Genomic DNA, 72,089 nt, shown 5'->3' with positions numbered 1-72,089 from the left:
AGATATTAGTTAATGGTGTGTTTGGCTTACGCCCGTAGTGCGCCTCAAACGGTGTATTTTTTGTTGTTGCGTGTGGGGTAATACGCAGTGTCTTGATCAACTCTGCCACATCTGATGCTAATTTGTACGGTGTGTTATTTTTATTGATTTTCATAATGGAGAGACGAGTTTTCAAAGTTCTGATTAGTCTTTCTACCATGCCCATTGAGCGATGGTCGTCCACTGGAGCAAATATCAGTTTAATGTTTTTGCTTTTGCAATAGATCATAAATTTTTTAGCCCGAAACCCTTGAGCTTGGTCACACCGGATATTCCTTGGTACGCCGTGATTGACAAAATGTGTTTGCATAAATTTGATGATCGTATCTGCCTTATTATTTGCTACTATTTTTGCTGATGGGAATCTTGAGAATCTATCTACCCCAACTAGGATGTACACGTCTTTATTGTTTTCATCCGGTAACGGTTCGGCGAAATCCAATTGGATTTCCTCGTTCGGTTCAACTACGGCGTCTAGGCTAGTGAAGTGTTTCCTACCGGATATTACCCGAAGGTTCTTACCTTTAGCGCGACACTCCTTGCAATTCTGCGCTGCTGTAACTATATCTCTATGGAGATATGGATACCAAATGTGCTTGGCAGCTTCCAGCATGCCGCCTTGTCCCGGGTGAGTTAGATGGATCGAATCTAGCATGATTTGCCTTAACTGCTTTGGTATTACTACTCTGTCATCATAGAGTAAGACGTTGTTACGGACAGACAAACGGTCGCGCACGTTGTAAAAGTATGGTCCGTAGCAGGCTTTGATCTGATCCCACTTTTGTTGTCGTACCATATTGATCAGAGGCTGAAGGTTTCGATCACGTTTCGTGGCCGCCGCGATAAACTCCACGTTGAGTGCTTTTCGTAGATTTTTCCGAAAAAGCGGTACATCTTCCTCCTCCATAGAGATGGCTTGACATTCTGCCGGGTGATCTGGGGGGTCTGTTTGACATAATTGGTCTGACTTTTTGTTAAACGTGAAACTATCTCTCGACGGGATCACTTGATGCCTTACGTCGCTGAATGAGAGAGTTGATTGGCACGGTTCCTCCGAGATTTCTGTGAACGATGCAAAATTGGTAGGTAGAATTGTTACCGTCGTTTGCTGTCCACTGTGACATTTCCTCAGAATCCTTTTGAACGGGGGTAGTGACATTCCTGTTTGTAAATGTCGATTCATCTTGTTGGCAACTGGAGCGCTAGCTTGTGAGGTAAGGTAAGGTTGGTTATACTGAAGATTATAGGAAGTTTTTTCTTTATGTATTTCGTTTATTGAGGACTGGTTCAAAATGATTGAATTTGACAGAGAGTGACTGTTTTCTAGAGGTTGATAATTAACAGTGAAATCTGTTGCTTTTGCGTGCGAATTTGAGCGAGCAAAGTTTTCGTTCCGGTTGAGCTGTAACGTGCGTTGAACTCCGTTTGGATTTTCGATCATTTCAATGTTAGCTATGGTGCTGTCTTGAAATTCAAGGCAAGAAATGAAATTATCAATAAGTGCGACTACGAAATGTTCGTCCCAATACGCGGGGGTTGTGGTTTTCCTACCGGATGGCGCAAAATATAATCGATTAAGCCCATTTTGCTGCCGGAAAGATGTTTGATGTCAAAATCAAATGGGATGAGACGGTCAATCCATCTAGTTAGGCGACTTTGATATGTTTTATTACTCCTATTGCTATTTAGAGCACTAACCAAAGCTTGGTGGTCAGTAATTAATGTAAAACGGCGGCCATACAGATAATATTTAAAATGATCAATGGCCCATACTGCAGCTAGAAGTTCCAACTCGTTTACTGAATATTTAATTTCGCATGCGTTTAGAAATCTGGAAGCATATGCCACCGTAGCCCATCCGTCTGGAGTTTCTTGTTCAAGAGCTGCTCCGATACCATCGCGGCTTGCGTCGCAGACTATTCTGGTCTCCCGGTTATTTACGAAGTGTCGATTTTCTGTGATATTTTGCACCGCTGTAAGGATGGTTTGAAATGCCTCTTCATGTTTTTGTTCCCAAACGTAGTGAAATTTGGAAGAAGATGATAAGAGTGGTCTCAACGGTGTACACAGTTGTGCCAAATTTGGTATAAATTTATTTAGATGGTGGACCGATCCCATGAAACTTTTGAGTTGTTTGAAAGTTTTAGGGTGTTGTAGTTTTATAATCGCATCGGTTTTCTTGTGCATTGGTATTGTTCCATATTCATTTATGATGAACCCCAGCCATTCGACTTCTTTACAGCCGAATTTACATTTATTTAGTGAAATATCCATTTTTTCTTGATCTAACTTGTCTAAGTCCTTTTTCAATTTATCGATGTGTTGTTCTTTAGTTCCGTGGGATATAATCAGTATGTCGTCAAGAAAAGCGAATGTATCCTTTTCGTTGTTTAACGTTAGATCAATGGCCTTCTGGAATTCTGCGGGCATAACCGTGAGCCCGTAGAATCCAGTCTGGAACTAATATGTTCCTGTTGCTTGCCCGCCAATTATACTAAAGTTACACTGCGTTTTAGTTTTATCGTCTAATTTCAGTTAACTGTAGGCATAGCGAAGGTCAATGGTAGAGAAGTATGTTGTCCCTGGTTTACCATTACCTTCTTGAGCAGATTGGGCTACATTATCCAATAGTACGTCGATGTTTGGCATTTGATACTTGTTTTTATGTATCGCTTTGTTAATTTGTTTTGAATCCATTGCTAGTTTTATTGAATGATCTTTCTTTACTGTTATTACGATTGGACTAATAAACTGCTTGTCGCTACAGCTATCCAGTTTCACAATATGGCCTTGGTCAATCAAAGATTTGAGTTCTTGTTCGACCTTTTCCTGAATGTGAATCGGAATTCTGCGCCCTTTCTGTTGTAGCGCCTTGAAGTCGTGTAGAAACTTTGTATGAACTTCGTGGTTTTTTGAGCGTCCGATGCGTGTGCACAACCCCAGGTATGATGATTTCACCCAATTTGTAATGACTGTGTCTGATTGTTCTGAGTCAGTTATATAATTGATTGACTTACCAGTTGGTTTTTCCTGTTGAAGATGGATCCCTAGTTGCGGTAGGAGATTTCTTCCCAGGATACTCGCCCGTTTATCGTCAACCACGACAAATGGCGCGGTGTTGATCGTCCACCCTCCTGACTCTATAGGGGCAATTAGCCTGCCGAACGCCGGAATTTTGTAACCATTGTAGCAGACCATTCTATTAGCTTCGTCGTCTTGATTGATCTGGATGCGTCTGGCCCTTGGCACTGTATTCTGTAATGTAACCGCTGTTTTTTTGTTTACGAATGACGTTGGAGACCCGGTATCTGCAATGAAGGTAATATTTTTATTCCCTATCTTAACTCATATTAAGTCGTCCGTCGTTAGTTTTTCTGCCGCTTTTTCGTGAAAGTTCACAGCATTTACGCTGTTGTCATCTGGGTGGATGAGTTCCCATCCCGGAACGACATCCCCTGCCTGGAGATAATCAACATACGCCGCTATATCTGTGTCCTGCATATTTAATTCGGGATCTGTTTCTTCACTGATTGCATTAACGTTTGAGGAATTACAGAGTCTTGCGTAGTGTCCTCTTTTCGTGCATTTATTGCAGATTTTATCTTTAGCCGGACATTGTTGGAGGTGACCAGGTCCGAACGGATTACCGCACTTAAAGCAAGATTGTTTCCTGTCTCTGTCTTGTCGTTGCGAGTTTCCCCGCGGTGGTTGTCCTCGACCCCTGTTGTTTCCTCGTCTATTATTGCGGTACGCGTCCCCTCCTCGTCTTTGAATGAACCCAACTGGTTCGGATTTTATGCCCGTTTGTTGAGGAGAAATTGCTGATGATTTGCGTATTTGCAATTGATTTTCCAAACCTTTTTCCCTGCGTATTGCATATTCAAACGCATGGTCGGGGGTTTTCGTCTCGGCCAGTAGGTCTTTTTGTACCTCTTCATTTGTCATGTTTGCTGTGAATAAATCTCTAATGATTTCAGTCTCCAACGTGTTATTATTGCAATTAGGACATTTGAAGTTACCCTTAATGACCAATTCCGTGAGACCACAGTGGAACTGCTCAAGGGTTTCCGTCTTGTTTTGCTTTCTTGTGAACGCCTCGTATCTGTCAAATGTAACGTTGCGGTCTTTAATAAAGAGATGCTCTAGTCTATTCCAGAATGCTCTCATTGATGTCTCCTGTATTTTTAGATCAGGGTAGTGTTGACTGAGACGTCTTTGTCCCTCGTTTCCAAGACTGAGGTAAATATAGCTTTTGACTTTTATGTCGGCTTCCTCCCATGGTATTCTGTCCACGGTGGGTCCCAAGTTATTCAATTGGGCACATTGATTATCCCATTGGATTTTCTTCTCTTGGTTGCGTATGTTTCTGTCCCTAGTTTGTGATTGAGTTTCCCCCTCTATAGGGAGCTCATAACCAGGTTCTTGCGGTTTTCGCACTGCGGGTGGGTCTCGTAATAGCTTTTGCAAGTTTGTTCCGTCTTTTGCGACGATTCCTAAGTAGAGCTGTTGATTCCATTTCTCCCACTCGGTTGGAGGTTCCGCCGAGGCTTTTTGCCAAAATGGGGCGATACCTAGTGGGTTCTTGGTTGTGAGTGCTGGCTGCGCCATGTTATACCCTCAGCCGTTAGGTGAGGTATAATCTAGAATCTATGTAATCAAAGTCTATGCTGTTCGCTAACTGAGAATAGAGAAATAGAAAGGTTGAGAGTATCAAAAACAGTTGACACTCTATGGGATACGATATATGGATGTGCGAAGCAAACTGAGTAAACCAGAAAAAAAACGTTTAAAAAGTTTGTCTCTGGGCTAGCTTCAGAGTTGTTACTTGTGATGAGATTTGACAACTCTGGAATTGCTTAATGAACGTTTCAATTCTTTAAAAGAAAAATAAGGAAGTAAAAACAAACATATTCCAACATGACTGGTTGCTTTTAATCTGAGACAATTGGGTCAATGTGGCAATCTGGTGAGCTAAGAGAACATTAACTCAATAAGTTGATTATCTCAGTGCTTCTGCTGGCCACAGAGTTTTTCAGTTATGAATTTCAATGAATTGGGTTGTTAAAACTTTTTATACATTGAGAAACTCAAGTTAATTGTAACTGGCACGTGGTACGATCCTTTTTTTAAAACAAAAGATAATAATGGTCAGAGGTCAGAAAAAACTTTTGTCTAGAACACATGCTCTCATTTTGACACCCGGTGCCTTAAGGTGAAGTATATGAAAGATCGTACAAGGGATCTCCGAACTTTCCCCGGGTTACGCCATATTGCCTCAACCCTTATAATTTTTATACGCTATAATAGCCTAACTCTCGAATGGTCGTTTTGATCAGACATCTATATGGTTACGTTTACATAATGTTACATAAGTAGGTATGATTAACGTTTAGGTTAAGAACGATCTATGTAATGTGTTTTAGCTATACAGAGTTCTAATGAGTATCCAGTATATCCGTACGGATAACAATCGCAAAGGACTACCAGTGTTAGGAGGACTATTCGAGATCCCTGGGTTCTTACATGAATCCCGAACTCCTGGAAAAAGTTGACCAGGTGGCCAATGCTGCAATGGGAGAGCTAAAATGAGCGAAAGTTAAACGTTTCCGTTATGCTCATTACTTCTCAATCCAATGACTGATTGCAGGCAAGAAATGAACAGGCTATAAATCTTGTCGCACCAGAGAGGTGTGAAAGATTCCACTGAAGTCAAGGGTGACTAATACCTAAGATCTAAACATGAAAAGATCATTCGTCCAGATGGCTGCGAAATAACCACACGAGAGCCTGTATGAACACCACATGTTGAAAACCTGCAATGATCCAGCGGAAAATTCCTCCAGGAAGTAGCCATGTAATCTTGTGTGAATTTTTGCTCAAAGACCTAACAGGGAAGTATTCGGGGTGGCTCAAGTGATCAAGTTGAAGGAGTTTCAGAGCGCGGAAAACATGAATACGACCAAGACTATGATCGACAAAAACAATGTCTCCGGGGTGCTCGTCATGGACGAGAGGGAACGAGAGCCGATGATTGTGTGTCCATTAAATTAGTTGCACGTAAAGTACACCAATAGCTGCGCATTGCTGTACTCTGCATCTTTGCTCTGAAACTAGATAAAAAACAACACATGGTGTGTTTATGAATGTCTATGTGACAGATCGGAGTGAAAAGATTGGGTACCGAGTGAAAGGCAATCAGCATAGAATGAGGCTCAAGGATTAGAATCAAAGATTCCCGCATTTTAAACTGAGGTTGTTTTCACTTCATTGCGCGTCAAGGGAGGCGGTGGGTCAATGACGCTTTTGAGACAAAGATCAAACAACCACAGGCCGAGTTAGGGCAAGCGGAAACCTTCAGGAGGACTGGACACGTGAGTGAAAGGAAAGCACTTGTGCCTGAACAACCCATTAACCGGTTTGGAACTTTGAACCAAAAACAGGGGCAGGAGTCTTCACAAGCTCGGATGTGACAGACAGGTTGGGGACGGGCCCCACTCTTTGACGGACAACTTTGGAAAGCGAAATTGGGCACTCAATTGGTGAGCTAGCCACGAGCTACCAAGACCCAACCAACTTCCATGTCTATTCCTTCAATGGCCTCAAATACGCGAAGGAATACTCGAGATATCACCATTTTCTAAATCGGCACTCGAAGCCACATCAATTGGAGCAATGCGTTAATGTGGACCAGACCGAAAATTACTCTTCGGACGAAGTATAAACAAGAAATGACCATGTAGATAAACATGAAGATAAGGGATGTCATCACGAAGTGACGGGCAGATGCGGTGAGAAAGCTAACACGAATGGATTCCACGATATCACGTCTGGTTCCGATAGTGGACGTGACTGGCTTCCAACAGAGCAAGATCCATTCGAGTTCTGTCACTAAGATTCGATTTTTGGAGCTCAAAAAACTGCCTCAGCATAAATTAATGGGAACGGAACACCAGTTCAATCATGGGCGTCCGAAACATATGAGAAAAAAGACACCGGCAAGCCAGAAAGGCAAGTTTTTTGTGAAGCGAAAGCCGAACAAAAAGCATCACAAGGTGTTTACACAGTTCATGAAACCACCGGGACACAAGCAGGAGAAAACAAAGGCAACTATTCTCGAACCAGTCAGTTAGAAGAGGCTGAAAAAAATTACGGGAATTTGGATTTGGGTAGAGAAGATAGCTTTTTTGCGGCTTACTATCAGAACTATCAGAACCAGTCAGTGCCAATACCAGTGGAGAGTGCTTTGATGGCAGTAATATGGCTTGCTTGATGCTCTGGCATGCTTGCTTGGTCAAGAAAAATTTATGCGCACTCCCGGGGTAATTGCGTGGTCTCGACTTAATTAGTACCGGGATCTGTTCAGAAAAACCTGTAAAATTTTGAAAGTATCAAAAACAGTTGACGCTCTATGGGATCCGATATATGGATGTGCGAAGCAAACTGAGTAAACCAGAAAAAAAACGTTTAAAAAGTTTGTCTCTGGGCTAGCTTCAGAGTTGTTACTTGTGATGAGATTTGACAACTCTGGAATTGCTTAATGAACGTTTCAATTCTTTAAAAGAAAAATAAGGAAGTAAAAACAAACATATTCCAACATGACTGGTTGCTTTTAATCTGAGACAATTGGGTCAATGTGGCAATCTGGTGAGCTAAGAGAACATTAACTCAATAAGTTGATTATCTCAGTGCTTCTGCTGGCCACAGAGTTTTTCAGTTATGAATTTCAATGAATTGGGTTGTTAAAACTATTTATACTCTGAGAAACTCAAGTAAATTGTAACTGGCACGTGGTACGATCCTTTTTTTAAAACAAAAGATAATAATGGTCAGAGGTCAGAAAAAACTTTTGTCTAGAACACATGCTCTCATTTTGACACCCGGTGCCTTAAGGTGAAGTATATGAAAGATCGTACAAGGGATCTCCGAACTTTCCCCGGGTTACGCCATATTGCCTCAACCCTTATAATTTTTATACGCTATAATAGCCTAACTCTCGAATGGTCGTTTTGATTAGATCATTATTGCCTCGAATTGGTTGGTGAAACTCCATTAACCGTAGAACTCCCGGCGGTTTGGTCAGATATATCGAACGCGGTACAAGAATAAAGAGGCCACCGCACAGCTCGCCTTTTAGTGGGAGATGTTTTGCGTTTGGAACCGTCCCATTTCAGCAAGTTTAGGAGTGGATGATGATTATGTCCTAAAAATATATGTCCAGCGACCTGTGGCTTAGGCAAATTGACCTGGTCCTGCCTGAAAAGAGCCACCATGTAAGAAAGAACGAGCTAGAGGTGGAAGAGGATTTATCAGTCTTAGCTTTGAGAACGAGGTCCCGCAACAACCAAAATTTGCGTCCGTATCTTATGCTGAGTCAGGATGTTGCAGCTGATGCACTAAATTGAATAATCTGTCGTTAGATTAGTTCCAAACCCCACAAAACTCGACGCGATGATCGCAGGGTTGGAAGTCAGCTGGGTACCCTCATTATTCTTTGCGCGCTACACCAACCCTTCAAGTCACCTAATCCTGAACTTTGTGAGAGACTTGCGGAAGCTGTCTATTGAACTAGTGATGGCCCTTTATGTGACATGTGGACATGAGAGTTTTCCAAAGACCAGAACCCTCCTGATGTTGAAGATCTGAGGTTAAACAAACTTCTAACTTTTATTGCCATGACCTATGGTCGATTTGGCAACTAATTCACTCTGCTGATGCACTGTTAACAATTGATGGGAATTGTGCGAGAATTCAACGCGCAGGTAGTTACTTCTTCGTAGCGAAAATTGAAAAATAAACACTTTTCAGCAAAATTAGTTTTTCACGGGAGAAAACAAGTCTGGGATCATATAGGAGGACCTGATAAGATGCAGAGGCTTGCTACTACCGATACTTTTGACGATGATGAGGGTGATGAATCCCCTGGTTCTGACCTTTGGTTTGACGGTTGTATACGGACCTGTCTTAATACACGCTTTTCTTGATATCAAGATGCAATCAAAAAGGAACTCTGTATTTTTGTCAATTTGGGTTACATAGTGGATTGCTCGGGACTGAAATGGAAAGGGCAGCAAGAAATGAGGGAGCTCTCAAGTTATGACGTCTTGTTTGGAAGAATAGCTGAAACTCGTTTGGTGTTGTTTTCTTTCGACAGAAAATTGAAGGAACGTATGGGATGTCATGGACCACAATCAGGGCACCTGAAAGCTCTGAACTCTTAGCCAGGAGACAGATCCTGTGATGATCCCAGCTTGGCCGGAGCTTATGCCTATTTAGGAGAAAGTCAAGACACATGGTTATTCTGCTCGATTTTCTTGATACCTTGATACCCTCTAACCCGTAACCCTTCTCTAATCATACCTTCCTTTTTTTCAAAGACAAAGGAAGTAATCTGCCTAAAAACAGAGATGAAGCTGAGAGAAAAGGCATATGCAGTGATAGAAGAAGTGGCACCATTGTTAAAGAAAGTGATAGAGGAATTGGTTCATTTTCTGGTGAACGATGAGAAGTGTTACCGAGCGAGTGATCTGACAGTGACCTTCATGCCTGACTAAGACTTGATATGCCCCAAAGAATCTCTGAATATGGACCTAAACCAAAATACCTGACCTGTTAGAACACAAGCCTGACGAGCCGGATCAGGTCGACGACTCAAACCTATTTGACGAGCCTCCGGTTTTAATGACGCGATGATTTTTCTGATTTTAATAACCTCCTACCATAGAAACATCTGCGGGCCTTGTTTCAGTAGGAACCGCTTCCCTGTTATCAGAGTCTTTAAAAGTAAACCAGCAAAAATTATCCATTTATTCGCCTCTTAGGAAAAAATGAAAAATCTTCAGGCAATCCTTCTAGAACCAATTACCTAAAGCGGAAAGGGATTTTTATCAAGATGACTCTGGTAGCACGAAAACAAGTAAGGAGTCAGGCTGACATGAATAGCTTTCTTGGAAAAGATCTTGAATTTGATAAAGAAGAACGGAACTCAATCCGTGATGAAAGTGGCCTTAAAAAAACTGGTCATGCTGAAAGTATTGGACCCACTTAGCCCACTTAGTCCAATTGTCTGACCGAGTCAGTCACAGAAAATAGTGCAGACAAAAAATCATTTGGGAGAACCTCCCTGTCAACGGCAAGAAGTGACTATGAAACCGATGCCAGTCCAAAGAGCCGGAGCTCCAAAAAAAAATAGGTTACGCTGTGAAAGCGCACATCTTTTCAGTATGTATCAGGAGCGCCATGAAAACTTAAAAAGCTATTTTGAATGCTGTGGATGCGAACTTTATTTTTGTTTATACAGTGATCCTCGACTTCTGGATAGAAAAGATAACCGAAAGGAAAGAGTGTAAATTCAAAACCTTTGCCCTTGGGCTTTATACTGGAGGAACGGTTGGCCGAGCCCTTGGTACCCAGACTGAACGCATGTGATAATCGAGTGTAGCTCGTGTTACGGCCTTTTAAGGGCGAAGCCCTCCTGATGTCTAAATCTGAGTACAAAACGTGGCAAAACTTCGAAACTTTAAATGAACTTGATATTGACGAGACTCCGCATGTACTAGCAAGGATACACCATTTGATGTCCTTGAAAGGGGATAAGGGATAAGAAGAAAGTGACCCAACTCAGGGAACCGTCCGAGGGAAAGTCCTAGCTAGAGACTTTTTCTAGCCGCCTGATGTGGACTAGGAGGACATACATGTGGGAATGGTCAATTCCTGAAGACACTGAGTGAGCAGCCTCGTCATCTAGCTAGGTTGTATGGAAAGATAAGCATGGCGGACAGATCACAAATGCAGTTATATGTGGACTGCTATGGCGCGACTGAACAAACTTGGTTTTTGCAGCTTGGTAGATTCAATTGAATCAGTGGAATGTTTGGAGCAGGCGCATGATTTGGTGACATCACTAAGCTTGAGAGTGTTTTCTGGAATGACGTCATAAAATTTAGTTACAAAAAATTTTGGGATGTCCTGGGTAGATCTAGAAACAAGTATAAAGAAGTAGTGAGAGAACTTTCTACAATATTTTGAGTGACTGATATATGAACAAATTTGACAAACAGAAAAGAAAGCGATAATTGTCAACTAATTTCTCAACAGTTAATGAAAAAACGAAAAACACTAAAAAATGAAGAAAGCAAAGGTGTCTTTATAAGCCTCAGAATATAGACATTAGGAGAGTTTTATGAGGTTAATGGAGATAACAACTTGTTATTGCATGGTGCAGATCTGGTCGTATCCGAGGCAAGAACTCCTAGTCTTGGTGTGGAACTATGGAAATTTTTTCTCCACAGGACTTCTGATCAGAACCAGTCAGTAACAAAAATAGTAGTGAGTGCTTTGATGGCAGTAATATGGCTCGATGCTCTTGCATGCTTGCTTGGCCAAGAAATGGTTATGCCCACCCCGAGGCAATTGCGTGGTTTGGACTTAACCAGTACCGGAATCTGTTCAGAAAAACAAGTCAAAAAATTTGAGAGTATCAAAAACAGTTGAAACTGTGTGATCAAGACAGAGAAAAGTGTCAAATTTTAGCTGCGATGACGACGCCGATGTATTAATGAGGGAACCGTTCTATAGGCCAGGAATGCCGTGGCCTATAGAACATTCCAGATAGATGTAGAAACCGGTGACTACGAAAGACTCCTATTGATTCGCTGGAACGCAATAGTGAACAGTTGTAAGGCCTTGTTTAACCGAAGAAGAAAAGAACCGGAGCTTACGAGCTGACCTGTGGAAACTAGGAGCTGAAAACAGGAATGATGCGTTTGCCTCGTTGTAGACAGAAATTCACCAAGCAGAAAAATTGGGGCTTGTCGTACAACTCTGTGAAAATGTTGAGAGTTTGCTTGAATACAAAAAAGGAGTGAAGGATAGCAGCGAGATGGCAGACGAAGACGTTAGTGAGCACTGAAGACGAATACAAAGAGAAAATGAAAAGATGATAAAACTAAAAGTCTCATTGATGAAAATTCACAATGGTTTTTGTGTGACTGAAAGCGCGAATCAAGCTGAGTGAACAAGAAAAATGTTTTGAAAATTTATATCTTGGTTAGCCTGAGGGTTGTTATTTTTGATAAATTTTGACAATTATGGAACTGCTCAATGAAAATTTTAATTCGTTAAAAGAAAAATAAGGAAGTAAAAACAAACATATTCCAACATGACTGGTTGCTTTTAATCTGAGACAATTGGGTCAATGTGGCAATCTGGTGAGCTAAGAGAACATTAACTCAATAAGTTGATTACCTCAGTGCTTCTGCTGGCCACAGAGTTTTCCAGTTTTGAAGTTCAATGATTTGGGTTGTTAAAAACTTTTTATACATTGAGCAACTCAAGTTAATTGCAACTGGCACGTGGCGCGATCTTTAATCCAATCTTTTAAAAGCAAAAATTGAAAAGCGTTTCTGAAAACAAAATGCGTAAGTGGTCAAATTTTTCTAGAACACATGCTCTCATTTTGGCACGCGGTGCCTTAAGGTGGAGTATCTAAAACTTTAGTTCTTCCGTAATTTGTAAAGTATTAGATTGATATTGGAATAATATTTATGACCATTTCTCAGGAGCCTTCAGTGAGGGCTTCGACGGGTTTGCCGTTCTGTCAGAAGTCAAAATCGAACCGACCGAGCACGAAGCATTTTGATGTGTAGCGCTTAAATTGGAATTTCAAAAGAACTAAGTTTTACTGAGAAACATAAAAAACCTCAATTTTGGTTAAAAAAAGTTGACTCATGAACAGCAAACAGCCTAGTTAATGAGCGAAAATATTAGCAAGAGTTTGATATAGAAACAGCAAACAAAATTGGACACTCATAACGATACTGTTGTTAACAACACGGTTGATGGGAAATGGAGGGTCCTTTGGCAAGTTCGCAGACGATCCGAACACTCCTGAACCTGGAAAGGAGGTCAAAAACGCAGTTATCCCCAGGAAGTGAAGGGGAACGGTTTCGTGAAACCGTTTTACTATTATTATGGACTTTTTAACTACTCTAAATGCCTAAACAATTGAATTTACCTCCATAAGGATTCATTTCAGAGAATGATTACCTAAGGGCCGGGAAATAGTCAATATGATTCTAATTGCTTCAAAATATAACTTTCCTTAAGTAAAACTCTCTCAGTGATATTCATCATGTGTTTAGTAATAACCATGAGGTTGGGCGATTCGAAACCTCTTCATAAGTTCACATTATATGATTGCCTAGAATTTGTAAAACGTTCTTTGAGACTTGAGCAGGCCAAAACTAACTGGCTAGGAGAAACAAGTTGAATTAAATTATTTGACTTCAACCAGTCGCCAACTTGGATTTTTGTTATTTTCCCTCGCTGTGTAACTTCTGGGCAAACGTTTCTTCGGCTTACACCGTTTTTTCATTGTTCCTTCCTTCCTCGATATCGAGGTCGTGAAACTTGTGGAACAATGATCTGTCAGCTACCAACATGCCACTTCAACAAAAATAGAACAGCCAAACCAAAAGCTTAGAGTAACCACCAAAAGGAGAAATAAAAAAATCAATGTGAGTTTTATTTCAATTTATAACTGGCTGTTTATGTGACGCGAATGTTTTAACTAGCAAGCAATGCAATTCGAAGATGCATCCGTGGGTTTAATTTTTTCAAAATAGATTTTTTTTGCAATAGTTAATGATGGTATAATTTATTTGACAAATCTCCATAAATCATAAAAATGGCCTAAAAATTTTGTAATTTGTTCGTTGATATATTCAAAAAGCGTTAGTATGGCCCTATCCAACAAGCACACGGACCACTTAATGAAGGAAGGGCCCCTTTTAGTTAATTTTTTGGTATCGATTGTTGTTACAGTGGTTTTTCAGCCCACACCGATAGTATTGAGGTCCATTCTCCTTTGAAAACTTTGTCCAGTTGTTCCCACAAATGTTGCAGTCACAGAGAAGGATAGCATAACTATTTTGATAAAGTTTATAATTAGTTGTGATAAACTTATTAAAAACAGTGGGTCTGTTCAAACTTACCTCTTGTTTAGTTTCTTTTTGAATGCGATGGGCTTTCCTCACTTTGATTATCTTAGCCAATGATATCGTCCCAGCCGTAGCCGAGTGAAGTTTCTCTGGCGTAACTAGACGCAAGAAGGAGTGAGCTGGTGGAACGGCCTCCAAAACTACCTCAGGTTTTACTACTCCTTACTCTTTGTTTCATCGCCCTCATCGCACTTGAAACAAAATTAAACTCCTAACGGAAAAGATTCATAAATCATCCCAACACTCACTGTTTTTTAAAGGGTTTCATTTCTTGCCCCAGTTGACTTTGCTTCAAGTGTATGCCGCATTTCCAGGCGAGACGCATCCCTTTTTTTCACAGAAACTTGTTATCGGGACTGCAAGGACCAAATATATTAAACTAGTAATACCAACAGTTCACTCCTGACACTTCATGAACTGATTGAAATACTTTTGCAATACAGACCAAAGCGCCTAAGAATAGTAACAAAAGTTGCTGGATACAATGGCAATAGGCAGTATTTACACAATTAGAACAGCAGTGAAAAGACTTGACTACCCTAGACACGAGTAATTTTCAGCCCAAAACAATGATCATCCTCAAAACAATTCAGAATTGTAACAACTCGAAAAATTTGTTTTAAAAATCGCAAAGTTTGTTTAAACAAAAATGGGCTTTTTTTATAAAAAAAAGGTTTGTACACCCTCATACACTTATTGTCTAATCTAACCGCAACCTAAGTATTACCCCTGGATAGTTCATGTTGATCTCATCTAATTTTGTTTCTATGGTAAGGGTTTTTTTTAACAAATATGCTCTGGTTAACTTGACAGCGCAAGTTCATATGGCAGCAATAACACAGTGAGAAAAATTTGAACAAAAATTTAAAAAATGATAGAACAAATCGAAAGCAAAACAAACTTAATAACTCCTTAAAAGAAACTCATAAATATAAAACCCACCTGGCCTCTGAAAAGGGAGCCTCTGAATGGCTCATTGCTTTACCACCAAGCGGATACAATTTCAACCTGAAAAAATCAGAACTCTGTTTTTTAATTGTGATATGGATGAGAACCAAGACAGTGATCATCCCCAAAACAATTCACAACTGTAATATAATTTTTTTTTTAAATTGCACAATTTTCCATTTACAATCAACTGTTGTTTATTTTGATAAAAATTATTTGTACAGACTCAAACAGTAATTTTCTCACCTAATTGCAACCTAAATCTAACCCCTTAGATGTTCTGCTGTGATTTAATCTAATTCTCTTTCTACGGCAAAGATTTTTTAAACAACTTTTCTTGCACATATAATCTACAAATTCTCTCATTAACTTCACAGAGCCGTCGTTTCTTAAATTGCTACTCAAACACATTGCCTTATTTGTAAAATAATCTTGCGAGAGAGAGGTGATTGGTGCTTCCCATGCCTAGGATACATGCCAAAAAAATGCAGCGGCTCAGCCCGCAGCAGTGATCGCTATGACAATTTCAGCTGTCAACGTTGCAACTCCCAATTTTTCTAAGCTAACGACATATATGAATGCAATACCCCACCACTAGCTGAAACAGCACTCCCACCACTCCGTACTCACCCTTCCAATGCCCCACTCTCACAAAACTCAAGAGAACCCTCCACTATAGAACCTTTAACATTACAAGAACAATGGTGAAACCCCTGTCCAAAACTCATAGAAACCACAAGGAAAATTTATACTAAAGTTCTAAATTGGGAACCGGATTTGATTTTTTCATCAGTAATTTAAGTTGGTTAAAACTTCATTGAACCCATCAATAAGACTCTGAGCAACCTAAAAACAAAAACAAAAAATTCGCAGTGAACGCAGCAATGATCTTTCCTTTACTACTGTGCAAAATGAAGCCCAAAAACGATGTATCCTTGTCTAAAACAAAAGCAAGGTGACTTAAAGAATGGACGGAAGGAGACCTGGATGACCTATATAACGAGGAAAGGGCTTTGCAAATGCTCTTGACAAAAGTAAATAGACAAAAAACTGAAAGTGAAGACCACCAATTCAACAAACTAACGGATGCGGATCAGCAAAATATCAAGCGCATCAGCAAAACTAACGGACCCATCCAAAGGCTTTCTTTTGCTCGACGAGATCAATTATGTTCAATTAGTGGAACAAATTTTTACTCAGAAGCACCCACCAAATATTGATAACTATTTTATACCTACATCTATTCCTTAAGTCTCAATTTAAACCATTCCTTATTTGTCCATCGATGTTCGATCAGATGAACGCTCAAGAGATCAAGAAAGCATCCATAAGATTGCACGGATCTCTTGAACCATTTGTTTTTGATGGGATGTATTTGAGAAGTATTTTAACATACTTCGGACACCAATCAGATTTCAAAAAAAAAAAATAAACCGCCAACAATTTGGCCATCAAAGAACTAAACCCAGAATAAATGGAACCACATAACACATGAAGATTAAAACCCTTAGATAAGAAACCAGGAGTAAGACCCACAGACATTGGAGATTTTATGCGTAATAAAAGATAACGAACAATAACTACATTCTAAAAAGCGAACTCAGGTCGCTAGGTTCAAACTACCAACTCTGTCTAGGTCAAAAACGAGGCATTGAAAATGCAATCCACAAGCTGAGAGATCAATGCAGGAAAAACTCCGCCGATGCAGTTTTACCGATTGATGCAAAAACGCTTCGGGCTCACTAAATCGAAAGCTGGCGTTGACAAGCTACAAAATTCCTTGCCCATTCCTTTTAACAGCTATAAGAAACTCGTAATTCAAGCCACATTAAGTGTTCGCCAACACAACAAAAAATACCATCTACTCTCATGAAGGGAAAACCCCAGGCGTTCCGCTAGCAAAAACCGTATAAGGTCTAGCCATAATGAAGCCCACATGAAACGTTTATCAGTAGACAATGTAACACAGAATTTGTACGCAGACGACGGCAACGCAGTCGGTAAATTAGGCAACCTAAGATCAATCTTAGATAAAAAATGTTTCACTAGTTGAATTCTTTGGCTACCATGTTATAGCATGCAAATGCCAACTCAAAGTCAAATGTGAAAATTGCACTGAGGCCGAGAAAATGTTCGAAAAAATTAGAATTACTATTAAAGCAGGGTCTGGAGTGCTTTGTTCTGTTATAGGAGCAGAATCGGAATATTAAATCCCCTCGCGTTTCAACAGAATGAGCAAATTCGACTTTTGAAAAAACTAACCAAAATCGCTGAAACATCCCCTCAAAACGTTTCTGCCTGCCATACTAAAGACGTTCAAGAAAGCTTTCATTTCTAACTAGGACAACGCCTAATACCATGAAACACTGAGAAACATGTGAAAAAAGTATCAAAGATTAACTAATACTGAATCCAGTCGGTAAAGACAAATAAAACTCCTTACTTCTTGCCCCATAAAATGCGGCCTCAAGATCAAACTGCCATCCGACCTCGAAAATTGCCTAGAATGGTTTAAAAAAACATCAATTGTGCTGGAGTGGAGTCTCATAATCCTGTCCCAGCAATAGCACAGCAAGAAAAATGTTTACAAAATTTTAAAAATTGATAGAACAAATCGAAAGCAAAACAAATTCAACAACTCCTTAGATGAAACTGATAAATATAAAATCCACCTGGCTTCTTAAAAGGGAGCCTCTGAATGGCTCATTGCTTTACCACCAAGCGGATACAATTTCAACCTGAAAAAATCAGAACTCTGTTTTTTAATTGTGATATGGATGAGAACCAAGACAGTGATCATCCCCAAAACAATTCACAACTGTAATATAATTTTTTTTTTAAATTGCACAATTTTCCATTTACAATCAACTGTTGTTTATTTTGATAAAAATTATTTGTACAGACTCAAACAGTAATTTTCTCACCTAATTGCAACCTAAATCTAACCCCTTAGATGTTCTGCTGTGATTTAATCTAATTCTCTTTCTACGGCAAAGATTTTTTAAACAACTTTTCTTGCACATATAATCTACAAATTCTCTCATTAACTTCACAGAGCCGTCGTTTCTTAAATTGCTACTCAAACACATTGCCTTATTTGTAAAATAATCTTGCGAGAGAGAGGTGATTGGTGCTTCCCATGCCTAGGCTACATGCCAAAAAAATGCAGCGGCTCAGCCCGCAGCAGTGATCGCTATGACAATTTCAGCTGTCAACGTTGCAACTCCCAATTTTTCTGAGCTAACGACATATATGAATGCAATACCCCACCACTAGCTGAAACAGCACTCCCACCACTCCGTACTCACCCTTCCAATGCCCCACTCTCACAAAACTCAAGAGAACCCTCCACTATAGAACCTTTAACATTACAAGAACAATGGTGAAACCCCTGTCCAAAACTCATAGAAACCACAAGGAAAATTTATACTAAAGTTCTAAATTGGGAACCGGATTTGATTTTTTCATCAGTAATTTAAGTTGGTTAAAACTTCATTGAACCCATCAATAAGACTCTGAGCAACCTAAAAACAAAAACAAAAAACTCGCAGTGAACGCAGCAATGATCTTTCCTTTACTACTGTGCAAAATGAAGCCCAAAAACGATGTATCCTTGTCTAAAACAAAAGCAAGGTGACTTAAGGAATGGACGGAAGGAGACCTGGATGACCTATATAACGAGGAAAGGGCTTTGCAAATGCTCTTGACAAAAGTAAATAGACAAAAAACTGAAAGTGAAGACCACCAATTCAACAAACTAACGGATGCGGATCAGCAAAATATCAAGCGCATCAGCAAAACTAACGGACCCATCCAAAGGCTTTCTTTTGCTCGACGAGATCAATTATGTTCAATTAGTGGAACAAATTTTTACTCAGAAGCACCCACCAAATATTGATAACTATTTTATACCTACATCTATTCCTTAAGTCTCAATTTAAACCATTCCTTATTTGTCCATCGATGTTCGATCAGATGAACGCTCAAGAGATCAAGAAAGCATCCATAAGATTGCACGGATCTCTTGAACCATTTGTTTTTGATGGGATGTATTTGAGAAGTATTTTAACATACTTCGGACACCAATCAGATTTCAAAAAAAAAAGTTTAAACCGCCAACAATTTGGCCATCAAAGAACTAAACCCAGAATAAATGGAACCACATAACACATGAAGATTAAAACCCTTATATAAGAAACCAGGAGTAAGACCCACAGACATTGGAGATTTTATGCGTAATAAAAGATAACGAACAATAACTACAATCTAAAAAGCGAACTCAGGTCGCTAGGTTCAAACTACCAACTCTGTCTAGGTCAAAAACGAGGCATTGAAAATGCAATCCACAAGCTGAGAGATCAATGCAGGAAAAACTCCGCCGATGCAGTTTTACCGATTGATGCAAAAACGCTTCGGGCTCACTAAATCGAAAGCTGGCGTTGACAAGCTACAAAATTCCTTGCCCATTCCTTTTAACAGCTATAAGAAACTCGTAATTCAAGCCACATTAAGTGTTCGCCAACACAACAAAAAATACCATCTACTCTCATGAAGGGAAAACCCCAGGCGTTCCGCTAGCAAAAACCGTATAAGGTCTAGCCATAATGAAGCCCACATGAAACGTTTATCAGTAGACAATGTAACACAGAATTTGTACGCAGACGACGGCAACGCAGTCGGTAAATTAGGCAACCTAAGATCAATCTTAGATAAAAAATGTTTCACTAGTTGAATTCTTTGGCTACCATGTTATAGCATGCAAATGCCAACTCAAAGTCAAATGTGAAAATTGCACTGAGGCCGAGAAAATGTTCGAAAAAATTAGAATTACTATTAAAGCAGGGTCTGGAGTGCTTTGTTCTGTTATAGGAGCAGAATCGGAATATTAAATCCCCTCGCGTTTCAACAGAATGAGCAAATTCGACTTTTGAAAAAACTAACCAAAATCGCTGAAACATCCCCTCAAAACGTTTATGCCTGCCATACTAAAGACGTTCAAGAAAGCTTTCATTTCTAACTAGGACAACGCCTAATACCATGAAACACTGAGAAACATGTGAAAAAAGTATCAAAGATTAACTAATACTGAATCCAGTCGGTAAAGACAAATAAAACTCCTTACTTCTTGCCCCATAAAATGCGGCCTCAAGATCAAACTGCCATCCGACCTCAAAAATTGCCTAGAATGGTTTAAAAAAACATCAATTGTGCTGGAGTGGAGTCTCATAATCCTGTCCCAGCAATAGCACAGCAAGAAAAATGTTTACAAAATTTTAAAAATTGATAGAACAAATCAAAAGCAAACAAACATTATTAACTCATTAAATGGAACGAATAAATACGCAATTGACTTGTGAAAAGGGAGCTTCTAACTGGCTCATTGTTTTACCAATAAGCAAATACAACTTCAACCTGAACAAATGAGATCTCTTGTTACAAATAACATACGAATGAGAATCAACCGAACCCCACTCACATGCGCATGTGGTGCAATTTTTAATCTGACTCATGCCCCTTACTGTGCAAAGGGTGGTAAGTCACACATAGGACACAATGAAAATAGAGACCCATTCGCCAACCTCATAAACGAGGTTTGCCATGAAGTCGAGGGTGTGCCCAAAATTTAGCCGTTGCAAGGCAAAAGCTTTGTCAATAATTCAACTACAACTGAAATTGAGGAAAGAAGCGACATTAGAGCAAACGGATGCTGAGTTTTGTGATTTCGCGACGCTTTTTTTGACGTAAAAAATTTCTACATCCATGCCAAAACATCGCGAAAACTGCTGGCAGGCGTACACAAACATCAGAAAAGGCTGAAGAACAAAAACTGCTTAATAGGAAACTGCTGAAAAAAAGAATTGAAAGTCAATCTTGCTTGAATTGGTATCTCGTATACTGTGGAAGTACGTCAAAATCCGAATATGCAAGCGTTTCTGACACAAAATGAGTTTGCAAGACATGCATAAAACAAGGTGAAATTGACCAATCTGAAGTGGGTGTTAAAAGTTTCCATAAGGTATGTTGATGATATCTTGGGAACTGTTAGTGATGTCCCAGATATTGTTTTACAGGCAGAGAAAAAATTGCACCAAAATTTAGTGTTCAATCACAATTTTCTATTTACAATCAACTGTTGTTTATTTAGATAAAAATTATTTGTACAGACTCAAACAGTAATTTTCTCACCTAATTGCAACCTAAATCTAACCCCTTAAATGTTCTGCTGTGATGTAATCTAATTCTCTTTCTACGGCAAAGATTTTTTAAACAACTTTTCTTGCACATATAATCTACTAATTCTCTCATTAACTTCACAGAGCCGTCGTTTCTTAAATTGCTACTCAAACACATTGCCTTATTTGTAAAATAATCTTGCGAGAGAGAGGTGATTGGTGCTTCCCATGCCTAGGCTACATGCCAAAAAAATGCAGCGGCTCAGCCCGCAGGAGTGATCGCTATGACAATTTCAGCTGTCAACGTTGCAACTCCCAATTTTTCTAAGCTAACGACACATTTGAATGCAATACCCCACCACTAGCTGAAACAGCACTCCCACCACTCCGTACTCACCCTTCCAATGCCCCACTCTCACAAAACTCAAGAGAACCCTCCACTATAGAACCTTTAACATTACAAGAACAATGGTGAAACCCCTGTCCAAAACTCATAGAAACCACAAGGAAAATTTATACTAAAGTTCTAAATTGGGAACCGGATTTGATTTTTTCATCAGCAATTTAAGTTGGTTAAAACTCCATTGAAACCATCAATAAAACTCTGAGAAACCTAAAAACAACAAAATTTTTTTTGCAGTGAACGCAGCAATGATCTTTCCTTTACTACTGTGCAAAATGAAGCCCAAAAACGATGCATCTTTGTCTAAAACAAAAGCAAGGTGACTTAAGGAATGGACGGAAGGAGACCTGGATGACCTACATAATGAAGAAAGGGCTTTGCAAATGCTCTTGACAAAAATAAATAGACACAAAACTGAAAGTGAAGTCCACCAGTTCAACAAACTAACGGATGCCGGAAAAATATCAAGCGCATCAGCAAAACTAATGGACCCATCCAAAGGCTTTCTTTTAATCGACGAGATCAATTAAGTTCAATTAGTGGGACAAATTTTTACTCAGAAGCACCCACCAATTATTGATAACTATTTTATACCTACATCCATTCCTTAAGTCTCAATTTAAACCATTCCTTACTTGTCCATCGATATTTGATCAGATGAACGCTCAAGAGATCAAGAAAGAATCCATAAGATTGCACGGATCTCTTGAACCATTTGTTTTTGATGGGATGTATTTGAGAAGTATTTTAACATACTTCGGACACCAATCAGTTGAGATTTCATAAACAAAAGTTTAAACCGCCAACAATTTGGCCATCAAAAAACTAAACCCAGAATAAATGGAACCACATAACGCATGAAGATTAAAACCCTTAGATAAGAAACCAGGAGTAAGACCCACAGACATTGGAGATTTTATGCGTAATAAGATAACGAACAATAACTACATTCTAAAAAGCGAACTCAGGTCGCTAGGTTCAAACTATCAACTCTGTCTAGGTCAAAAACGAGGCATTGAAAATGCAATCCACAAGCTGAGAGATCAATGCAGGAAAAACTCCGCCGATGCAGTTTTATCGATTGATGCCGAAAACTTGATGCCTCAGGTTGATGCCTCAGGTTGCACTACTCCTTACTCTTTTTTTCATCGCCCTCGTCGCACTTGAAACAAAATTAAACTCCTAAAGGAAAAGATTCATAAACCACCCCAACACTCATTGTTTTTTAAAGAGCTTCATATCTCGCCCTATTTGTTTTTGCTTCAAGTGTATGCCGCATTTCAAGGCAAGACGCATCCCTTTTTTTCACAGAAACTTGTTATCGGGACTGCAAGGACCAAATATATTAAACTAGTAATACCAACAGTTCACTCCTACCGCGGCGCAACGCTTCATGATCTGATTGAAATACTTTTGCAGTACAAACCAAAGCGCCTAAGAGCACTAACAAAAATTGCTGGATACAATGGCAACGAGCTGTATTTACAAAATTAGAACAGCAGTGAAAAGACTTGACTACCCCAGACACAAATAATTATCAGCCCAAAACAATGATCATCCTCAAAACAATTCAGAATTGTAACAACTCGAAAAATTTGTTTTAAAAATCGCAAAGTTTGTTTAAACAATAATGTGCTTTTTTAATAAATAGGTTTGTACACCCTCATACACTTATTGTCTTATCTAATCGCAACCTAAGTATAACCCCTGAAATGTTCATGTTGAACTCATCCAATTTTGTTTCTATGATAAGGGTTTTTTTTAAATTAAATTTGCTCTGGTTAACTTGACAGCGCAAGTTCCTATGACAGCAAAAACACAGTGTGAAAAATTTGAACAAAAAATTAAAAATTGATAGAACAAATCGAAAGCAAAACAAATTCAACAACTCCTTAGATGAAACTGATAAATATAAAATCCACCTGGCTTCTTAAAAGGGAGCCTCTGAATGGCTCATTGCTTTACCACTAAGCGGATACAACTTCAACCTGAAAAATTAGAACTCTGTTTTTTTAACTGTGATAAGGATGAGAATCAAGACAGTGATCATCCTCAAAACAATTCAGAACTGTAAAATATTTTTTTTTAAATTGCACAATTTTTTATTTACAATCAACTGATGTTTATTTAGATAAAAATATTTTGTACAGACTCAAACAGTAATTTTCTCACCTAATTGCAACCTAAATCAAACCCCTCAAATGTTCTGCTGTGATGTAATCTAATTCTCTTTCTACGGCAAAGATTTTTCAAACAACTTTTCTTGCACATATAATCTACAAATTCTCTCATTAACTTCACAGAGCCGTCGTTTCTTAAATTGCTAGTCAATCACATTGCCTTATTTGTAAAATAAGCTTGCGAGAGGGAGGTGTTTGGTGCTTCACATGCCCAGGCTACATGAGAAAAAATGCAGCGGCTCAGCCCGCAGCAGTGATCGCTATGACAATTTCAGCTGTCAACGTTGCACCTCCCAATTTTTCCGAGCTAACAACACATACCCCAACACTAGCTGAAACAGCACGCCCACCACTCCGTCCTCACCCTTCCAATGCCCCGCTCTCACAAAACTCAAGAGAACCCTCCACTATAGAACCTTTAACAACACAAGAACAATGGTGAAACCCCTGTCCAAAACTCATAGAAACCACAAGGAAAATTTATACTAAAGTTCTCAATTGGGAACCGGATTTTATTTTTTCATCAGTAATTTAAGCTGGTTTAAGATTCATTGAAACCCTCAATAAAACTCTGAGCAACCTAAAAACAAAAAAAAATTCGCAGTGAACGCAGCAATGATCTTTCCTTTACTACTGTGCAAAATGAAGCCCAAAAACGATGTATCCTCGTCTAAAACGCAAGCAAGGCGACTTAAGGAATGGACGGAAGGAGACCTGAATGACCTACATAACCAAGAAAGGGCTTTGAAAAAGCTCTTGACAAAAGTAAATAGACAAAAAACTGAAATTGAAGACCATCAGCTCAACAAACTAACGAATGCCGAAAAAATATCAAACGCATCAGCAAAACTAACCGACGCATCCAAAAGCTTTTTTTTTGCTCGACGAGACCATTTAAGGTCAATTAGTGGAACAGATTTTTACTCAGAAGCACCCACCAATTATTGATAACTATATTATACCTACATCCAATCCTTAAGTCTCAAATTAAACAATCCCACTTTATCCATCCATATTTGATCAGATGAACGCTCAAGAGATCAAGAAAACAGCCATGAGATTGCACGGATCTCTTGAACCATTTGTTCTTGATGGGATGTTTTTGATAAGTATTTTAACATACTTGGGACACCAATCAGTTGAGATTTCAATAACAAAAGCTTAAACCGCCAACAAATTGGCCATCAAAGAATTAAACCCAGAATAAATGGAACCACATAACGCATGAAGATTAGAACCCTTAGATAAGAAACCAGGAGTAAAACCCACAGACATTGTAGATTTTATGCGTAATAAAAGATAACGAACAATAACTACATTCTAAAAAGCGAACTCAGGTCGCTAGGTTCAAACTACCAACTCTGTCTAGGTCAAAAACGAGGCATTGAAAATGCAATCCACAAGCTGAGAGATCAATGCAGGAAAAACTCCGCCGATGCAGTTTTACCGATTGATGCAAAAACGCTTCGGGCTCACTAAATCGAAAGCTGGCGTTGACAAGCTACAAAATTCCTTGCCCATTCCTTTTAACAGCTATAAGAAACTCGTAATTCAAGCCACATTAAGTGTTCGCCAACACAACAAAAAATACCATCTACTCTCATGAAGGGAAAACCCCAGGCGTTCCGCTAGCAAAAACCGTATAACGTCTAGCCATAATGAAGCCCCCATGAAACGTTTATCAGTAGACAATGTAACACAGAATTTGTACGCAGACGACGGCAACGCAGTCGGTAAATTAGGCAACCTAAGATCAATCTTAGATAAAAAATGTTTCACTAGTTGAATTCTTTGGCTACCATGTTATAGCATGCAAATGCCAACTCAAAGTCAAAAGTGAAAATTGCACTGTGGCCGAGAAAATGTTCGAAAAAATTAGAATTACTATTAAAGCAGGGTCTGGAGTGCTTTGTTCTGTTATAGGAGCAGAATCGGAATATTAAATCCCCTCGCGTTTCAACAGAATGAGCAAATTCGACTTTTGAAAAAACTAACCAAAATCGCTGAAACATCCCCTCAAAACGTTTCTGCCTGCCATACTAAAGACGTTCAAGAAAGCTTTCATTTCTAACTAGGACAACGCCTAATACCATGAAACACTGAGAAACATGTGAAAAAAGTATCAAAGATTAACTAATACTGAATCCAGTCGGTAAAGACAAATAAAACTCCTTACTTCTTGCCCCATAAAATGCGGCCTCAAGATCAAACTGCCATGCGACCTCGAAAATTGCCTAGAATGGTTTAAAAAAACATCAATTGTGCTGGAGTGGAGTCTCATAATCCTGTCCCAGCAATAGCACAGCAACAAATGTTTACAAAATTTTGAAAATTGATAGAACAAATCAAAAGCAAACAAACATTATTAACTCATTAAATGAAACGAATAAATACGCAATCGACTTGTGAAAAGGGAGCTTCTAACTGGCTCATTGTTTTACCAATTAGCAAAAAAAAACTTCAACCTGAACAAATGAGATCTCTTGTTACAAATAACATACGAATGAGAATCAACCAAACCCCACTCACATGCGCATGTGGTGCAATTTTTAATCTGACTCATGCCCCTTACTGTGCAAAGGGTGGTAAGTCACACATAGGACACAATGAAAATAGAGACTCATTCGCCAACTTCATAAGCGAGGTTTGCCATGAAGTCGAGGGTGTGCCCAAAATTTAGCCGTTGCAAGGCAAAAGCTTTGTCAATAATTCAACTACAACTGAAATTGAGGAAAGAAGCGACATTAGAGCAAACGGATGCTGAGTTTTGTGATTTCGCGACGCATTTTGACGTAAAAATTTCTACCCCCATGCCAAAACATCGCGAAAACTGCTGGCAGGCGTACACAAACTACAGAAAAGGCTGAAGAACAAAAACTGCTTAATAGGAAATTGCTGAAAAAAAGAATTGAAAGTCAATCTTGCTTGAATTGGTATCTCGTATACTGTGGAAGTACGTCAAAATCCGAATATGCAAGCGATTCTGACACAAAATGAGTTTGCAAGACATGCATAAAACAAGGTGAAATTGACCAATCTGAAGTGGGTGTTAAAAGTTTCCATAAGGTATGTTGATGATATCTTGGGAACTGTTAGTGATGTCTCAGATATTGTTTTACAGGCAGAGAAAAAATTGCACCAAAATTTAGTGTTCAATCTTAAGAAACTTGATAATCAGGGGATGTTGGCCTTTTTGGATTTGAAAATAAACAACTTTATAATAAAGTTGCACAATTTTCCATTAAAAACAAGTGTTGATTTTTTTGATAAAAAGGATTTGTACAGACTCAAACAGTAACTGTTTCACCTAATTGCAACCTAAATCTAATCCCTCAAATGTTCTGCTGTGATGTTATCTAATTCTCTTTCTACGGCAAAGATTTTTTAAACAACTTTTCTTGCACATATAATCAACAAATTCTCTCAATAACTTGACAGAGCCGTCATTTCTTAAATTGCTATTTGGACACATTCCCCTATTTGAACCTTAAAATAGGAGAATGTAGATCAAAACTATGGTTAGACAATCAAACCCGGAAAAAGGTCAAATGAGATAGTTTTACGAACAACACTTTAAAAAATAAAAAGAAAAAACGTCATATACACTTCTGCATCAAAAGGTAAAATGAAGACTTTGCGGAAAGACTCACCTCCCATTCTAACGTTACAATATTGATGAAATCCATCGCAACTACTTGCATCCAAAATTCGGCAAACAACTGGAGCTCAATTTTTTTTCAAAACAAGGAAATAAAAAACTTGCCTTCCTTCCCTGAAAACCCCCTTTGAACGTGAGCTGAAATCTAGAATGGTTTACGAGCTTAGGTGTTGTGGATGTAAGCTAAGGGATTTTTTCAATAATTTGCAGAAATAAAAATTTATCCAGCTTTGCATTTCTTGGTTGATTTACTTTTAAGAATAAAGAAATTGACAGCTTGATAACGCATTTTAGGACAAAAAAGTAAGATTAATGACTTACACTCTTTTGAAACAACAAAGTCCCAATTATTTGTCATGTGAAATGGAAAAAAATTGTCGAACACTGTTTTACAGCCTAGGTTGAAAAAATTTCTCTGGTTCTCATTTAAACAGCTTTCATTTTCTATTTTTTTGGAGATTTGGGTTTGAAGAAAAACAAAATAGATAGTACAGAGATAATAACAATGAAAAGTCCCAAGAAAATTACAACATTTTAATAGAAAACTGAAAACTCAAAAAAATTAACATTTTCTCCCAACAGTCCGACATTTTCTCCCAACAACCTGGGTTTAAGTCAGAAACTATAGATCAAACGGGTAATACACATAAGGTGTAATACCATTGGGAGTGGCCCAAAAGAAACACACGCGAGGATTTAGCAGCAGGTGGTTAAGTCTTAAGTTAAAATCTATGCGAAATCATAGCTAAATTTAAGTTGAAAACTAACTTGTTCGATACATAAATTGTGTAAAACAAAAATTGAAAACAGTAATTTTGAGAATTAAACCAGATTTAAAAAACTGTTATACAATGATGACATAATTGATTACGTATTAACAAATGTTCGATTTTGATTAGTGATTTATTGTTAATCATGGTTTTTAAGTTGTGATGTCGTTTGTTTTAAAATCGATTATCATTTTCTTTAAGTTTTATGCTATGAGTCAGACGATGCACAAATTGTGCAAAAACTTTTCAATTGACAATTTCAGTTTCTGGTTAAATGAAAAAAAAAACAGTAAAACTACCCAGAATCGATAAACTACATAAGAACTGAAATAAGCTTCGAGCTCCTCATGAGCTTTACATTATGCATAAGGGGTTCAAACCGATGCGCAAAATTCAATTTATCGACAAATGTATCTGCGCTATTGTAGAGGAAGGCTAAGATAAATATACATTCTGATGATGCATTTTAGAGTTTCTTATGACTTCATTGATGCAAATATGCATTTTTTAACGCTTACACGGTCCTATCCAGCTTGTGCACTGACCGTTATCAATTATAGTTGTTTTACTTTTTTAAACTTACTTTGTAACAAGGTTTCCCTCCTCTTTACATGTTCAACCCTGTTTATATGATTTAAATCAGTCGCCATTGATCCCGTCAAATTCCTTTTGCCGCATCGTTAGGATGAGAGAAAACAATGAAGAACTTAGATGCAAAGAATGCTTAAACCTTTCAGGACATTTAAATTGGGTAAGATGTGATTGTTGTTCTAATTGGTGTCATTATCAACTGTGTAAATACAACTCTTAGCGATTCTAAGAAGATCGAATATTTTTTTTCCTATTTGTGTCAATGAAAAATCTGTCAAGAAAACTTCAAATGGTAATGACTTAGTGCTCGATACTTATGACAAAATAGCCATATCTAATGCAGAAGTCGTCAAGAGAGTACCTAAGGACACGCGTGTTTGCTTGGTTGAAAGTCTTTTGGAGAAAATGAGCATTGTTTTCTCCATTGTAGAAAGTTTTCTTATTAGCTGATTTCCCTGATGTCTTTCAAGTTTTTTTTGAATAACCTTAAAAAAATTGTCGTAAGCAAACGACAGCTATGAGCTCTCTGATAAATAAAAAGTCAAAAGCCAACTTTATTTCACTGCCTAATCCCCGTCCGGAAAAGTGAAGTCCGCCCTTGACAGATCTGGAGAAAAAAAAAGCTAAAGAGCAGCAACCTCGACGAGGGAAATATAATGGGATGAAAAAGGCTGGCCTTTTTAGATGACAAGATAGCACCATTTCTTGACTTCTAACAATAAAAAGTATGTAAATCTACTTAATCTAGATTTTAGTAATGCATTTAGTTCGACTGATAGAAAAACTATACTGAAACAATTTTTTTCGAAACGCCCGAAGTCGCAAAAATATACTCATTGCGCCTACACAAAACACAATTACCTTTTTTACAGAACTTCCATCATTATGTCGAAGGACGGAACACAACAAGGTGGAAGGTGGTCTCGAGTCTCCCTCGCTTTTTGCTGTGAAACAATACAGACGCTAGCAAAAAAACTTAGTCCAAAAGAAAACGTTTGAATTTAAGATGACATAAACCTAGCCGACGAGTACAAGTTAGTGCTCCGAGACCTTAAAAACACACTGAAATCACAAAATCTATAACTTTGAAAAGACCAAAATCAAATCCAAGGATGAACTTGTATTCTTGGGCTCACCTTTAGGCGAATATTGTCGCAAGGAACTGCTAAATAAAAAAATAGCTGGGCTGGAAAAGATACCGGAGGTTAATGATAAGCTGGCTCCACATTATGGTTTTTACTGCTAAGCAATTGCTTTAGCACGTCGAAACTCCTATAATTTTTGTGTAAAAGTCCAAGTTTTTAGCAGTGATTTAAAAAAAGATCGAGTATTCAGAAAATATATGATGTAAGGTAACAAATGTAAAAAAAGAAAGATAGCCGTTTTTTCGCAAGCAGTTATTTTGGCAGCCAAAGGTGGCTTGAGTGTTTCTTCCACTCACCTACTGGCTTTGCCATATTCTTTAGCGTCAAGAGTTGGGGCGAAAGCTACCTTAACTGAATTTTGTTTGGGAGCGCGGGGATGATGGAACATACTATGTTGCATTAGAATTTTAGTTTGATTCAGCAAAACGTGAAGTAGCTGCGGAAAACGAAATCCAAAAAAATGGACGGAGCACACTTTTGGTAACGAAATTTCTCAGGTGATTTTGAAGCTAAAACCTACTGATGTAAAAAGATTCAATGCTTACAAGGGTAAGTTCGGATTGATAAGTTCCCGGCCTTTCTTTGAACCCCCAATACCTTGAAAAGGGGGAAGAATTTGCGAGTTTTGTTGGAACAGCAACCTCTGACCAGTGAGCAGATTATCCTCTGGCATGATGTGCTAACAACAGCATATCATCCTATCACACTAACAACTATACGCCCTGCCCTCTTGATGAACTGCTAGCGTATCTACAATCGAAGCAAAAACAAATAGGTGCCATTGTCTACTGAGCACTCCCGATATTTTTGACAGTGATAATCGTTATAAAGTCTACCGGTAACCTTATCTATAGAAGCAAGAGACAGAATCGTGCGGTCCTCGGTGAGTGTTTCCAACTGCACTAGTCGAGCAAACTGGAATTGAAGTCACTACGGGTGTTACTGTTCCATCGAGACCACCTGCAAGGCGTTTTCTCAAAGATGCGGGACCAGACCAAAAATCATAGCAGGGACGCCGCCGGGCAAAAGCGCGGAGGGTAGAAGTGTTGGCTGGGGACTTTCAGCTGGAGCCGAACGACCAATAAGTGGTAAGATATTGTTGAGGCTGTTTTTCTTTGCTGAGTGCCACATAAATTTAAGTGTACGAGGCGTGCGGAGAAGATATGACCGCAAATTTGCTGCCACCATCATTCCATAGATTGGTCCTGCAAAAAAATCACCTGGAAACTTGTGTTAGAATAATTAAATCATTTAAATAAATTTAATAGCATTTTCCTGAGAATTAAATTTCTGAGAAAATGTCCCGATAACGACATTATACCAGATTTTTTACAGTTTTGCGCGCCTGATTACGGTGTTTTTTCGGATCAAGCGGTAAACAGTTTTCAATTAAGACTAACGAGATCTGAGATAAGCCAGGCAAATGCGGATCAAATAAAGGTAACCTAGCGAAAACAAGGGAATTAGCGAGAAGGGGCAAAGATTAGAGGTGTTGGCCTTCGGTAATATTCTATCTAAGTCTGCAAGCAAGTTGTAGTGTCAAAAACCTGATAAGCCGACCAAATAAAAACCTCAAAAATTTTTCGGAAAGACAGAATATACCTTTGAAATTTTTGGATATTAGGTCATTCAGAATCTTAGATGAAGTGATTTGACCGCAGTAGGTGCGGGAAATCCGAATTTTTGGACCAAAACATCCGGTACGAGCCAAAATCAATGAAATTCACTTTCTTGCGAAATTTGATAGTTTTTGTCTGAACTGAAGTTAACTAAAATAACCGGAGAAAAATTATGTGAGATTGAAGCAGCTGCAAAGAGATTTGCTAGTAATGTGAAACAGACTCCCTCTGACAAAAGGCAGAAGGTATTTGAAGGACAACATTCTTCTGACAGTGCCGTTTTTTTTGGGGGGGGGGGGTTGGGTTTTTGTTCAAGGAGAAAGAAGACATATGAGAAGAAGATGAAAGATTTTTTACAGGCACATTAAGTTAGTGAAACGAAGAATCTGACAGACAGCTGGATGACAAAAAATGAAAAAAAAAACATGAGCAAATAGTTACTCGCCTTGAAAAAGAAAGACTAGATTAGCGAAACGCTGTTTAATAGGTTAAAATCAACAAAGCACAGCTGGCTAGGCCCTATGGATTAGCAAAAGTGCCCAAACAAGGCTCACCACTTCATCTTGTCCTTCTTTTTTTTTACCTGGCAGCTCATATGACCACCTAAACAAAACATTGGCAAAATACTTTGATAAAACTGAGGGGCAAACATAAAAATGAACACTTAAACGGCTAGTGAGATCTTGGAGAAAACACAAAAAGACTCTGATGAGAGTTTAATTTACCTTGATTTAAAGAGTTTGTACACTAATGTCCAGCTCAAGGAAGCTGTTGAAAACATTTGAATTAACAAAAAAAATTCTTATAACTAAATTTAAAATTGTCAAATTACCAGCTCAGAATCGAAATTGTCTCAATCTAGATTCAAAAATTTGTGAAAATTATAGTCGCATTTGCGGAAAAACTGTAACTGAAGATGGATGGCTTGGCCTATCAGGGCTCAATTTTGCGGGGAGATTTTTTAGGCATTCGAATAAAATAGTTTCATTCGAATAGAAAATAGTTTCATGTGATATGATACGGTAATAATGGTACGCTTGTAAGAAGAACGCCCGGTACGGGATTTAAGAGAGAAGCTCGTCAAGCCGCGATAATTCCCCTCTACCCGGACATCCCCGCCGGAACCTCCACTCGTGAAAAACCACGTTGTAATTGCTTTTATTTCTTTTTTGTTATTTGTTTTTGAAATGCATTTTTCTACAATCCATATTACAATCTACTTTTTCTCTTGTTTTGCCTCTTTTGTACCCTGTTTAGTGAATGTCCATGCCGTAGTACAGGCCGAAGTGGCTACCCAAGTGGAGCAGGAAACTGGTAGTAGGAACCTCAAGGACCAAGTACTTCAGCCCCAAAGATGTCGGAACCACGGTTATAAAAATGTCGTTGATTGGAAACCGCGCTTCATAGTTCTAAGCAAGATCAAGCCCGGTTTTCAATTCATAGAATTAATGAACCAGCAGTTGTTGTCATAAGTAGAAGAAACACCACATTCTAACGTCGCAATGAAAGCAGCAATGCTGCTCCCCAAAACTAAATCAGAAACAATCGGATCAAATTCCGTAACACTGAGCCGCCGCATAATTTTATGGGAGCAAGGCCTGTTAGACGAATTTTTCATTTAAGCAAAAGCTCTTTAAAATAGACATCCAAAACAGAAAAAGTCCGAAGTAAGCGAGGAAGTAAGACAATTCGATAAACTAATGAGTACAAGCAAAATATCTGCCGCCATTGGCTGTCTTTCAGACAAGAAAACAAAAGGAGCACTTCCCTAAACGAAGTCATTGAAGGAAAAACAGTCCTTGCTACTGAAAGAAAAACACCCCAAGCCAAAACGGCGAACACTAACTATATAACTGAAGTAAGTGGAGACAATGCCATAACACCCCTCTATATTCGAACAAATCAACCCCAAGACAGTTCGAAAATCAACCCTGAAAATGCACGGAAGCCACGCTCCCTCAGGTAAAGATGCGTGCGAATGGAGAAGGATATTAACTCACTTCAACCAGATATCCACTGAGCTTTGCAAAACAATTGCTAAACTATCCAATACAATACCAAGTAAAGTTGTCCCCCATTAAAACCTAACGGCGTACAACTCGTGTCCCCTTATACCTCTGAACAAAAATCCAGGGGTACGGCGCATAGGTATAGTAGAGGTTCTGAGAAGAATACTTGGCAAAACAATCACCCATTGTATAAAAACAGACCTTAAAAATCTCGGGAAAAATTTCCAACCCTGCTTAGTCCAGAAGTGTGGAATCAAATATGCTATCGACAGCTTGAGGAACGAGTTTGAGAAACCGGAAACGGACGCCATACTACTTATTGATGCAGAAACTGCCTTCAACTTGATAAATAGAGAACTTGCTCTAAAAATGTAGAAATCTTTTGTCCGGCACCAAATCATGCGCTGGCCAACTCATATAAACATCCCTCAAATTTGTTTGTCAATAATACGGTTTTGACATCTAGCGAAGGCACAACTCAAGGTGATCCCCTCGCAATGGCTATGTACAGAATTGTGATAATCACACTGATTGAGCTCCTGCAAAAACCAAATGTCACCCAAAAATGGTACGCAGATGACGGAAGAGCTGCAGGTGATCTTAAGAGTCTCCGCGCAATACTGGACCACCTGGATGTGCACGGAAAGTCTTTCAGATGCAATGTGAAGCCTTCCAAGTGTCAACTCATAGTAAAGGAAAACCGTCGTGAAAGCGCCATAAAAGTATTAGAAGGCACAATTATTACGATAGAAGACGGTTTCAGAGTCCTTGGGTCGGGTTTAGGAACACCATCAGCATGCGATAAATACATGGAAAGCGAAATTGAAAAGACAGCTACCGTAACTTAAAAGCTTTCCAAAATCGCTAAAACATCAACACAAAATGCGTACTCCTGCTACACAAAAGAAATTCAAAATAAATAAAGCTTTCTAACCAGAACAACTCCGGAAGCAATTAAAAAAATGGATGAACTCGAGAAAAACGTAAGACAGCAGATACTTCCTAGTATTAGTGGTAAAAACCATATATTCAATGATGATCGCCACCTTTTTTCACTACCATTAAAAATGGGAGGATTATACCTCCTCAGTAACACGGATATTTTTTTTTGATTTCTTGCGTCACAGAAAGGAGCATCGAATTGGCTAAGCGAGCTACCCATAAAAAATACAATTTTTCCCTTATCAAATCAGAGTTTAAAGATGGATTACATCTGAGATATGGATGGGAGCCACCAAACACTCCACATACATGCCCATATGGACAACCTTTCACACTGACCCACTCTCTACACTGTCCCAAAGGTAGATACACTCACCTAAGGCATAATGACGAAGTTCGCGATACCTTTGCGACACTCCTGGACGAAGTATGCCATGATGTTGAAATAGAGCCTTAACTTCAATCGTTGGAAGAAGAAAGCTTTCACAGCAAAACAACCACTACTGAAGATGACGCTCGACTTGACATCAAGGCAATTAGTTTCTGGGGAGACCGATTCAGCCGAACCTTTTTCGATGTTAAAATTTTCAACCCCCATGCTGATTCCTGCCCAAAAGCTATGTCTGACGCCTTCAAATATCATGAGAGTGTCAAAAAATTAAAATGCTAACAAAAAATTCTGGATGTGGAACACAGCAGCTTTGTTCGACTAATTTTTGCATGTACCGGAGGAGCAGCACCAGGCTTTACAAAAACCGTCCAGAAACTAGCAGAGAAACTAAGCGAAAAACGGAACGAATCATACTTGGACACAATAGACTTAAAAAGAACATAATTAAGTTTTGCAATTCTGAGGAGCGCAATCCTCTGGTTTAGGGGGTGCAAATTTCTTAAAAAATACATCCAACATAGATAATTCTATCTGCGCTATAATCCAGGAGGGTAAATGCTGATTGACAATTCTCTTGATGCAATAAAATCGACTTGATTTATTCATAAAGTTTTGCCGATGATTTTATATAGGGTTGGTACGGCCCTATCCAACCTATGCACGAACCTCCGCATGACGGAAGGGTCCAATTTAATTGACTTTTTTTAACGACATCAGAAGCTACTAGACGGTTTGACGCTCGTCCCATAGGCTGTTGGTGAGGGAGCTCCTGTGGGATGTAACGGTAGATGACTCCCTAGCCCCTAGCAGAATAAGCGCAGCCTCATTTTCAACACCGGAACGGCAGCGGCCGCGGCAGAAGATTGAAAATTTGACAAATATAGAGCTTTCATTAATGATGGATATATTTTTCAAACAAAAATTTTTGAAGTTCAGGGTGCCACTGGCACTGATTATACGCAAAACTCCGCTGGATTGTTTCTTGTGGAGCTCCACTTCGTCGGTGTGTTTTTTTGCGCTCTTTGTGGAACTTTTTTTTTGCCGCTAAGGTTGTTGTCTCTACATGCAACTGATTCTTATCGTTCCTGATCTCTTTCTCTGTCCAAATTGTTTCGAATTTTCTAAGATTTCAAATTTTTGTAAATTTTGAGAAAATTAGCTTAATAGAAGTAATTTTTGCCTTAAAGTTTAATTATACCGCGGTTGCTGCACCGCTTTTGTGTTGCTTATTTTATTTTCTTTCTGTTTTTCGTTTCGTTGTGTACTTGTGCAGCTCTACTTGATTTGGTTTGCTGACGAAAATAATGGAGCCATCTTTTTTCAATTTTTCTTTATCTACCATGTTTTGCTTTTTTTGAGTGTCGTTTCTATTTTTGCCGTTTGTAGTGTAAGTTTATCACAGTTTATCACAATTTCCGAGGTGAGTTGTTGTTATTGGCAATGAAAGAGTATAAAAAGATGTCATTCTCACATATATGGTTTTTGTGACTTTTTTTAACCTTCGCGATAAGCTAGGGTATTACAGTCAGGTACCAGACTTTTTTTTCATAAACAACTTTGTGCTCATGCTGACTGAAAATTGATCTTCTCCAAATGTATCTCTTTTCTCTATATCCACTCAAGAAGCATGACTAACAGCTGTAATTCAAAAGCTGGCTTCAACATCTAAAGTGATAGTTGTTTTATAGCTATAAAAGATTTTTATATGCTGGTTGATTTTTTTTGTCGGCTTTATTGATTTTGACCCAATTTTTGTCGACTTTTTTGCCAGGTAATTACTTCTGTAATTTTCTGGTAGATTTTTGATATCTTGTTCCTCATTTTCATGAGGGTAAATATAATTCATGGTTTTCTGGTTTTATAGGCGCCAAAATTTTCCCTTATAAATACAATGTTTTTTTTTTGCATATAAATGTTCAGTCTTTTTCGGAAGCTTGGTTTCAGAATTTTTTTCTAAAAGTGCGTGTAACTAGTTATAGTTTCATTTAGTGATGGTTTAAATTTTTGATTGAACTTATCAAAAAATTTCCAAAAAAATATAAATATCCAGATTTTTATTGCAAATTTGATTCGAATTTTTTTTTGTCTACGAAGGAAATGTGGTGACAAGGTCTGCACGAGATTTAGGCGTGTGGTAATTTCTGGCTGAATTTTTTGAAAAACTTTTCAGGTTTTTATTTCCATGCTTAGCATTTTCTAATGTTTTCTTTTGTTGTGATCTAGCCCTTACCGTTGGGTATTGTTTTCACAGGCTTTCAGATTTTCAGAGTTTTTTTAGAAGTTCTTTTTTGTGGCAATTGTTTGTATTTTTGTTGCATTCAATGTGTTTGAAATTTTTTTTTTTTTTTTTTTGGTTTTATACCCTAGCGGATAGGACTTTTATCCACAATTGTTCTTATTGGAAATGCAGATTCCTTGATAGGAAGATTAAATGAGCAGTTTTTGAGTACATTTAGGAATTATCGTATCTCAGTGTTTTCTTATTGTTTTATCTATTGGTTATCTGAAAGAAATGGATGGAGTTTAGCCCAAATCCTTCTTTTGTTTTAAAGGTAATTGACTTGTATAACAATTGCGATAAAATTCTGATTTTTGAGCCTTCGATTTCTCAAACAAAATTCATTTTTGTTCTTCATTTTTCGTCTCAGACACATTATCTTTTTGATTTGCAGCTTTAATGTGTATCGCAAATAATGCATGCTCTGCATCGCCTCTGTGGCTAATTTTTGTTGGCTTTGGTCCCGCAGAAATGTTCGGTTTCTTTTAAGAATTTTGAAAGCTCTTTTTAGTGTTTCTAATGGTGCAGGTAATTATGTTTTCGGAGTTTTTTTTTCCTTTTTGGCTATTTTTATAACTTTTTTGAAGGTTTTTTTTCAATTTTTGATTTTTTTTTCATTTGCTGGTAATCATAGTCATTACACTAGTGGCTTTAGTGAGGGCAAGGCGTGCGACTCCAATTCTCGATGTCGCAGTTTCGAAGCCAATACGTAGCACAAAGTTTTACTAGATCAAGGTTTATTTCTTTTTCTTAATTCACTTCATAAAGCTGCTTTTTTGTCGTGTTTTCGCTAGTTTTTGGGAAGCACAGCCTTGCCTCAGTGTACATTTATTTTTTATCGCAAGTGATGCGAAGGCCAGCTTCAACCCTGTGTGAAAAGTTTGTTTGTTGTCTTCCGATCATTCTTTCAAGTAATTGAATGCCAAACAACTTCGCTGATTATTTTTGTGATTAAAAAGCATTATCAAACCGGAATATACACTTTTTCCGGGTTAAAAATTTGTTTAATAGAATCACTTGTATCTTTGTTCTCAATGAATGTCATACTCTAAGCTTGTCCGGCACTTAGTCTGGAGGTGAAGAATGCAATTGGGACAGCGAAGGTCATGGTTTGGAATCTGACCAGGAACTGTTTTTTTTTTTAAAAAAAATGTCGGCCTATGGTTTTTCGGCTTAGTTGCCATAGATTTTTCGAATTGATTTGTGCGCAATTGGTTTTTTTGTCCGCTATTTTCAATGTAGTTGCTTTTAGTGTTTGGAATCACTCCTGCAATGTTTAATTTTACCAGCCTTGACTTCGTATTTGTTGCTGTTTTTGCTTTTCGCTTTGAAGTTATCAGAGGCTTAAAAACCTTTTTTGGGGTCTTTTAAGGGAAGCTTAAGGTTTATGCTTTATTTTGGATCACACAAAATGCTAAAAATCTTAGAATAAAATTTATAGCTCAAAGTTTTTCATGACAACATTATATTTTCGGTTCTACGGAAAAATATTTAATTTTCATCGGTTCAATTGACGCTGTTTAATTATTTTTTGGAATTTCATTATTGCCGTCGATTGTATTTCTGGGCGTGTTTTCCGCAAAGAACATGATTCCAGTCAACATTTTCATTTTTTGTAAGTTGTGGTTTTTTGAAGTTTCTTTTTGTCAATTTTTTCTTTTCCTCTGCTAGCTTGCACAGCTACCTAAGTTGTATTGCAAGTGGTGCGAAGCTCCTCTTCGCCTGACTTCAATTTTCTGTCAGGAAAAATTCCTTAACGCGCTTATAACTACAGAAGAGCATTCATAGATATTAATGCGTTTACGCATAGACATAGGTATTTATGCCTTCGTTCAGTTTAAATCAGATGAATTTGCTGAAAATTATGAAGTTTCTCTCTTTAAGTACGACAGCTAAAATGGCGGAAAAAAAGTGAGCAATTTATAGTTTCAAAAGTTGATTTTAAGGTTTTTTGGTGTCCCAGCGGAATATTTACCCATTGATCCAGCCTACTTAAATTGGTTTGTTTTTATCAAAAAAATTATTAGTCTAAACTGATGTACTTTTTCTTCTGAATTCGAAAGGGCACAGCAAAATTTTTTTATTCGGTTTTTCTTTCTTTGACATGTTTCGAAATTAACTGTTGGCTATGATTTGGTTGTAAATTGTTTTAGTTTAGTTTTCATTTTTGCTTTTTTAAAATTCTTTTGTGTTCGATTTTGGTGTCGAGGAGGAGGGAGCTATAATGGGAAAGACGAATTTTGATCCCCCCAACATTTTGAAGATGTTAACTTTAAAAATCGTTTTGGCTTTTTCTTAGGTGAATTAAAGCAGCCGGGTTCATATCTGAACACCTGGTGTTAGTTTAATATTTTCTTTGTACAGAATTTTTTGCAAGAAAAAATAATTCAGAATATTTTTTGGCTGTAATTTCTAAGTTGATTTCTAAGTTGTTTCCTGATTTCTAAGTTGTTTTTTCTAAGTCGTAAGAATTTTGTTCCTACTAATGAAAGTGCAAAGGATTTAAGGTCTCAGTTGATTTTTGTTCACATCATATTTAAGCCCTTTTGGTCATGATTGGATGGTAATTGAAACTTTTCTGCAAAAGTTGTCTTCGATGCGGAAGAAAAACAGTTTGATTGTAAGTTTTGCTGTTGAAAGAACCGCAGACTGAAAAATAAAATTAAGTTGTTCTTGTCTGTAAGGAAAAACGCCCTATTTTCAGTTTTACTGAGCTTAAGTACTGTTTTTTTTTCGTTGCTACGTTCGTAAATGTATGTTTATACTAGCGAACGTAGTGTATTAGTATCACTCTACTTTTTTCCACCGTAGCTCGCAATCCAACGTAAAAACTTGGGTTGAGAGGGCAGAGCGTGAGAATTCAAATCTCGAGGTCGCTGGTTCAAGTTCGTTACGTAGCATAGTTTTACTGATTCGAGGCTTATTTCAATTTCTCTTATTTCACTTTATAATGCGGCTTTTTGTCGCGTTCTCTCTAGTGTTTGCGAAGCCCATTTTCGCTTCTGTGTATATAGCTTTTCCACGGCAAAACTTTGTTTTGGAAATTTATTGAAAAGTTTAAGTTTGATCGAAAATTTTTTTTCTACTTGCAAACAACCGACAATAGTTTTAACTCTTTCGTAATAATTTCACATGAATTAATTGCTCTTTTTTAATGTTAAAGGTTGTGATGCTTGAATTAGCCTCTGCGTCATTTCAGTATTTTTTCGACCACTGAAAATGGAGGGGTGGTGGGGGGGGGTAAATGTATTCAGATGTTCTTTTTTTTTAAATTTTTTTTCACACGCAAAATCAGGTACCACAAATTATTATCGGAATGGACCGAGTAAAATAGCATCTTAAAACATCTTTCAGTCCTAATCAGGTACCACAAATTATTATCGGAATGGACCTAGTAAAATGCATCTTAAAGCATCTTTCAGTCCTAATTTGAGCTTAAATTTTTTTTTCTCAGTGCAGAGAATCGCTTCGAAATTTTAAGTTATAATTTTGAGCGAATAAAGCAAGTGAGCAGGCTTGACTTAGGAGAAAATTCTAGATCCGCGCCTGATCAGAAGATCGGTTTTTCTTTGAGCCGGTAAAGTTTAATTCTTTCAAGTAAAATAAGGTTTTAGTGCCTTCTTGGGAATATTTTTAAGTTTGAAAATTTTTTTAAATAATTTTTTCCTTTTTTGTTTAACGACAAAAACGAGTCGAATAAGCAGAATTTATTATAACTATCAAATTTGCCTAAGCTCTAGGTTTCTGTTCACATCTTCTCATCACATCATGGACAAGAAATGATATTGTTTAAAAAACGTCTTTTCAGTTTTCTGTGTTCAGAACAATTTGAAATTTTTCTAGCATTTTTGCTGTTATGCTTTTTTTGTGGTTGAAACAGTCTGTTGACAATGGTTTCAATAGAAACTTTGAGCATTGCAAATTCAATCTCACTTTTGGAAAATATCTACGAAGACTATAACCTGTTTAGAAAAAACGTTGACAGAATAAAAGTTTCATTTAACGAGACTAAAAGCTAGTTAATGCTGGGCGCGCTTGTATCGGAGCAATGGCAAACCTCAGATATATCAAACATTCGAATTATTTACACGTTCGACAGCAAGTGTCTTGTTATCAGGAACTAGACTTTTTCCCTTCAACAACCTCTTTTTTTTTTACAAACCTGTAAGAAATTGAACATGTTTTATGATTGATTATAAACAACTTCAGAATTCTTCTCATTTGTTTTAGAGGTAACGCGGTTGCTTTTCCCCTATGGGCTCGGTTTTTTTCAGTGTTTTTGAAATTGAATTTACGCAGGAACTGAAATTATTTTTTTTGGCTGGAAAAATTGAATGGTCGGGAATTCATATGCCTGCTTATGTTTTGTGCGCTTAGTTGCCACGCCACATCACTTATGAACTGTAAGCAATTTTCATTGTAGTTGCAAAGGTTGTTGATTCTTTCCTGTAAATTTGTAATTTTGTTTTTCTGTAATTTGTAAACCCTGACTTTTCGCATAAAAGCTTTGTTCGGCCTGAATGGTTCCGGCGTAAGTTTTGTTGGTTAATCAATTTCTTTTGTGTCGTTTGATAGGTAAAATTGATTATTTTTGTAAATTATGCAGTATATGCTAAAAGCTTATTTAACGTTGGTGGTTGTGTTTCTCATCTTTTCTGAAACTGATTACCTGCTCTAATTTTCAGTCCACTTTGGGGCAGATTTATGTTTTTTTTTTCGAGGGAAGGGCGGTTTCTTAAAAAATTTCGACAATTTTGTCGACCTTTTTTTAGGTCGACCAAATTTGTTTTTGAGCTCTCCTAAAATGATTATGAAGGACCCCATCTGGACAAAAATCTCTACGCCGCCGGCAAAATTTTGAAAAACACGCCAAAACAAGCGTTTTCAGTCACTTTTGGGAAAGTTTTGACCAAAAAATCGTGTTTTTTTTTGCGCGCGCTCCCCCCCCCCCTCAAAATTAGTATATATTGGCGCCTTTAGAAAAATTTTAGGGTCTGTCACCGAAAAATGGATATCTCAAAATAGTACAAAGGGGCGACCCTTTGGGTCGGCAAGGGGTCGAATTCCCGGGGGGGGGGGGGGGGGGGGGGCTAAATCCGCTGGCGAGTCCACCCTCTGTTCGAGACTGCGGCCGTCTTTGTTAATTTCGACAATACATCTTTTAGGCGAACGGAGGAAATAAGAGTTTTACCCCAATTCTTGAAAATGTTGGATATTTGCCATAAAATTGTTTCGGATGTTTGCAACACTGTTTGGTTTTTCGGATGTTTGCACCGTCGGCGCTTGTATCGTAGTGGACTAGCTTATGTAAAGTGTTTTATGATGAGCCCATAATGTGATAATTTTTGTTTGTCAGTGTCTGAAGACGACTAACCCTCGTTTGCTGAAAACTGGAGTCTTGTCTGTTAAAATTAAAAGACTTGGGTACAAAAGTTCAGTGAGAGTTCCCAAATCGTCATTTGATATCTTCCGAAAGCACATGCTCTTTTCTACTGCTTCGGTCTGAGTTGACATTTATCCTTCCACTCACACGCTTGCATCTTCATGGTATATATCTTAGGTTTGCCGGATCTCTTAAACTATTTTCCCCACCATTTTGTTATGTAATAGAGGGGATTCATTATTGGGTTCTAAATTCACATATGCTATATGCTGTGGAAATATTCGTTAGTAGGTAGCATGGGGGTAGGGTTATAATTACCCTTGCGATAAGCAGGGGCTTTGCAATCGGGTACTAGACTTTTTCCCGTAAATAACTTTGTTCACAGAGTAGTCAAAATTAGTAATGGTCAATTTAAGTTCAGTTCATAAATTCAAATTTCTTTGCGTGTACGGCACACTTGGTCTGAAGGTAACTAATACGCCTGGGATGGCAAACGTTCTGAGTTTGAATCTAACAGGACCTTTTTTTCAAACGAGAAATATTCCGCTCAAAAAATATCGGCTGTTTATTTGTCTGCTTACGTTTTATCGGCTTAGTTGCCACATCGTAGAATTGTTTTTTTTTGTCAACAGGACTCATTTGGACTCGTGGTACCTTGGTTCATAATGAATTCAAATTTCTAGTGTCTTCTGTACATTCAGCCTGGAGGTAACGAATACGCCTGGGACGGCAGAGGTCTTGGGTTGGAATCTGACTAGAACATGTTTTTTTTTCAAACGGTAAATATTCCGGTTAAAAAAAATTTCGGCCTATTATTTGTCTGCTTATGTTTTGTCGGCTTAGTTGCCACATCTAAGATTTTCTTTGCTGTAAACAGCTTTCACTGCAGTTGTTTTAAGTGTTTTAGTATTTGAAAAATCCGGTCAAATTGAAATTTGATTTTATAACTGGTCGTAATTTTACGATTTGTCATTTTTTCTTTTTTTTTGTTTTTTATCGGGTAACTCGAGTTGTCATTTTTTTTCCCATTTTTAGTCTTTTTATCGGGTTAAAAAGTTTAGACTGTTTTTTTTATTTGCTTGCGTTCATTACTCTTTTCCAATCTTCAATCGGCTATGTTTATTAGTTTAGATTTTTTGCATTTTTTTTGCAATGAAAGGTTTCTGCTCAGGTTTTTTCGGCTTTGTTTCCGCTTGGTAATTATGAATTCAAAATAAATCAACCATCTGGCGTAGAGGTGACAAAGCTGCTTGAGACTGCTTTTATAGTGATATTTTTTATTGACAAAAACGATTTTTAAAGACTTTTCCGTGTGATCGCAAGTGGTGCGAAACTTAGCTTTGGATTTCGTATATTCTCTTTTTTTAATTACCCTTGGGATAAGCAAGGGTATTGCAATCCGGTACTGGGAAAAGCAAGGGTATTGCAATCGGGTACTAAGACTTTTTTCCCATAAACACCTTCGTCCACAAGATCTGCATTTCTAGAGGATCTTCACTTTTAGAGAAAGATACTTAAGTAGTATGTTCCTCTATAAGATACCTAACTAGTAATTAGTTCGAACCCGTTTTAGTTTGTAATTATGTTCTCAAAAAGTTTCTCAGTTTTTTCGGGTTCGTGGTTTTTGTCCTAGTTTCTGTCGGTTCATTTTCCGTTAAACACATTTTTTTTATCTGGAAAGGTTTTGTTGGCTTACTTTTCAAAGCATGAGTTTTGTTCCAATTTAAACAGTTTTTACTGTAACTGGAACTTCAAAAATTTGTAAATTCATTTACCAGGTCTGATTTTTTTCCAGTTTATGTTTTATCGACCTAGTCAACTTATCTTGCATAATTTTGAGAGCAAAATATATCAGTTTGGGATAAGGTATTTCAGTTCGGATGGGTCGTAAACACTGTTTATGACAACAGTTTTGTTTTCGGCTCAACAGGTTTCGACCCAAAGTGTGTCGCCTTTGTTGCCGTTCGGTAAATGATTTCCATTTGTAAAGGCCTGTTTATGAACTTCATCCGGTGCAAATATGAAGTTTTGTAGCTTTAATTTTTCAGCTATTGTCAAGTTATTCTTTCTAGTAATTTTTTCCAACATAATTCTTAAGAAATATTTTTTGATTTCAGTCTTTTTTCCTTCACTACGTTTCAGCGCAATCTGTTTTTTTTTTTTTGCATCGCAAGTGTTGCTTCGCCTGTGTAAAAACTTTATTTTGCTCAATTGATTTCGACTTATATTTTATTGGTTTAGTGACCTAATTGAGTCGTTTCATTGGAAACATATATTTTATGCTGACCTCTAGATTGCGCAAATTTTGATAGTGAGTATGTTTTGATAGTGAGGGGAACTTAATAATTTTTTTATTAGCCTGAAGTTTTTTTTTGGCTTTTTTAATATTATTTTCGTTTTTTTTTTCGGCTTAATATGTTTCAGCCTATAATATATCGGCTTAGTGGCCTGATGTTTGTTGCTTCATTGGACGAGCAAATAAAGTTTTGTGTATAAGTGTTTTGAGGTTGAGAGAGAGAGAGAGAGAGAGAGAGAGTTATTTTTTAAATTCTTATCAAGTTTTATTGATTCTTTTTCGGCTTAAAAGGTTTGTATTTTCAACTTTGATACCGCTTGGTAAATTTTTTTCCGATGCTTATTCCACATTATATTATCTTGACATGTTTTTGTTTCAGAGTTAGCCTTATTCCTTTTGATAGATATAGTATTTTTTGACATCTTCGATTTTTTGCTGACTTTCTTGTTTTATATGTTTGTTAAAGAGATCTGAGTTGCGGTTTGATAAAAATTTTTATGACGAAAAATTTTGTTGCATGATAAGGTGATATAAAAGATTTAGCGCTGAAAGAGGCGCGTTCGATGGACTTCTGAAGCGTTGAATTTGCGTCATTTTCATTTTGTTGTGACGGAGTGTTTCAAGATTTAGAAGCACTGAATCGCATAATTCGTTCAAATTACCTTCGTCACTGTATGGCTTGTAAAATGTGTGGAATAATCCATGAATGAATTAGAGAGAGCTAGCTATCTGAAACTAAATAGTAGCTACTGTAGATCTGCTGTATTTCTATGCATATTTGAGTTCAGTACCGAAACTAACACCAGGTTCATTGAAGGCTCCAAAATGTATCATTATACTGTAGTGTAGTTGTCGTTTCAGTTCTCCTAACCTCTTTTCGATTTGACAAACTAAATAAAACGAGAAAAGAGGAACGAAATTCGGTTACGGCACATTAACATATGGTAAATTTTAAATTTGTTTCCTGTTTCAACCGCGTTTATTTTCCATACAGTTTTTGATGGTATATTGTGCTCACTTATAGTGGAGCAAGTAAACTGTCTGCTTTTTTCTTTCGTTTAGTGGCTCGTTATTATTTGGTTCGCCGCGTATATTTCCACCGGCAGACACTCTTATAGTTCACACAACGCTCTTGTAGTAACTCAACAGTCCTTTCCTAACTGTTGAACTGAATTTATCCAATAGAATTGAGTCCATTTCTCAGTTTAACGCTACAGTTTTAATAGATATAAAAAAGAAGCGTGACATTTTCCGTTTTTTTTAGAGATTTATTGCTATGACGGAGAACTATAATCTGGGTCTTCGAATAATCTAATTGTACTGATTAAATTGCTAATTACACAGCAGCTATCTTGCCAGAAGACAACCAAAAAAAGTTTTATGATTCGTGGAAACAACCAAGAAATAATGAACTCACACAAGCACTTGAAAATGTCGAATTTAAACAACTTTTCGGAATCGGTGAACGATGAGATATCGGCAAACATGAGTTCGAATCACTCTACTCACCGGAAGCCTCACTCAAGGCACCACCGACACTCGACTACTAGTAAACACCTCAGTCCGAAAGGTATGAGGCACAAACCCACCAAAAGTGGTTCCTATAGTTACAACAACCGTTCAAAAAACAGCAATGACTCGAACATGTGCGATCCTGGAAAAGGTTCCCCACCCCCGAAGCTGCTCAAAATGTCCCATCAGCATAGGAACTCCTACAACAACGACGATGGAATTGATTCCACCGGATCGTCCTCTCCAGGTGATCAAGACAATGGACAGAAGATTTTCAGTCGTGGTAACTCTGCCGCAAGCTTGAGATCCATGAACAACTCGGACTGTTCGACAAGTCCAGAAAGCTTATCGTGCAAAAATGATTCGAATCGCAGATACAGCAAGGGATCCTCGGGGTCGACGTCAGGAATAGGGTCGATGTCTTCGGGAGCATCCGACTCGTCCCCTAGTTCATTTTTCTACGGCGACAAAGAGCGGGAGAGGTCGTATGGCGAAAGTACAGATCCAGGTTCGAACGGCAGCTCCCCGATGCCATCGGTTCAATCCAACAGTCTCCAGGCATCATTTCAGTCCTCCTTATCAACTGTGCATGAGTTTAAAAACGAGGTTCAGCATGATGTCGGCCATTCTCACTTCAAAGGCGACCAGAAAAATCTGGGTCAGATGCAGGCGCATGATAAGTCGTGTTTAGTCTGCGGCGACAAAGCTACAGGTTTGCTAGTTTTCCTTTTAGAAATAGTTCTCGCAGGAATTTCAGTACAAACTTGTTAAAAATTTTGCTACAACTGTTGAAATATTTTGCCTAAAAGGCTATAATGATTTAAGAGCGGTTGATAAAGCATTGTGAAATATCCTTTGACACTATGCGATCCGAGATTCTGCCGCTTTTTATTGACTGTATATCAATAAAACTGTAAAAGGTGAATTGCTCTTTTTGATGGACATTAAAGGATGAATAGTTCTTTTGAGTTTTGTCTGTAAATTTTCTCTGTTTATCTTGGCTCTTGAAGGGTTCCATTCACATACTGTACTACTTATTATGTTCAGTTTTATTTTCTGTTTGATTGAGAGTCTTAAGGGTTTTAATATCTACTTGTGTTTTGTACTTAGTCAATGGTCTGAGTGGCCGTTTCAGGGTACCACTTTAACGCTTTAACGTGCGAGGGCTGCAAGGGCTTCTTCCGCCGCAATTCACAGAAGCTAGATGAGCTCAAGTGTTCCTTCAGCAGCAACTGCAAGATCACCAAGGTCACCCGAAGACACTGTCAGTCCTGCAGGCTCAACAAGTGCTTCAAAGTCGGAATGCTCACAGAATGTAAGTTGCATTTTTACGAGTTAGGCAGCCAGAGAGCAAACAGAGAAACACATTACTTATGCTTAATTAAGCTATGTATGACTCACTTGCAAGAGCTCACCTGGCAAATAGTAGTGCTTATTTGAATTTTGAAAGAGCAACAGTATGATTGCCAGCAACCTTTTTCGCCAAAAGGTCAATTTATATATCTTACCTGGGATAATCTTAGGATATTCGGTGTTGTTAACACAGCCAGTGCGGGCGCGATATCTGAAGCGAAAATGTAGTTGTGTTTTTGCTATAAATTGATTTAATTTGATGCTTAATTAGATGGTGGAAATCTAAAATGGCAATTAAAAGGCTTAGTAATATACTGAGTGGACTAATCGTGTTGTGATTTGTTTAAACTTGGGACGGTTAAACCGACTTGAGAGCTTCAGAGTCCGTTTGTATTTCTTTAACTTCGCCTGATCTCATTACCTCAAGTAATCCCGACTCAGATACCTCGAACCAACCGCACAGCCTGTAGTTTAACAAAATAACGGTTATCTCCCAGGAATGTTTAACACTCCCCTTCAACAATGAGCTCTTTGACCATTTTTGTTTTTGACTCTAGCTAGTTTTTGCTAGTTTCTAATTATGTCAATTTACTGGCTGACAGTTTTGGTCATTATTCGCTTGAAGGGAATATGATTAATTGTTAGCATAAGTAGGATTTCTGTCACACAATTTTAGGACCGGTAGATCAACGGTTCTGTGGTCAAAGTATGATTTGGTTTGATTGCGACTTTCATTGTATTATTTTCATCAACGTTTAATTGTTTAGAAATTTCTTTTTAAGATCGCAAACTTTTTATTTTTACTTGTAAGATATTGAGTCCATTTATCCATGTAGAGAAAGAAAGCCAACATACAAGTTAAGTTGTTCAGCTCGTTAAGTTGTTCAGCTCGTTAAGGAGAACCGTTTTTGTACCCCTTCTTAAGAATGCATGCAATTTTTCTGGTTATTTTTCTGGGCTGGTAATTGTTGCTCCACCCACAGGCAACGAGCACGGTTCATGGTGGGTCTCGAACCACTGATCTTCTGATTGAGAGACTGAAACCTAAGCTAATTCGCCTCCACTATTTATATCAAGTGTGTGATTTTAATTGGTTGGTATGATGACAGGTATAATGACAGAGGAGCAGAAAGTGGTGCGCAAGATGAAAAACACAGACAAGCACCAAGCTGCACAGCAAGAAGCGAACAATGTCAACTATGCCCCAAACACACTTCTAACATCACCCTCCATTTCAGCAGACAACAAGTTAGTCAGAACCTCTAAGCCATATTCTCATTATTAATGTTTTTTTTTTCGAAAATCTTTTCTCATTATAGCGCCTCCCAGGCTAGTCCTAAAAATTTATCACTACACAACACTATGATTTTTTTATGATGGGCGATTTACTCAAAAATGCTAATTTTCCAAAAATCGCCTCCGCCGTAAAAGATTTTTTTATGGCTGACACTGCGGCGGAATGACTGGCCCAAATAAAAGAGATGACAAATCTTTTCAAAAAACCGCCCGGTCAAAAAAATGAATGCCTTTGCCACTGACCCAAATCAAATTGATCTTATGATTGATCTTCTGATGCAGGTATTCGCCAATGCTGAGTCCGTCTCAGCATCGCTCCAGGTCCAACAGTGTGTCTGTGAGCGATGGGGGGTTCAACATGCAGCAGACTCAGGGGGGTTGCCAATTGGGCAGTTATATGCCCCCCAACCAAGAACAGCTGGCTTTGATGGAGGAACTGAGCATAGAGTATCATAATCTGTACAGCAAGAGAGCCACTGTTGAAGACGTTATCAGCAATGTGCCAGTGAGTTTTTTTAGGAAAAAAGTGGGAAATTGAGTAGTGAGCTTGTGGATTTTTTTTTGCTTGGACTAGAATGATCATCCGGTGTTTTTTATCAGTTTCATATTTTGTTAGTTTTGAACTGAATAACATAAATGAGTTTTTCATTAAGGAATTATGGCAAATTGGTTTTATTTCTTCTAAATTAGTTTTTTATTTAGTTTTGAGTTTGCCTGTAACTTAATTTTAAATGAAAAATTAATTCCGTTTTGAGCTTCCGCGTCCATGTTTTCAACAACAGTGTAAAATATGGATGCTCAATAATAAACAGGTGATCTTCAGTTAACCAGGGCTCAGATAAATCCCCAGAGATTTTCAGGCGCTTAAATAATGTGAATGGCTTGTTTAAGCCGTTATTTAAAATTTGATTGAACGAAGTCAGTCTTCGCCTAATTAGCTGTTGTGGTTGGTTTCTAGGAAGTTTGTTCACGCCTGTTTTTTTCTGGGGAGCACAAATTGTGCTTTCCAAGAACTTATGTGGAAATAACGCGCAACTGAGACACTTGACTTCTGTTTTCAAATATGGATTTAAATTTTAGAATCCCCTTTGGACGTTCACGCGTTTTTGTTGTGCTATTTTTTATCTTAGCGCATTGGTACTTCGAGCTTTTACCGAACTTTACTTTAAGCGGGTGCTTTTGTTTTTATTTTTTTTTTGTGAATATTGAGAAAAAGAAATTGATTGCCTAGGTATATTTAATTGTACTCCCACTCCCACGCACAATTCGATTGTATCGGTTGACTTAATTCCATCGTAATCTTACCCTTGCGCAATCAATGACGAATTGCCTATATTTCCCAAACTGACAAAAATCGAACACCTACATACTGAATCCTTATCCCTCCCGTAAAACACCACATGAACCTACCTCTTCCCAAAAATATGGAAGTAGTTGTCATCTATGCAAACACCCCGGAAGAACAATATTCGATACTACCAACCCCCCATTCAAATAAAATCCTGTTTCAAAAGCCACAATGTGGGTCTCTTGACTTGATCGACCCTAACGAGTACATCGACAAGGGAGCCAAACTCCTTTTACACAAACTACTCGACCCACGAGTGGTTTCCATTTACATCGAAACTCTCCCCATTTCTAAAATACTCACCGAACTCCCCCACTCATCTCCGCAGTTGAATCGCCAGGCCCGGTTTAGTCTAGCTCAGCTACGCTCCGGATAAGCTCAGCTACGCTCCTTTTTTTCCCGACCTTAACATACTTGACCCAAGTGTCACTGACGAATGTCCAAAGTACTTCAACCCCCGCACGATACCAACCACTCTTTGAATGTCCACAAAACCCTACTACACTCACTACTCTTTCACTCTGGTCCAAACCTGTCGAGGCTTCTGCTTTCCTGAGGTTGGGGTTAGATCAGACTTAAAGCACATCAGTCAAGCTCGCTCCTGATGACCAGTGTTGACTCAACACTGGCTCATAGCTTCGGCTATGAAACCAAAACCGTTCCTCTGTCTGGTGTTCTGCAAATACGGTAGAGACGAAATTAGACACCAAAACAATAGCTTTGCTATCCTTTCCCCGTTGACGGCTTGCTGATTCACCGAAACAGGCGCCGCTACCAGAATCACTATACGTCTCAGTTACTGGAATCGGGGGCCGCCCTTCTAGCCAAAGGCACTCCGGCGTGGGCCGCATTGGAGACTTGGAAGAGACGACGAAAACTAAGACCTTTCCCTGGAAGTACTCAATAACCCTAAGAAATTAACCTTCTCTGAAGAAGTATTGAGCTCTAACGCACTAACCATTACAAACGATAATGAAGACGATTTATTACGAAAGCTGACCGAAATAACGAAAGTTTTTGCGCTGCCCCTCGACGAGGCAATTGCAACAACAAAATTAATTTCTTTTTTGAGGGAAAAAACAAAAAAAGCTACTGGGAGGAAAATGAAAGTCTAACTCGTTACTGGAAACCTCCAGCAATTAGTATCTATGCGTAAAGTAACCTTAATTTCTTGATGATTTTTGTCATGTTCAATTTTTTTTAAGTTCCTAATTTGGGAGTAAGAAGTTTTGACTTCCCGATAAAAATGATAAGGATCGGAGCATTCTGTGCTACGTGCACAGCAACCGACTATCCTTGCTCTGATAAAAAAGATACGAAGTAAAGATTCTTTAAAAATTGTTAAGATTCTTTAAAAGCTTTCGGTTTTTCATAATTTCCTGTTTTTTTTTCAAAGTTATGGTCATTTGAAATAGGTAAGAACTGCAAGAATGAGTTGTAATCATACCTAAAGTTGCGCAAAAATTGAATTAGAGCTAATTGTCCTCGAATTTAGAGTCGCCAAGCTCAGTACCATCAAGTCGGCATAAAAATTAAGAACATACTGAATTTTTTTGGGATTCAAGTCGTGACTGAAAGTGATTTAAAATCATATAACACTTGAATGACCTACAGGCTTTCGTTGAAAAAGTCAATGTGCCTGCCTTGGATAAAATAGCTTCCTACGCCAGTATTCTTTCCCAGTTCGTGAAGAGATCTGAACTGAACAGTAACTGGGTTTTTTCAATGACGGTTGTTTATGCAAATAATTTTCTATCAGCTAAAAAGCATCTCAGTAGCAAGGAAAAGCACTGAGTATTAGTTCAAAGACACGCAATTTAATTCAATTTTCAAATATGCCTTTAGAACAATCGGCAAGCTACATATTTGCTGCATCGTCACATTATCAATTGAACCAGAAATAAACAAGATTTGTTTGAGAACTAAATGCTTCTCGTGTTTCATTTCTTCAATGAGCCCGAAATAGATGTCAACATTCAGTTCAGTTTTTTCTGCAACATTTCCACTTTTTTTAATCAGTCCAACTTATATTCCTACTATTTTACTTTGCTACTTCAAAGGCTTCTTTTCTGTAAATAGCTTTAATTTGATTTAGTCTAGTTGATCGCGGAAACTTGGAGTGAATCTTTTGTTAGCAGTTTTGCTTTTTTCCCTTTAGAAGATAATTTAAGCGATTTTCAATCAATTATTAGAGGCAATCAAGAAGAAAATATTTTGAAAAAATGGTTTCAATTTGGTTGTTTTAACCGACCATTAGCTTAAGCTGAAATGTCATTTTCGTAAGTGCATTTACTAAATAACTCAAGCTATTTTCGTCCAGCGAAGTTTCCGCGCGGAAATCAAATTAACATCTCGTCTCTCAGTTTAGGGGTTACGATTTTCGAAAAACCCTAAGGACGTTAGAATTTGGTTAGTAATAGGTGTATATTAGTGTTTCCATTACTACATAACTAATGTAAAGGTCGTTCTAAGGTTCTCTTTTGCATTCAAAGATGCAAGTTATACTATTTGTGGCCGCTTAAGTGTTGTTTATATTGGGTTCATATCTAGTAAAATCGAGTTCTAAGACAACAATTTTTACGGTCAACTGCGCTGGTTCAGGCCCTGTTTGGTCAATCATGAGTCGGAATTGGTTCGACCTCTGTGGAAAATGGCAACTTGAGTTTCTCGTTAGCCTTCAACTGTAATTTTGTCCTCTGTTAGGCCAACACAGAGGTTAAAATGGTGCTGACAAACCGAAGTGGCTTTTCTGACAGTGTCTCAGCTATATTCTGTAAGTTGTTTGTAAACGTTGCATTTCAATGGAATAACATTCACTTTGGCTCATTTGAAGCAAAAATATGTGGTAATTCGAAGCCTCATTTGTAGCTGTGAATAGATTGCCTCCCAAATGGTTTATTCGTTAAATAAATATTAACATCGGTCGTTATAAAAAACAGCCTAAGTATAAGTTAGCCGAGAAAATAAAAGTGTTATGCAATGAGCGTAGAACGAAATATAATTATTCAAAAGTTCGTTTACGGAACAACGAGGAAGTGCTTATGTTCTGGGTCTATCAGGCCGAAGGCTTGGATTTGGAGGCCTTCAAGGATCCGTGCTCGTCATATGAAAGTGAGTCAACACCTACGAGTCCAAAAGATTAACAAAAAATCCGTAAAGTTGCTAGTTTGAAGCGACAGCATTTCTCCACGAAGACCTACACAGTTCTTATGCTGGTACTTTCTCGTCCTGGATTGGTTGTTTTATGATGACAGCGGTTTCAACGCAAATAACTGAATTTCGGCAAGTGTGCATATCGGCTTGGCTTTTGTTACATATTATCATGGTTGGTGTGGTATTTGGAATTGTTTCTAGCTGCAGATTATTTTATGGCTGGTCGTTAAAGGCAACGTATAAATTCTTTTGAGGTTATGTAAATTTGTGATCTAACATAGCTACTAGCTAGTTCTCGTGCCTCGGGTATTCAAGTACAATACGTTCAATGCTTTCAAAATGGAAGTCGGATTTTGTCAAAATTAAATGTGCAATTATAAGACAATTTTGGTGACGTGGTACTAGTAACATGCCTGTTTTTTGATAAACCACTAAATTTATTTTTTTAACGATCTCTGCGTTTTCGTTAGAGGTATTTTCGCTCGTTCTTGTTTGTTCAAACACGTTAGTCGGCATTGTAGTTCAATGGTTCTCTAATCATTTGAGCCAACGTTTGTAGTATAAACAGTTTATTGAATTTCATATTTTCATGCTGTGAAAGGAGTGTGTTAAAAATCATCGTCATTTTGACGTCTTTCTTTTTTTCATTTTGTTAGTTTTGTCTTTTAAAAAATTTTGTTCCCCTATAATTGAACAGCAGCTACTATTATCTTGAACGAAGTCAGAATTAATGAAACAGGAAGAAAGCGAAAATGTACTGATTTTCATTTAAATGTACTATGTAGCTGCGTTGTCTCAGTCCACGAGTCGAAAATGGTTCAAAATAAACGACGTTGAAGTACATTTGTTTTATTTGGGTAGACTTTCGCGCCGTTATATTGATTATAGGGCAGGATGGAGAATTTATTCATTATTTAAATGTCAGTGGTAAAGGTAACAATTGCACCCTAAATGGGTTTTGCATTTAGATGAAAAATGGGAAAAACATGCTCACAATTTTGCTGATAAGAGAAAACATTATCAGCATAATTTATTCGCTTAATGAAAGCAGAAAAATAGAGAGATAATGATCGATGGGTGCAATTTTCTAATTTATTTAGGCGGAGAAAGGTTCATTATTATAAATCAACTCCTGAAATATTATTTTATGGAGGACTTCAATGAAAGTTACTGTTCGGGGTAGATAGTGTTCAATTGGTGTTCTCATTTTATGGTTAGATAACAGAATAAATGATTTATTGAAGCAATTAATGATTTATTGAAAATATATTGAAAATCGTTTTCCATCCATTTTTCGCTCCAATATATTGAATATTAAGTAAAAATTGATAGCAAATATGACGCCCTCCTCGGAGTTAAAGTTCAAATGCTCACAGAGGCGTATTGTTTGATGCTGGGGTATTTGGTGCTTACAAATTTTTCAAATGTTGAGTTGGTCCATTCTAGGGATTAACTGTTGTACTTTTTAGGGTGGAAATTCTTTGCAAGGTAACAGCGAAGGTAGCTGACAAGATTTTGATATTTTTGCCTGCATTTCATTTCTCATGAGCTGTTGCTAATTTCATTTAAAAAATAATGATTTCTTTTTTTAGAGTCGATGAACGTTGCTCAGACTCTTATATAGGTCGAGATGATTTTTTTTCAGGAAAAGTCTTAAATTTTCAGCAAAAGTCAAGAAAACCCGATAGGCTTCTAGTTTCGAAAGCGGAATTTAATTTTCAGAATTCTATATAATTGTCCAGTGAAATAAAAATTTAACTTTATAATCCAGATTCCTCAAATTGGGTAAATTTTCATCAAAAAAGTGCCAATCATAAATTGTTCTTGAAATTCAAAAGGCGCTAAGGTCATCTATTTTTTGTTTTAAAGTTGAAGTTTTTTTTCGTCGAAAATTTAGTTGGTATCTTTTTCTGTTTCCTTGCGTTCTTTGACTCATTTCCAACTGTCTGTTGGCTATGTTTTAAATTAGAAATTTGTTAGGATTTTTTTTTGTCCGTTTTTGTAAGATTATCAACATTATTTTTCCCCGTTTAAAATGATATCAGAAAACATTCAAGCAAATCAATTTAAGGTATTCGAACTCAAATGTCACAACATTATCCTTAAAATGTCAACAATATTTTAGAGGAAATAAGACTGCTTGAATATTAGGACGGAGCCCTCAATGCTCCGACTGCACTTAAAGGGGCTCTTTTCTAGTTTCATACCCCCTCGTAAAATTACAAAATAAAAGTATTCAAAAATTGTTAACAGGGCGTTTTGCATGAAAGAAATGTGGGGCAAATTTGTTCACCTGGTCACTCTGACAGGTTGCATCGCAGTTTTTATCATCATAAATCATTTTAAGTTAACTTTTGTTCATTGAAGTTCAGAAAAAATCAAAGGGGGGACTGGAAAAGAGCCCTTAAAGGTCATTTAAAAAGTTTTTTGGTTGAATAATTGAGGAAATAATCGAATGAAAGACTGGATCTTAAGTACAATCAACCCCCCCTTTCAAAGGGGGGACTGTAAAAGAGCCCTTAAAGGTCAAGTAAAAAGTTTTTCGGTTGAATAATTGACGAAATAATCGAAAGAAAGACTGGATCTTGAGTACAATCAATTTGGAACGCTGGCCAATTTGGAACGCAGAAACCAGCCACTTACGCTTGTTATAAGAACGCAATATATCGCGCCTTACTTATCACAAATTTATGCGGAATATTTATGCTTGGGTCGGTCTTTTTTCATTTAGTCAATTTTCGATTTTAAACAAGCGTTTTCGACAAAACTGTTTTTATATCATCTGAAAGATATTGTTGTCCTGAGCCTAAATTTAAAATTATTTTCATTTATTTAAATTTAAGTTCAGGGCAACAATATCTTTCAGATGATATAAAAAAATTTTGTCGAAAACGTTTGGTTAAAAATCGAAAATTGACTGATTAAAAAAAGACCGGCCCAAGCATAAATATTCCGTTTTCTTTGAAAATTGGAACAATAATAGAATACCGAGTACTAGTGGAATGTGACTCGTAGTCTACTTCTACTTGTTTGGTCCCTCAAGAAAACTGCTTTACATAAATGTTCCCTGGTTATTGTTTGCTAAAATGCGTAGCATGACAATTAGGTTTGATACCTGTAAAGGCCTTGATTACTTAGTGAGTATTGCCACGACTGGTGTGCGATCAAAACGTAGACATGTCATTAAGTTGGCACGTCGTAAGCGAATCAGAATCGAAGTAAGAAAACACACGTACGAAAAATTTTCTGTTCTCAAGTCTGCTTTCGAGTCTGTTCGCGATTGGCTTACGACGTCTCTGCTTTTTGCTATGCATAACCGCCACACCTCTTGGTTGCTTAGATGATTACCCTTATGTTAAGCTAAGTTGTTGCTATCGGGGACTTTTTCTCGTAAAATAACTTTGCTCACAGAATAACTTAGGTAATTACCTCCAAATCTGAACTTTCTCAGACCATAAGTATGTCTTCATTTCAACTGCCCGTTCTGTTCAAAATTTCTTATCTATCTTGGTTGTAAATTTTTTCACGCGTGATTTTGATATTAAGAAGGTATTTAGAAGTTGTTCTCGCAGTATCTAGAAAAATTTTCTGCCTTGTTTGCTTTTCAGATTCATTTTTCAAATTGCCACTTGAAAGTTAATGACTTCATCGAGTTGATGACGATAACGAAGTCACTCCAAATTCTACTTGATAATTCGTTTAAGCTTATTTTAGCTCTTTATTTATTCCCGGGGTTTTTAAGAGTAATGAACGTAGTGAAGACTCTTATATAGGTCTTTGATTTTTTTTTCAGGAAAATTTGTTTAAGCTCAATTTTGATTTTTCGTGGTTTGACTAGCTGTTTCTTTTTAAGGTCAGTGCATTTTCATTGTTAAAAGGAAGGCAAACTCCACTATCGAACAGCAAAAACGTGATCGTCTTCAAATTTCGAAAATGGAAATTAATTATCAGATTTCCCAGCGAAATAAAAGTTTTGCCTATTGATCCAGTTTTCTCAAATCCGGTTAATCTTAACAAAAAAGTGTCCGATATAAATTGTTCTACAAATTCAAAAAGCTTTAAGGCCATCTATTTTTTCTTCGAACTTCAAAAGTTGAAGGCTCTTAAAAAAAGTCAGTTTTTTCTTTCAGTTTCCTTGCGTTCATTACTCTTTTCCAACTGCTAGTTGGCTGAGTTTTTTCAGTATCCAAAAAATTTCAAAAATATTAAATTTTACGACAAATCGAAGATAATATTATTTTGTGAATATTATATTCGGAGTTTTCTGTAGTCTGCGCTATTTGCACAGAAACCTGGTACTCTTATTCTTTCCAGAGCTCAATATGTTGCTGACCGAAATAATTCATGGCCAAAGTAAAGAAAACCTTCGGTGGTATTTAATCAAATCGTGAGCAAATGTTAGATTGTACAAGTGTGGTTAAAGTTAGTCAAAAATTAATATTTCAGTTTGATTTGGCAACTTCAAATTAAATTTCAGAACGTAATTCCGTGATTATATTCGATAAAACTACGAACTTGATAACCACATTGTCGTGAAACTGAACTTAAATGACATTCGTTGAATGTTTGAAAATAAGTCAAATGCCAGAATAAAATATTTTATTGATACTGATTTTATGTGTCTACCAGTAGAGAAATTGAGCAGGAATCAAGGGTGTGTTAGCAGACGAAACTTGATTCAGATATCAAAAGTAGTTTTGAAGCCGTGAAATGTTGATTAGATAAAAGTTATGCTGATGATTGGAGCTTTCTTAGCTTGTAATGAGTTTTAATGAGTTGATAACGTTTTTTTTTTTCAATTTTGATTTTTACTCATACAACGTATAAAGGGACCAATATGGGGATCTAAGTATCCCGTTATATGCCATCTCTAAGTTTCATAATTTGATGATGTTTTATTCTACAGTACGTTTTATCTGAGAAATAAATTCTTTTGTTCTTTCAGGCTCGGCCGAAAACCATGGATTCTCCTTCCCCATTTGTTGGCGCCCATGATTCAATGGCAAACCCCGGAATGAATCCAGACTCAAATCATCAGAATTTCTCGATGTTTGGACACCAGCAACAGAACAGCATGTGCACTTCTCCGAACATAGAACAACCTTTGACCATCATAAACCCCCCTCAGCAACCCCTGCCCCTCTCGCCAGACGACAACTATCCAAACAACCCCAACCACCAACAAAACATATCTGCATCAAACCATCATAATCTCCTGATGCCAGCGCCGCCAACACGCCCGCAAACGCAACAGACGCCAGATAACATGCAACCACACCACAGTAGTCATCAGCAGAATCAAGGTGTGTCGGCACCGCCCGCGAGAAAGATGGGACTGGGAGGCGACCCTGGTCTGGTTCCGGAGGCGGAGTTGTCGAAGATGTGCAAGTATCTGGCGGCCATTACGTCTAATAGACTGGAGAGGTGTGTCGCGTTCTGCCAGCGGATGCCAGGGTTCCAACTGCTGTCCTTGTCAGACAAGGTAATTGATTATAACCTAGTTTTCTTTTTTCTTGGGTTCTTTCTGTATTGAGCAAATAAATAAAGCAAGCATTCATTCAAATACAATATGATTTGTTTGATTGAAATCAGAATTTTCTAAAAATAATGCACTGAAGAAGTAAACCGAAGGAATTATCTCCCATGCAGCATATTTGTCGGTGTAGATTGTAAAGTAACTGCCTTAAATGTAGCTGCCTATAAGCAGTTTATTAATATTATGTTAATTATAGATTAGGAAGGTAGAGTGAATCAGGTTAGATAAAATAAGTTCTTCGTTTTAACTCCAGCTGATTTTACAAACAAATTATGATTGTGTTTCTTTCCATCCGTTGAACTTTTTAAAAAGACGTGAATTTTGAGTGCTGATCTGAAAGCCTGGAAAGCCTGAAGTCCTAGGTCGGTCCTTGTTTCTTTTAGTTTGTTTGAAATGAAAAATGTTTTCCGCGTTAATCTGCTTATTTTTTTGTCGGCTTAGTTTCCAAAGCATGGGTATTTTTTCTGAATTTAATTTTATTTTTGTTCCTTTTTAAAATTATTTAAGAGTCAAGGAACGTGGTAAAACTTTTATATAAAGTCAGGGGCGGATCTAGGAGTTTCTTGAGAGGGAGGGGGGTGGATTTTCAAAGAAACTTCAAAACTTTTGTCGACCTTTTTTTTAGGTCGACCAAATTGATTTTCTGAGCTCTCCCAAAGCACTACAAAGACCCTGTTTTGGCCGAAATTTCTGAGCCGCAAGAAAATTTTTGAATAAACAGGCCGAAAAAGGCGTTTTTAGGCACTTTTTGGAAATTTTTGACCAAAAAATTGCGTTTTTTCGGCGCGCGCTGCCCACTCAAAATTCAAAAATAGTATAGATTGGCGCCTTTAGAAAAATTTTAAGGTCAGTCAGCCAAAAATGGATATCTCGAACAAAATAGTACAAAGGGGGGACCCTTTGGGTCGGCAAGGGGTCGAATCACTGAGAGAGCGTCTGCCAACCCACCCCCCCCCCCCCCCAAATCCACGATCAATTTTGATTTTTCGCGGTTTGGTTTTTTCTTAGAAGGAAGCAAACTCCGCTATCGAACAGCAAAATTGTAAAGGTCACGAAAAACGGGATCTACTTCTAAAGCATGGGTATTTTTTTCTGAATTTAATTTTATTTTTGTTCCTTTTTTAAATTATTTAAGAGTCAAGGACTTTAATTTTTAGAATTCCGAGCGGAATTAAAATTGAACCGTTGATCCTGCTTTTTTCATATTGGGTTATTTTTATCAAAAAAAAGTGTCAGTCTTAAATTTTCGAATTTTGTTTTTCGAAATTCGAAAGCTTTTTTCAAAATCAAGTAGGTTTTGTTCCGTCTCCTTGCATTCATTGACTCTTTTTCAACTCAGTTAGCTACATTTTTCAAAAGAGAATTTTTTCAAGTATCTCTTTTTGACTGCTATTTTCGGCTCATTTTCTATTCGCTAGCTTGAACAATGGTGCGCTTGCGTTGTATCTTAATTGATGCCAAGCTCGTCTCTGCCTCTGTGTGAGTATGTCACCTCTCAGTTAAAATGTTGGTCTTCGCCTTGTGTGGGTAAAAACTTAATACTAGGGTAATAAAACAAATTTTTTCTTCGAAAGTTGAGAAATGTCCAAAAAATCGATCGTTTTTTTTATTTCCTTGAGTTCCTTGACTTTTTTCAACTGTCTTTTGACTATGTTTGAATTTTTTAAAACCATTTGGAACCTTTAATCAGCTTTGATGCTGTAATTTGTTTTAATATTATTCTAAAATTAATTTTGAAAAGTGATTTACGGGTTACCTTTGATACTATCGTGCAACAGTAATTTATGGTAGACGACCCTAAAATTCCAGCGCACGCCACTGCTTTCGAAAACTGATGTTAATCTCAACTAGTAAATTTGCTTTTTTGCTGCAGATGAGTTTGCTGAAGTCGGGTGCGTTCGAGATCTTGCTGCTGCGGAGTAGTATCTTCATGGACTCTTCTATGGACAAGATCAAAGCGGGCTCCTTCACCCTCACCCCCGAGATGTTGATGCGCATCCCCTACTTGCGCCCCTTCGTCTGTCCCTTTTTCCTCTTCATATCCAAGTTCAAATCCCTCAACTGCGACCTCACGGAACTTCTATTACTCATCGGAGTCGTCCTATTCTCTCCTGGTAAGAAATAGTTTCACGTGGTACAACGGATTTCAAAAAAAAGAAAGGGAAAATGTTTTAAACATTTTTACGCTTGTGACTAGCATGCGTTATCAAATCGAAATGTAGAATTTTTTCGGGTCAATTTCTTTTTTATCAGAATTACTTGGTTTCATGGTTCATTTCTTAGTGTCTCCGGTGCACTTAGTCTTGGTTTCGAATCTGACTTTGGCATTTTTTTCAAACGGGAAGTATTCCGTTTAAAAAAAATTTCGCCTATGATTTGTCGGCTTATTTGCCACATATGCGAGTTGTTTTTCTTTTGCTGTACGCAATTTTTATTGTAGTTGCTTTTAGTGTTTTGGTTTACTCCTGCAATTCGTAATTTTACAAACCTTGATTTCGTTGATTGTCTTTTTTTTCGCTTAAAAACGTTATTCGGCCCAATTGATTTCAGGAATTTTTTTATTGGTTTAGTGACCTACTTTTGGGTTGTTTCAAGGGAAATAATTTTCTTGCTCTACCCTAGATTGCACAAATAGAATTTATAGTTCTAAGTTTTTTGGACTTAGTGGCGCTTTGCCTCGATGTGTGATTTTCTTGATGGTTGGTTCCAAAATGGGTACAGTTTATGTGTGCCTTTTTTTAGTTTCCTTATTTGTGTCACTGACTTCCGTGTAAACTCGACTTTGTTGTGACTCAAATGCCAAATTTTTGCCGAAGTTTTTTATCATGAAAAAGTTAAATCTTTTTTCATAACAATTAATTTGAAAGATAAACTATTTTAAGACGAAAATTTTGGTGCCGCATTTTCTCACATTCAGGAAGTCACTAAGGTGCAAATTTTGTAAATTAAAAATGAATTCAAAACGTTCGATCAATAGTTATCAGTTTTGATCATAAATTTACGCAACACCGATTTGCCTAATCAAACATGCATTCTTTTAAAGTCTTATTTTTTGATCTTACATATCTTTTAAAGTACAGTATACTGTATACCCTCAGTATCTACTCAGTTCTGACATAAACAGTGCTGTTTTAAATTATCCGGATAAATCGAACAATGTTTGAAACTTCAAACGCGTTTTGCTCAAATTGGGTTTAGGTTAGACAAAGAGAGAAGATAACAAATGTTTGCTTTGAGTTTCACAAGAATTATTATGGTGCAGTTCATTTTTCGTAATTCGCAACCAAAATTTTATTCCAAAAAGACCGAAACTGTCACCATAATTGATGAGACACTTATATCAAAAGAAGCCTCTTAAACAGCCCAACAAAGTTTTTTTACAAAGTAAAATTTTCAAAAATCTGTATAGGAGTATATTTTTGCCTGATAGCTAAAAAAAGATCATCTTTTTTAATATACAAAACTCAAAATCTTTGCTAAAAAACAATTTTCAAGCATTTTGCGCAAGTTTGTGGAGATTTCATTCTTCTAGAACTTTTTTTGGGCTGTGTAAAAAGCTTCTTTTGATATAAGTTTCTCATAAATAATGTGATAGTTTGAGCGTAATTCTTGATTAACCAAAAAAGTCAAAATGAGCCTTTTTGGGGTAAAATTTTAGTTGCGAATTTCGAGAAATGAATTGCACTGCACCATAATAATTGTAGTGAAATTGTAAGCAACTTTTGTTATATATCTTTTTTTTGTCTAATCTTAACACAATTTGAGAAAAGCGTTGAAATTTTCCAATGTTCGTTTTGTCCGGATAATTTAAATCAGCGCTTATTCAATGCCAATGTTTGCCAATATGGTACCAATATTTAATTGAGTTATACTGACTTTTTGTCGGTTCTGTGCTGGAACTTATTTATGTTTTTAAGTTATCAAGCGTGGGTCATAAAAGAAAAGTGAAACAATACCTCTATTTCAGATCGGCCAGGCGTGCAAAATAAAGAAGCAATTTCAAACATCCAGCAAGTATACGCCGATACTCTTCAAGCTTACCTCTCCACTAAATACTGCCAAGCATTCCTGGAAAACCAGCAGATGGAAAATAGTCGCGCACTCTCCGAGTCAATCGGACAAAACATGCCCCTGATCAAAAACGAAACCCCGAGTCCCAGAGTAACTTGTGGAGCTTCAACGATCCTAGAAAGCGCCCTGGTTTCCCCAAATGGGAATTCAGCCAATCAGAATCAAGCGCCAAAATTATCCAAGCTGACGGCTGCGTTGATAAGTCCAACAGGCGTTGCTATGGGTACGGGATCGTCGGGCATCGCGGGACGAGCGCCTTCAGCGTCGGCTATGATGACACGAAGTCGAACTCGTCTCGGCTCACTGATGATGCAAGTGTGTTCCCTGAGATCTGTCAACTTCGAGCACTCTCAAAGCATTTTGAAGATTGACGTCAAACGCAAAGAAGACATCGGACCGTTTCTTAGAGAGATGCTGGTCGCTTCGAACCCTGCGGCTATTGAATCTCCCGCAACCTCACTGGAAAACAGTGTAGTGAGCACTGGGAATAATCAATACAATGCGAATGAAAATGAACAAGTTACAGAAGAAGATAACGTTACATTGACTGTACTATAATATAAACTTCACGTGAAGTTAAGACCATGTTTCCTGGAAGCAAAATCTGAATAGCTTAGACATTAAGAAACTTAGCAACCAATCTGCTGAGAAGATGATCTGACTCCTGAAAAGATCGATTCAAAATAAATTTTATCTATAAAAATTTAGTTTATTGTTGAATTATACAAATAATAAGTTCCCTCAAATCTATATTTGATAATTTCGTTGTGTTCATTACTCTATATTTCCTCAATTTGGGTTTTTAGTTTGCAAGTTAGTTGCCATATCAGTAATTGAAGTTAGAAGTTGCTGAAGAATGTCATTAAGTGTTTCTGAGCATAGTTAATGTTCGTATTTATGTCGTATTTTTAGGAAAATTTTAAGGAAAACTTTCAGCATTGCTCGCTTACTTTCATTATTTTTCTTTGCTGTTGTGGCTTTTGAAGCTAGATCATGTTTTTCAACTTTTCCGTTCCGACAATAGGAAAATTCAACATGACTGAACAATTCTTCGAAGTTTTGAAATTTGAAAAGCCTTCATCGGAAAGGAAAGCTTTGAAATAATGAAAATTGTTTCCTTGAAAACTCAGCCGTTTTCTGTTAATTGAGTTCAGTAACACTTTTGACTGTGTTTCTTTGATTACAAGTTATTGAATTGAACTTATCCATACTACTATTCCATGAAAATGGATTTGTATTTTATGACTGACTTGAGTATTAGTGATTTTAAACCAGCGCTGAATACGTTGACTGTGAAATTTGTTTTTAAAGCCCAATAAATTTCGAGCAAATCGTTATTTGGTGCTACTTAAATTTTTATGTGAATTCGTCTGTTAATTCGAATTATATCAGCGACATTTATTTTGATGGAACATAGTTGGTTTAACGAGACAATTCAATATTTTTCAAGTATTCTCGCCTCAAAGTTAAGAGAAAAACTTCCGCCTCAAAGTTAAGAGAAAAACTTCTATCTTCGTTTCCCTTTTTCTGATTCAAAGTTGCGAGAAAAAAGAAACGAAGAAAAAGTTTTTTTTCCAAGCAGAGTAACAAAACCAAGTCTGAAATAATTAACAAGACAGCCACTAAGAAAAATCCAATCGCAAAAACCATGGGATAGGTTTTTCGAACTTTTTGGTTCCAACAATTAATTGAAGGGTTATCTCTTCTGGGGTTATCTATTTTTGTTTTTTTTTTCTGCTATACGACTCAAAATTGATCTTAATAAACAATCATTAAGCTCAAATCTGATTGGTTGAAAATAATTCCAGCAAAAAGTGGATTGTCATTCAAAACAGAAACTCAATTAACATTTTCCTAATTTTTGGCCGTTTAACAGAAAAGACTTCTTTCTTAGTGACTACTCGATATGCTGAGCTGAGAGTTGAATGAAAGCCCGTGAGCTTGACAACGTTATGTGACTTGACAATGAATTGAGATTTGAGGTTGAATTAGTAGAACCCGGGTCTAGACTTTGCGTCTGCATTCAATTTGCTAATTGAGTGAGCGATAACTATTCTCGACTTGCTGCTGAAATATGCGTAAATAACTTTGTCCACTGGACTCATTGGACTCCTGAAGAACTTGCTGCATAATGAAATCAAATTTTTCAGTGTCTCTTGCACACTTAGCCTGGTGGTAACGAATACGCCTGTAATGGTAAAGGTCCAGTTTTTGAATCTGACCAGGACCAGTTTTTCAAATGGTAAATATCAGTAAAATTTCGGCCTATCATTTGTCTGCTAATGTTTTGTCGGCTTAGTTGCGACATATAAGAATCGTTTATTTTAGCTGTAAACAATGCTTACTAACAGTTGCGTTTACTATTTCAAAAATCCGGCCGAATTGAAATGTGCTTTTCACATTGCTTGTAATTTTACCAGCTCGATTTGTTATTTTTTCATTTTTCGTCTTTTATTGGCTTATTAAGTTTCGGCTTAATTTAAGTTGTTTTATGGGAGTCTTATTTTGTCGTAAATACCAAAAAAAATTTTGTACCTGGGGGTGTGTGTGCTCTGCGGGAAAAAACACGACTTGACATTTTTATGTTGTTAGAATTTTTATGAAATTTTCTGGCAAGAAGGGTTTCTGCTCAAGTATTTTCGGCTTTTTTTTTCGCTTGGTAATTCAATCAACCATTCGGCGCATCTGGCGTAGAAGTACAACAACAGCTTTAGATGGCAAGGGTTTGGGGTTCGAATCCAACCAGGCCTTTTTTTTGCCAACTACAGTTATTTTGCATTTTCGGACTGGTTTTCTGTCGGCTTGATTACCGTAGATCGATAGTTTAGCTTTATTCCAAGTTGCTGTAACCCCCATGCTTGAGACTACAACGCACGGAAATTCGATTCCAGTTGAGAATCGTTCTTTTTGCTAATAGAATATTTAGGCTAATTTAGATTATTGTCTGTCTGATTTTTTGTCTGCTTATGTTTTGTCGGCTTAGTTGCGACATCTAAGAATCCTTTATTTTAGCTGTAAACAATGCTTGCTACAGTTGCTTTTAGTATTTCAAAAATCCGGCCGAATTGAAATATGCTTTTCACATTGCTTGTAATTTTACCAGCTCGATTTGTTAATGTTTTTTTTTGCCATTTTTTTTTCAGTTTTCGTTTTTTATTGGCTTATTAATTGGCTTATTAAAAGAGTCTTATTTTGTTGTAAAGACCAAAAAAATTTTTGTGCCTGTGTGTGTGTGCTCTGCGGGAAAAAAACGACTTGACATTTTTATGTGGTTAGAATTTTTATGAATTTTTCTGGCAAGAAGAGTTTCTGCTCAAGTATTTTCGGTTTTTTTTTCCGCTTGGTAATCCAATCAACCATTCGGCGCATCTGGCGTAGAGATAAAACAACAGCTTTAGATGGCAAAGGTTAGAGTTATTTTGCATTTTCGGATTGGTGTTCTGTCGGCTTGATTACCGTAGATCGATAGTTTAGCTTTATTTCAAATTGCTGTAACCCCCATGCTTCAGACTACAACGCACGGATATTCGTTTCCAGTTGAGAATCGTTCTTTTTGCAAATATAATATTTAGGCTAATTTAGATTATTGTCTGTTAGGTTTTTTGTCTGCTTAGTTCCTCTGAAAGGACTTTTTGTAAACTTGCTTTATTCATAGCACTCCAAAAGCTCTTTGTAAAGTTTTAAATAGTGCTGGCAGTTTTGTTCAGAACCTTTTAGGATTTTGTTGCAATTTTGGTTTTTTGTTCCAAGTTTTTTTTTAAATTTTTTTGTCGGTTTGATTTTAATCATAGTCATTCATAGTTGTATCGCAAGTGGTGCGAAGCTCAGCTTCGCCTTTGTGTAAGCTTTAACACTTAGCAACAAAACCAACAGAATATGCTTAGTATGTTTCCTTCTTTTTATTGGCATCTACCACTGTAGAAAAAAAAACTTTTTGAAAATTTTTTCATGTTGAATCACAAGCAACCGCGATAACAAAAGGCATTGTTGTTAATTAGACAGAGTAGAAAAGGGAAATATTTTAGTAAGAGGGGGCAATTCATCAACAATTAGTTACCGGAAACTTAACTACTATACAATTTTACGCAAGCAAAAAATTGGGTTTCAAACCAAAGAAAAGTCCTTTTTTTCCAAGCAGAGTGATGACAACGAAAGCAAGTCAGCGACTAAGGAAAATTCAATCGCAAAAGCCATTGGAAAGGGTTTTTGAACTTTTTGATTCAAACTATTTATTGTAGGGTTTTATTATCTTATGGGGTTATCTATTTCTGGGTCTTTTCTGGTATACGGCTCCAAACTTCTTAATAAACAATAGTAATAGACAGTAGAGAAGCAACGTATTTTCAGCTGAAGAGCTCAATTCATCAATAATTAGTTACGGAAACTTAGCTAATATACTTTTTTACGCAAGAAAACACTTGTGTTATAAAAAGTGATCACCTTGTCCAAAGAAAGTCAAACCTTTTTAAGAGTCGATGAGCGTAGTTCAGAATCTTTTATAGGTTGTAATGATTTTTTTTTAGTTCAGAAAAAGTCTCAAGTTCTTTTGGCTCTCTCAATTTGAACAAGGTTTTTGACTTTCATTTTAAACAAGGTTATTAAATTAAATGAAATTTCAAGCTTGATTTAATGGAATAAAATTTGTTTTGTTGACAAAATCAGAAAATTAAAAAAAAAACAATGACAACAATCAGAAGACCTGAATAGAACGACATGAAAAATTTACACCTAAAAACAAAGTCTGTATAAAAAGCAAACCGTAAAAAAACTTTTACTCAAAACACTAGATGACATAGTTTATGAATTTAGCGACGCATAACTCAACGGATCAAATAATCGCAATCTATGGCCGCTAGTTTTGTAAAATTTTGTCGCATTTAGACGAGGTAGAAACCATATATCAAAAATAAATAGAAAAGTGGAAGTGCGCTGTTTTCGATATCTAGAAAACTAAACTCAAAATAGAGGCCTGAATTAGAAACGCTGCAGGAAAAATTCGAAAATCATTGGGCCGAAGTAGTTTTTACAATTATAATGAACAAATCAATTTTGAAAAATTTTCCAAAATTTTTTCGGGGATAGTAAAACAAATTGCTTGAATGGAGATGAAAAATTTTTTTCACCAATAAACGTAATGCCATTTGAACTTTAGGTTAAGGAAAAAATATTACAACCTATTCAATGAATTTATTTAATTTTATAAACAGTGATAGCTCTGAACTTGATACATCAAACAGTTAAACTCTATTGTTGAACAATTTTTTTTTTAAATGGACCATCCTCTTTTCTTGTTTTTCATTAATATAGCAGCTCAAAAAAATTTAAATTGTTCCAAAATAAGATCTCCGATAAAAACGAAAAAACTTTTAAAAAATTATTCAAAAAATACTATAGAAAAACATATAACCTTTTGAAAATATTCCAATTCTTTCTAAAGAAAAGGGTGCGATATCTGCAACTTCTTCACCTCTAAAATCAATTTGTGCTAGAAACGATGAATCAAAAATGAACATAAAATGATTTTATTTTCAACATCAGAAGGTGCTGTGTGCACGACTAGGACTCACAATGGGAGAAAGATCCCGCATCGCCGGATCATAGTTTTCATAAGTTTCATCACGAAACTGAATCAAACAGTCCATTCCCAGTTTACAAAAGATCTGTTCTTCAACATACAAAGTTTGGTAATATTTTCTTTCAATTACCTTCTTAAAGTTTGAGGTTCATCTAGTATTACATTTACCATTTCTTAAAAACTTTTGCCAGCGTTTCATAATTGCCAGCATATCTTTTCTCAGCAGATATTTTCGACAAAGAAAACTTGATCTAAGATTTAGTCAACATAATTGCCTCATATTGTGTCATCTGTCGATCAAACATATACCATCATGAAAATATGAATTTCTTTCTGAAACTGATTTTGATTCATAGATTGAATTTGATTATTCAAAATTTTAAGACTTAATTTTCCCAACCCAGTAAGTTTCTACCGCTGCTTAACGTGTTCCGCGTTAAACTATTTTTATTGCGAAGCAAATCTTTAACGAACCGTAATCGTTTCATGTGAGGAAAATTGTTGTACAAAAATTCTCATGAAGAACAAACACTTCAAAACTTAAAAATGATTTGCTCAGCTCAAAACTTGTACAATCCGCAAGCTCAATTTGGTGTTTGCAATAAACAACCCATCTGAAAAAAGCCTTTATCGTTGAAATTCCAAACTTCGTATTTTTCAACAGCCTTAAAAATCAATTCAATGAAGTAGATTATTGGAGACATCAATTTCTCGAAAACTAATTGGAGTGATATGAGTTCCATTGATGCGAAAATGGTATACTGGAAATTCTAATAGAAAATTAAATCTCTAATATACCAGGAACCCAATTCGATGTCATCCTCACAATTAACCCCGTTCCAATCACTAATTGCAAAAAAGATACGGATTTTATTACTAGCTTCAGCATCAACAACAAACCCTGCTCTGACCAAAAATCAATAAGCGCAAGTTTTATTCCAAGACAAAATCCCATCATAGTTCGAGCCTTAACGAATTATGCTTTCAAGAAAGCAAACTGAGAAGTAATAAATGATGTCTTTTTTTATTCACCTTTCGAACCCTACTGCTATAGCAACGTTGATTACCTAGTCGAACAGTGGTATATATGATTAAAAAGCATTACCGATAAAAAAATACTCGAAGATACCAAACATTGATCCTCACTTCACCATTGGATTTCAAAACAAGCTTCCTCTCTGAATGAAAAATTAGCAGTATAAACGCGTCAATGGCGTCACCAAAATATCTAAAAATCGATCAAATAAAACGATTGGAAAAACAGTTAAAAGCCCTAATCTTCTTAGTTTTTTTTTATTTTGAAGCTGACGTTTTAAAGTCGAACCGCTTTAGCGATTCACAAAAACATCTTTTTATCAACACGAAAAAATACAACGGTAAAAACGCCATCAATAAATCTCACTAGTCAGGAAACTTGACAAAAAAACTGTTGAATCAAACAAAAATAAAGCTACTTTTTCAATTCTTTCTTTCAAAGTATGTTTTCCGAACAAAAAAACCAACAAACAATAAAAATCAAACCGGAGCCAAAGAGCAATTAACAGTTAACAAATTACGGAAAGATAAATTGAAATGATATTTGAAAAGTTACTGCTGAACAAATCAATAGAACCCAGCAATATTGGGAATATTATTTTCAAAAATTGATCTACCAAAGGCCTTCTTCTCTTATTCAAAATAGTAATAAATGAAAGTGAGCACCCAAGTTTCTGAAAAGTAAGTCAAGTATCACCTATATCTAAGGAAGGAAACAAACCGATATAAGTTGTTGTCGATCAATAAGACTGCTTTGCTACGTATCCAAAGTTTTCGAAAAACTTTTATTTGATCAATTGTACGAACACTGTCGCCATAAACTGCATTACAAAATTGGTTTTCGAAAACAGCAATCAGCGGTGGTCCAACTCTTACTCTTTTTAGATTTACTATACAAAAAGTTTGACAAAAAAAACGTGGAAAACTCTCGCTTCTATATTTAGATTTTGGAAAAAGTTTTTGACAAACTTGCACATCGGTCACTTATCAAAAAATAATTTTTTTTTGAGTAGCAGGAAATACATTCAAACTCCTGGCTTCTTATCTTGATAACAGAAAACATTTTGTTAACATTGAAAACGACTCATTCGATTTGATATAAATTAGTAGCAGTGCACCCCGGGACACGTAACTCAAAATTTACGGTTTTTGCATAATTCCAAACCGATTGCTCTGAATGATGTCGCCCTAGACAACAGAGCTTGAGAACTCAAAAATGTTGTTTCGAAAATTTTATAATAACTAATGCAATTAATTGCAAGTTATTCAATCATAGGGGAAACTGATCAGCACAATTGAGTAACACTGAATTTTTATCAAGAAATGTGCAAAAGGACTTGAACCTCCTAATAACTCCATATCTAACAAGGAATGAAAACTGCGAAAGACGTGCACAAAGGGCAACAAGAGCCTTTCTTCCAATTAAAACTAGATAAATCCTCAATATGCTCATGAGTCAGCAAACTCCACCGGATGCCAATCATGTCCTGATTTGTCCGAAGATCAAGTATCGATTCACCAGACACAACAGCTGCAATGAGGTTTTGAAAGACGCATTCAGATTAGCATCAATCCCGTATTCTCTAAAGCCAATAAGTTTGTTGTGGAAAGATGGAAGACTCCCCGACGGTACTACTCTGAAGCCCTGGAGCAATGATAAGCCCATTGATTGGGATTTCACGTGTGTTCACAGGCTTGCGCGTTCTTATCATCGTGTCGCTGCCTTTCCTAGTAACTGAGGCAGAAGCGCGGAAAAGAAGTCATTATGCAGATTTACGTGACACGGTTTAGTTCATACCGGTGGCTGTAGAAGTACTTGGAGGCATCGGACACTACAGCTATTTGTTCCTGAAATCGCTTGGAAGAAGAATCTTTGAAGAAACTGGCGAGAAACTTGCTTCTAAATTTTTACGACAAAGGTTAGCGCTCGCTGTTCAGAGAGGGAACGCTTCCTGCGTTCTAGAAGCCATCAACTCTCAGCTGACTAGCTACTGACTTCAATCTTTTTAAATGACATTTTACCTTTTTAAACTATCATGTATTGATTTAATTATTTCACTCATATACAGGTTACATAGTCCCAACAATAACTTACTGCTCGCAAGCTTAAGTTAAAATTGCAGCGTGTTCAAGTAATGACCACCAACTAGATACAAAACTCGACCTTGATTAAAAAAAGAGACAGCTGAAAATTAAACTATTACCTTTAAGACTATAAGTTGAAATGCACGATCTTCACATTATGATTTTTTTGATTTATTCCAAATAAGACATATCCATCAACGTTCAAATCCTTAATGATGAGAAACCCCGACAACATTGTTGGGGTAAAAACTTACTCAATAATAACAGGCTCACCAAAACCGATGGAAATTATTTCCATAGAAC

The 72,089-nt window shown here is 37.1% G+C and overlaps 1 protein-coding gene across 1 annotated transcript; it reads left to right on the top strand.

The window, feature by feature from the left end:
- Window positions 1-45,556: 45,556 nt before the first annotated feature.
- On the top strand, window positions 45,557-64,060 carry LOC134839638 (nuclear receptor subfamily 1 group D member 1-like). The gene is made up of 7 exons (XM_063855255.1): window positions 45,557-47,046; window positions 47,470-47,649; window positions 48,797-48,935; window positions 49,266-49,488; window positions 58,430-58,966; window positions 60,894-61,134; window positions 62,988-64,060. The coding sequence occupies exons 1-7, from the start codon at window positions 46,203-46,205 to the stop codon at window positions 63,647-63,649; spliced, it is 2,826 nt and encodes a 941-aa protein (XP_063711325.1). The 5' UTR covers window positions 45,557-46,202; the 3' UTR covers window positions 63,650-64,060.
- The last annotated feature ends 8,029 nt before the right edge of the window (window positions 64,061-72,089 follow it).

The sequence above is a fragment of the Symsagittifera roscoffensis genome, chromosome 2 (genome assembly GCF_963678635.1).
Source record: "Symsagittifera roscoffensis chromosome 2, txSymRosc1.1, whole genome shotgun sequence".
In the NCBI taxonomy this organism is placed as follows: Eukaryota; Metazoa; Xenacoelomorpha; order Acoela; family Convolutidae; genus Symsagittifera; species Symsagittifera roscoffensis.
Note: the sequence above shows the minus strand (reverse complement) of the source record. Positions and strands in the feature narration are given on the sequence as shown.

Coding starts and splice junctions, on each gene's coding strand:
- LOC134839638 (XM_063855255.1), top strand. CDS start 46,203: ATGATTCGTGGAAACAACCAAGAAATAATGAACTCACACAAGCACTTG. Junction 47,650..48,796: donor AGTCGGAATGCTCACAGAAT/GTAAGTTGCATT, acceptor GTATGATGACAG/GTATAATGACAGAGGAGCAG. Junction 48,936..49,265: donor TCCATTTCAGCAGACAACAA/GTTAGTCAGAAC, acceptor CTTCTGATGCAG/GTATTCGCCAATGCTGAGTC.